The sequence below is a fragment of the Mustela putorius genome, unplaced genomic scaffold (genome assembly GCF_011764305.1).
Source record: "Mustela putorius furo isolate JIRA1106 unplaced genomic scaffold, ASM1176430v1.1 tig00003834_pilon_pilon_pilon, whole genome shotgun sequence".
In the NCBI taxonomy this organism is placed as follows: Eukaryota; Metazoa; Chordata; class Mammalia; order Carnivora; family Mustelidae; genus Mustela; species Mustela putorius.
This window is the reverse complement of record NW_025421987.1, coordinates 93,878,852-93,950,039: the sequence shown is the minus strand read 5'-3', so window position 1 is coordinate 93,950,039 and position 71,188 is coordinate 93,878,852. Positions and strand designations below refer to the sequence as shown.

At 47.1% G+C, this 71,188-nt stretch overlaps 2 long non-coding RNA genes across 8 annotated transcripts; one reads left to right on the top strand and one right to left on the bottom strand.

Annotated features, from left to right (window-relative positions):
- Positions 1–28,031: 28,031 nt before the first annotated feature.
- On the bottom strand, positions 28,032–34,383 carry LOC123394433. The gene is made up of 2 exons (XR_006609207.1): positions 33,665–34,383; positions 28,032–28,967 (listed from the first exon to the last, which is right to left on the bottom strand). It is a non-coding gene; the product is annotated as an uncharacterized LOC123394433 (long non-coding RNA).
- A 92-nt stretch (positions 34,384–34,475) lies between these two features.
- LOC106005124 lies at positions 34,476–50,154 on the top strand. 7 transcript variants are annotated; one of them, XR_006609206.1, is made up of 7 exons: positions 34,477–34,665; positions 43,660–43,734; positions 44,016–44,154; positions 44,765–44,902; positions 46,429–46,621; positions 47,083–48,036; positions 49,035–50,154. It is a non-coding gene; the product is annotated as an uncharacterized LOC106005124 (long non-coding RNA). The 7 variants fall into 7 exon arrangements; XR_006609204.1 differs by having other exon boundaries at positions 34,476–34,665; positions 44,746–44,902; positions 46,429–48,036; XR_001178294.2 differs by having other exon boundaries at positions 44,788–44,902; positions 46,429–48,036.
- The last annotated feature ends 21,034 nt before the right edge of the window (positions 50,155–71,188 follow it).

Genomic DNA, 71,188 nt, shown 5'->3' with positions numbered 1-71,188 from the left:
GCCCCACATCAGGCTCTCTGCTCTGCGGGGAGCCTGCTTCCTCCTCTCTCTCTGCCTGCCTCTGCTTACTTGTGATCTCTGTCTGTCAAATAAATAAATAAAATATAAAAAAAAAAAAAAGGCGAGGAAATGAAGGGTCAGGCAGGCTGAGCGATGTGCCCAAGGTCAGACATCGCACAGCAGTGTGGGCTTCAATCTATCCTCTAACTCCCCTGGTGTCACGGGTTAGAATAGAGACAGCAGCCCTCCCTGGAGGGACCCTGGCTCTGTACCTGCCTGATACCAGGGAACCCAGAAGGTGGCGGGGCGGGGGAGGGCAGGACTCAGGAGCGCCTCACTCCAGGTCTTCCTGCGGCAGCCCCTCCCCGCGTGGGGGGGGGGATACCCTCCACTCCCCTGAGACTTGCCTCCTGCCTCCCCTGACCCCACAGGCCTGACAGCCGTCAAGCTCATCGCCTCTGAGATCAGAGGGACTGGGAAGTAGACACCAGCGCTGGTGAGCGGAGGAAACACACAGAAGAGCAATTAAAGCGGCGCGGGGCGGTAAGCTTGCCTCAAATGGCTTGCAGCTGCACCAAACGCCGCCTCCCCCTTCGGGCCGGCCCTGCTGCTGGGGCTGCCTGTCTGTATTTCGCATCCCCACCAATTAGATCCCCATGTGTGCTGCAGGCGTGAAAAAATAGAAAGTGAATAATCCTCCATTCTCTGCATGGCGAGCAGCTTTGATCCTCCGGGCGCGCGGTGGCCCCGTTCCGTCAGAAAGTGCATCCCTTCTCAGTCCCTTCCCCCTTTTTTTCTAACCCAGTTTCCTTGTCTCAAAATGACATTAACCTCCACCCAGAGACCTGTGAAATGACCACAATTCATCTTCAGTCTCTTCTGATCAAAGTTGTTTTTTTTTTTTCTTCATCTCTCTTTCAAACTTTTGCTCCGCCGCCCCTCTTTTCTCACATTGGTTTGCTGCCAGTGTTTCCAGTCTGAAATCAAAAGGCATAGTCTATTAATATCAGGCTTCTGCAACAAGGCCACCATTGTCTGCTTCATTGCAGAGTACCTACAGTCTTCTGGTGAGAGAGAGGGAGAGAAATGGTGAGCGTCTGTTGTTTGGATAAGCACTTTGAAAAAGGAGCAGGAAGAGAAGGAGTTAATCCTGATTTATTTCAGATGTGTGATAAATCTCTGTGACTCTGGCTTTGGCTTCAGATAGGGATGGCTTGTCTTATTTTGAAAGCATTAAGTCTTGGAGTGATATTTGGTAGGGAGACCTAGGCTAATGCTATGGAACAGTGGTGGTGAGGCTGTTGGTAGGGGTGCAGGGGTACGGGCTCTGAAAGAGGTGGAGGAGGAAGGGGTATTGGGGCGGTTGGGATGGTGTTGGTGTCCGTGTGGAGGGGGTGGGGGAGCGGGGATGGTGGGGAAGAAATGGAGGAGGTGGTGGAGGGGGTGGTGGTGTGGAGGAGATGGAGGGGGGCTGATGGGGTAGTGCTGGCAGTGAAGGAAGAAGCAGAGAAGGACCCGGCAATGTGGGGGTGGGGTGGGGAGAGGAAGTAGAAGAGGAAGTAAAGGAGGACCTGGAGGGGTTGGGGCAACAATGGTGGTGGAGCGACCCATGAAGTCTGAGCAGAGTTACTGGAAGCAAGAGCGAGCTAACGTCCAGGCTTCCTTCACCCCGTCCCAGCAGCTCCCACAAAGCTGGGAAGGATCAGAAGTGTATCTTAGGAATCCCCAGTTTCACCCAGGGGTATGCCAATCCTTTCTTTCCTAGGTCGCTGGGCATGTTGTAGGCGGGGCTCACGCACAGCTGAGGCCTCCCTGGGCGACCCTTGTTGGAAAGTGCTCTCCCTGGCTCCGTATCTTATAGACGTGGATCGTCTATAAGACGAGTCCATCACAAACATCCCCTCCGTGTATCCTTTCTGGGAGGGGCAAGGACAGTGGGAGAAGTAGTAGAGATCCCCTGGATTATCCAAATGAACACATTTTGCGCTCTCAGGTGAACTGCCTGGTCCAGTAACAAAGTGAACTGGGGTCCTGTGGCCTGAGTTTTAGCCCTGCTCTTGCTGACTGTGTGGCCTTGAAGGGGCCTCTTTTCTTCTCCGCTGGCCAGTCTATCATGGTGTGAAATGAGGTTATTGAGTCAGAAGAGCTCTACCAGCTCTGACGCTTTGTTTCTATTTTGGAGAAGTTAATGCAAACATTAGAGCTTTGCTTGAGTTCCATCCTGACTTTTTGAGGGTGGAATCCTATTTTCCACATCTTCCAGCTGGTCCTTTTCTGAAGAGCAGAGCAGCCCTTCATTTACCTTTGTCAGCTTTGGGTAGATGGGTGGACCAGATCACCCAGTGCCCATAACCCCCGAGCTGTGGCTAAAACCAAATTCCAACCAAAGTCAGACCGATTTTTTTCACACTAGTCTTAGAAAAAAGTCACAAGTTTTGGTAAAAGGGCTCCAAAGCAGCCTGCTGACACCTGAAAATGCCCAGTGGCAATGGGAGAAATGCTAGGCAAGCCCCGGAATCAAGCCAGACTATCCCGAAACCAGAGGAAGCCACTGACATTAGTCTAGGAAAGTTGGCAGAATAAGGAGCAAGGGAGAGCGTGGAGGGGGAAAAGCAATTCAGGAGTGAATTCTCCACAGCTGCTGAGTCAGGACGGTGGCTGGTGGTGAACTTTTCCACTGAATGGGACGTGGGGGTGCGGTGGGAACACTGGGTCATTAGGCACCTTACTTCAGAGGCTTTAAGTAAATTGCTTCCCCTCCCTGGACCTGAATTTCCCCATTCCCATCGTAACAAGGTGGTAATAATGCCAGCTCCTGTGTTGTTCTGAGCCTAAGAGCTCTTTGTGAATTGCTCAATATTCTATATGTGTTAAGGGATTGTTATTCCTATAGTTTCCCTTGGCTTGGCTGGATGAGCAGGTGGGAGGAAAGGTGAGCTGGATGGAAGCTCTCCTGACACACCTGAGCCCCTGCAGCCATTGCTGATTTAATTAGGGATTTCCAAACGAGAGAGTATCACTTAGGGCGCCTGTAATTGAAATATTCTCTGAGGTGCACCGCATGTGAATGCCTCAAAAGATAGAATTAGGCAATGAAGAGCCAGGTCTGGAAAGGAGGAGCCCAACATTCCCTGAGTATTGACTACATGTTGGGATGGATGCTTTCAACACATGATCGCGGTCAATTCTTGGAGAAGTTATTGTCCTTATTCTATGGATGAGGAACCTGAGACTCGGAGAAATGAAGTAATACTGCCAAGGTCACAGAACTGAATCTATATTCACACCCAGGTCTGTCTGTGTAGGTCTCCATTAGAGCATGTTGACATCTTACCTAAACAACTTGAAATCTTTCTCCTGATTTTAAAGCACGGCAAAAATGGCCTGCCTGACTCTGGATCGCTGGGGATGACACTCCTTTCTCAAAGCCAGCTCTCCTGATCAGGACCAACCACCCAAGAGGATAGTATAAACAGTGTGAGGGAGACCTTGAGAACTGTTACCCAGCATTAATTCTAGCCCCTTAAAAAGGGGAGTCTAAAGGTGCTTCCAAGAAAAAAAAGGAAGAAAGAAAGAAAGAAAAAAAAAGGAAAGAAAGCAAGAAAGGAGGGAAAGAAGAAACAGAGGAAGAGAGAGAGAAAGAAAGAAGGAAAAGAAAGGGAGGAGGGGAAGGGAAGAAAGAAGAGAAGAAAAGAAAGAAAGAAAGAACGAAAGAAAGGGAAGGAAAGAAAGAAAGGAGGGAATAAAGAAAGGAAGGAGGAAAGGAAGAGAGAAAGAAAGAAAGAAGGAAAAAAGGAAGGAAGGAAAGAAAGAGAAAGAAAAAAGGGAAGAAAGAGGAGTGAATATGAATAGAGGAAGAGAGAGAGAAAAGAAAGAAGAAAGAACGAAGAAAGAAAAGAGACAAAAGAAAAAAAGAAGGAAGGAAAGAAAAAAAGAAGGGAGGGAAGAAAGAAAGGAAGGAAGGAAGAGAAACAGGGGAAGGAATTTTAGTATTCTTGGTTTTGTTTGTTTGAAGGCAGGGATGGAACTTCTCAAAAGCTTTGTCAGTGACCCACAGTGATGGTGTCTGGGTCAGATGCTTGGGATTTAGCAACCTCAGGAGTTAGTAAAGGGGCAATAAATAACCCTTCTATCTCTTAGATAATTCAGATTCAGAGTGACAACGCTATGCCATATCAAAAAGGGTATGTGATGTTCAGGAGCTTCTGTTTAGAGATGGAGATGGAAGGAGAGATCCAAGGGGATGGTGGCACATGTCAGAGTTTGAGTTGTTCCAGCCTGTTCCAAATGCTCCTCTGCCCACTTTCCCCCATTTGGATCCTTCTCCTCTTCTAGAGCATTGTTTGTTTGTTTGTTGCTTTAAAACAAGCTCTGTGCCCAACATGGGGCTTGCTTGAACTCACAACCCGGAGATCAAGAGTCACATGTTCTACTGACTGAGCCAGCCAGGTGCGCTATCATCTTTCAGGTCTTAGTTTAAAAGTCACCTCCTCAGGGATGCCTTCTCAGATGGTCAGATCCCCAGGCTATGTCTCAGAGCCCACCACCTTTTCCCTTCATGGGTACACTAGTCACAATCTGTGATGATACATTTAGTCATTTACCTGTGTGATGTCTGTGTCCACACCATACTGCTGGATCTGCGAAGACAGGCGCCACCAACACGGGTGGGTTCTTCACCACATTTTATTTAGTGCCCAGCCCCTGGCAGAGTGAAGGGCTATGTGAGAGTGGTTAGGAAAAAGGAGTCATGCTTGAGGAGGTGAGCTTCATAGGAACATCTAAGTATACAGAGGGAAGAGAAGACACAATTCCATTTTATATTTTCTAAAATAGTTTATTTTTATTTCTTTATTTTTTTAAAAGATTTTATTTATTTATTTGTCAGAGAGAGAGAGCACAAGCAGGCAGAGTGACAGGTAGAGGGAGAAGCAGGCTCCCCGCTGAGCAAGGATCCTGATGTGGGGCTCAATCCCAGGACCCTGGGATCATGACCCGAGCCAAAGGCAGCCGCTCAACCAACTGAGCCACCCAGGTGCCCCTATATTTTTTTCAAAAGACTTTAAAATTTATTTATTTGAGAGAGAGAGAGAGCACATATCAGTGGGGGTCTGACTCCAGGCTGTATCCCAGGACTTTGAATCATGACCAGAGCCGAAGGCAGATGCTTAACGGACTGAGCCAGTCAGGTGCCCTGAGAAGACCCAATTTTAAGCAGTTTTAAATATAAGGATGTTTATTATAGCACTTAACGAGCCTTAGAGCTGACACTTCCAGAATGGGCGCCAAGTCTCCCTAATGTCATCTTCTCTACCATGAGCTTCTCTACCATGCAGGAGAGTGGGGGTGGCGCGAGGACAGGCTTGTGCATGGGCAACAGCTGTGTCTACTGCACTTCCTAGTGTGGACCCTGGCGGCCCCGCAGTTGGAGGCTGGACCTGTAGACAGCAGGATTAAGACAGAACATATATCTTTTTGTTAATCACGGAAGAGGTCTGATTGCAATTGTTCCCTGATTAATTGATGTAATGGTAGACCTTCACAGATCAGCCATACGAGGTAATTCATAAGACAGCTGCTATGAGAGTAGTTCACGTCCCTGCAGCTGGGAGGTTAGACCCAGGCCCTTTGCTTGGAAGGTTGCCTTGATAGGTTCCTGTGCTAAAACCCAGAGGGAATGTCATCTCTCCAATGGCTGGGCGGTGGGCGAGATTGCAAAGCACTGGAGGTCCTCTCCTTTCCCATCCCTGTCCCCAGCCTTGGCCCAAGGCTTCCTGTTAGATTTCAGAAATTTTGTGAGTGTCTGCCTTGGGCTCAGGTCATGATCCCAGGTTCCTGGGAGTGATCCCCATGTTGGGCTCTTTGCTCAACGGGGAGCTGGCTTCTCCCTCTGCCTGCTACTCCCTCTGCTTGGGCTCTCGCTCTCTCTCTCTCTTTCTGACAAACAAACAAATAAATAATAATAAAAAAAAGATTTCTGCAATTTCTTGATTATTGTATATTCCTGGGGTTGTATATCTGATTGTGTGCTTGGAGTCTCCCCTGGGCTGTCTGACAGACCCATTGGACTCAATGTGTGGCAAAGCAGCTCTTGATTACCCCATTCCTGCAAGTTTCTTCTTTCCCAGTCTTCCACATACTAGGAGATATGTCACCAGTCCACTGTACTCAAGCTAGACTCTAGGAGTCACATTTGATTGATTGATCCCTCTCCCTCCCTGCCCATATCCTGTCCATTAGCAATTCATATCCAAAATATATGCGGATCCAGTCACTCCTCACGGTTCCCAACGCTACCAGCCTCCTCTGGGAACACTCCTCTGCTTCTGCTCTCCTCCACAGCCAAGGCTTTTTGGTCATTTTTGAAATGTGAAAGGTTGGCACGCCTGGATAGCTCAGTGGGTTAATCCTCTGCCTTCAGTTCCGGTCATGGCCCTGGGGTCCTGGGATGGAGTCTTGCACTGGGCTCCCTGCTCAGTGGGGAGCCTGCTTCTCTTTCTCCCTTTGCCTGCAGCTCCCCTGCTTGTGTTCTCTCTCTCTCGCTCTGACAAATAAATACATAAGATCTTAAAAAAAAAAAAAAGAAAGAAAGAAATATGAAAGGTCATATCACTCTTCACATGAAAAACTTCCACTGGCTTCCTCATGCCTAGAGAATAAAATCGAGTCTTCCTCCGTGATTTGCAAGATTCTTCGAGATCCGTCCTTCGCCCATCTCACTGACTTCTTGAGGTTATGTTCCCTGCATTTCGGCAAGTGGCTGGGGCTTTGGGGCTCTGGCGGTAGTAACGTCTGCCTGAAATACCCGAGCTCTGCAGACGCGTCTTTGCTCGTAATTCAGCCTTAATATAAATAGGCCCTTCCAAGGGAGTCTTCTCTAATTCCAGATCAAAAACAGCCCATCCCTCCAGCCTCCAAGACCTTACCGTGTGTTCTTCCCTTCACTGTTGTTGCCACTGTGCGATTTGTGTTCGTTGGCTTCCCTTTATTATCTGTCTTCCTCAGTAGAACGTGCGCTCGCGGGAGTGCCGCGGTGGCTTATGGTTGCGCCCCCAGCACAAGAAGGGTGTTGGTACCTATCAGTTCCCAGTGAAGAGCTGTTGAACAAGGACTCTCTATTAAGATACGAAATTCCCCAGGGGCGCCTGGGTGGGGCATCTGACTCTTGATTTTATTTATTCATTTATTAAAAAGATTCTATTTATTTACTTGACAGAGAGAGAAAGATCACAAACAGGCAGGCAGAGAGAGAGGAGGAAGCAGGCTCCCTGCTGAGCAGAGAGCCCGATGTGGGGCTCAATCAATCCCAGGACCCTGAGATCATGACCTGAGCCAAAGGCAGAGGCTTAGCTCTCTGAGCCACCCAGGTGCCCCCTGACTCTTGATTTTAATTTAGCTCATGATCTTAGGGCCCTGGAATCAAACCCGGTGTTAGGCTTTATGCTCAGTGGGGAGTCTGCTTGGGATTCTCTCTCTCTCTCTGCCCTCCCGCCCCTGCACACATGCTCCTTCTCACTCTCAAATAAATAAATCTTAAAAAAAAATATATATATATATATGTAGTGTGTGTGTGTGTACGTACACACACACACATACACACACAATGAAACTGCACCAGAAGAAGGAAAGCCATAACCTTTTAGGGAAGACTGAGACAGCACAGGAGACAGGAGGTAAGTGAGGTAAGTGAGGCCTCACACGGTACTGTGATGGGTGAGCTTGACGGCCCGAAGGGAGGACAAGCGTGGACACATGGACAGGTGGCCCAGGGTTTGATCTTGGTCTAACCATGAAAAACTCAGAGCCTGAAGATGCCAGCGTCAAGGAAAGGAAAACACTCCAAGCCTGGAGTCCTTGAAAAATTTTTTTAATGAAATTTGGAGTCTCAAGCAAGCTGTTTAGCCCTCAAGTTGTCTAGGCCTCCCCTTCTCAAGCCATTGGGCTGGATGATCACTACGTTTTGGACCCCCCATGATTACTCCATGTTTCGTCGATGGTTCATTCAGTAAGGTTCCCCCCCCCCCAATTAAGTATTAATTGAGCACCTAATGTGTTCTGCAAACCATGATACAGGCTAGGCAAATAGCGAAGGACAAGGCACAATCCCTCCCCAAATGGAATGAACACAGAAGATTGAAGTTGAACAAATGACCAGTAAATCTGTCATTACAAATTGTGTGGGGAAGGGGAAATAACTAGTGCTATGAGAGTTTATAAATGAATATCTTGGGGGGATTGTCAAGCCAGATAAGCCTACTTCAAAAAAGGGATATTTTCTTAATTTAAGAAACGTTCAGGCTTCGGGGTAAGGTGATGAGGTAGCTCTGGAGAGGGTTTCCAGCTTCGTCTCTGACAGGGAGAGGTGCATTTACCCAATGCTTTCTCCATCACGGTGACAGATTCCTCTGCTCCCTACACAGGACATGCTGGGACTTCCTGGAGCCCGGACGGTGAGCTCGGTGGGTTTTCCCTGGGCTGAGAGGCGGGATGGGGAGCGGAAGGCAAGGAACAGTTTTCTTCCATGCAGCCGATGAGGGTGAAACTTGGCATTTTCAACTTTTTGTTCCAATCCCCTGACCCCATTTGGCCAAACTCTTACCAACAGGCAACAAGGAGATGTTCAAAATGGAGGCACATCCCTCCTCACTGTGTGCTTTTGTGGTGGGTATGGACCTGGGTGCCTAAACTCATTTGTTCAAGAAATACAACTTTATTTTGTTTATAATTATCTTAAGTCCTTCTTCACACCCCCATCATTTTGGCAGGGGAGTAAATCCCAGGCATCACTGGGGATCTCTCTTCTGCTCTCTCCCACACGTCCGGGGGAAGGCGTCATCTGTTGAGCACTCCCAGCGTTGGCTATCCTCGTGCACATGGAGCCATCCCCAGGAGGCTCTGTCTTCTCCCTGAAGGGCCGAGACAGCACAGGACTCCAGGGACCTCCCTCCAGGTCTGGGAGAAATTTCTTACCACTCTTCTCCCTGGCCAGCATCCCTCTACCCTTTGGCTTCTACAAAAAAACAGCAGGAGACTTGATTTTCAGGTGGTGTTTTTGTTGTTGTTGTTGTTCTTTTTGCTTATTGTTCTACATAAACCCCTGAGATAGGAATCTCTACCTGCTCAGAAGGCTTGTGAAAATTCAGGAAAAATGCATGCAAATGAACGCTTTAAAGATGCGCTTGTGTAGGGCGCCTGGGTGGCTCAGTGGGTTAAGCTGCTGCCTTCGGCTCAGGTCATGATCTCAGGGTCCTGGGATCGAGTCCCGCATCGGGCTCTCTGCTCAGCAGGGAGCCTGCTTCCTCCTCTCTCTCTCTCTGCCTACTTGTGATCTCTCTCTGTCAAATAAATAAATAAAATCTTTAAAAAAAAAAAAAAAAAAAAAGATGCGCTTGTGTAGAACAGGGGCTTTGCAATCTGGGACTGTCTGCGTTTGTCTGAGCCCTAGCTTTACCTGAGCAAATCTCCACTTCTTTCAGCTTCCTCCTTCCCATCTGTAAGTGAGGGAAAATCAGAGTAGAGACTCCTCCATGGAATTGTTATGAGGGTCAAATCTGGATCGCATGCAAAATTCTTGGGACAGCGTCTGGTACCTGGTGAGCATTCAATAAATGTTACCTACAATTTTAATAATATACGATGTTAGTTATGGTTATAAAATAGACTGTTAACTTTTATCTCCTAGCTTCAGGATTACAGGTATGAAGGTTTGTGGAGGGTGGTTTTCCTGATGCTGCTAAACCCCTTCCCACCTTCCCTGGAATGTGAAGGGGCTTGGTGAGGCCAGCCGTGTTTTTCATGTTCCTTGAAGAGCAGGTGCAAGTCCGGTCACGACTTCCCATCAACCTCCTTGTCAAACCCAGAGAGAGTGATGATCTAGCCTCTCGGAGGTTCCTACTTACTGTGTGGCAGCTTTTGAATTATAACCTCTCTTGTTCAGACGGATTTCTTTTCCTCCCTCTACTCCTCCTTCCCCTCCAAAATATTACTACAAGCGAATATCATTTATATTGATTTTTTTTTTTTAAACCTACCCTCCGGGGAGCTCATTCCCACCCCCAGAAAGTCTGGGAGGCCAGCCTCTGATTATATTTTTCCCAAGGCTAAGTCAAATTTTCGTTTGTTATGGAAATACTCAGTCTTTTTTTAAAAAAACAGCCTCCAGTCTTGGGGACAAACATTGACATGGGCTGTGGGTCTGCGCCTGCGCTGATGACAGGAAGGGGGGAGCTGGGAAGACGGCAAGGCTTTTATTGAGGGGTCTGGGGCGGAGGCAGCTGAAGCCTCAGACAGAGAGAGGGAAAGAAGGGAAGACAGCAGGGTTTCTGGGCCTGAGGGGGCAAGAGAGAGAGACACACACGGAGAGACAGAGATCCATGGCACAGGGACCTGGGGAAGAAAGAAAACAAGAGCTGAGTGTGCCTGTGTAGTTTTCTGATCACTCCACCTCAGAAAAGGTTTGAAATGAGAAGACAAAAAAAGTGCCCGTCAGGAAAATGGTTTTAAAGGACCAGTTAACTGCGTCTTTCCTGATTGAAAGCCAGAACTAGAACGTTTCATTCAGGAATTAAACACAGAGTAGGGCTCATAGACCGGGTATACCAGTGCTCATATCCTTCTGACTTGGAGTCATTCTGTAGGTTTGAATAAATCATCTCGGCATGTATTTTTCTAGACTTTCAAGAAATAAGAAAAAATCTTGACCTTGTGGGTTTTGCTGATACTGTGTTTGAAGACCAGCTTCTCTTCAGTGTCTGATATATGTTAAGTATTTAGTACAGGTTCCATAAATGTGTGTGAAAGAACCCTAACAATAATACTGTGTGGGAGATTTATTTATTTTTTCTTTTCTTCTTCTTTTTTTTTTAAGATCTTATTTATTCATTTGACGGACAGAGATCACAAGTAGGCAGAGAGGCAGGCAGAGAGAGGAGGAAGCAGGCTCCCTGCTGAGCAGAGAGCCTGATGCAGGGCTCAATCCCAGGATGCGGGGATCATGACCTGAGCTGAAGGCAGAGGCTTTAACCCACTGAGCCACCCAGGCGCCCCTATTTTTCTTTTTAATAGATGCCGCAAGTGAGGATCTATGAGGTTAAACCACTTTCTGAAGTCCTGGGACCTATAAGTACTGAAGCTGGGATTCGAACCCAGGTCTGCTCAGGCTCACTCTCTATCCAGTCCAGTCTACCTTACCAGACCGGGCCTGAGCATTATCTCCCCAGGGTTCTATTACCTTCTCCTGCTTCCAGACTTTCATGGAACCAATTCCTTAGGACTCCTTCCCTGTCCCAGCTGCGTTCACTAAAGATACTAGCCTACGGAGCAGTCCTCCTCTGCGAATTGCCTGTGCCTCTCCCCCTCCTTCTGAACAGCCCAGAAGGGCCAGCAGCCCAGGCACATTTTGAGTGTTTCTTTACCTGATAGTCTCCTACTGATGTTGTTAACCCTTGACAACACAGGCTCTTATTTTAAAAATTACCTTAGTCAATGGCTTTTTAATTTTAGTTTTCATATTGATCAAAATGAAACATGCACACAATTTGGAGAGTGACATAGTTCTACAAGGGCTGCCCCTCACATGCTTGTGTTTCTGTTTGGATTTTTTAGTTTTAAGCATTCACCCTTGAATTCCTGCTATGAAAGACGAATGCCACTCTTTTGTCCACTGCCGAGCCCCCTTAGACACACACTCCTTTTCCATTCCACATCTTAATATTGTTATATGTTCATGTCATTTATTGATATTTCTGTATTTACGTTATGAAAATATAGATGATCATTCTGATGGAGCCCTTCAGTAAGGTGAGATTACTCTTCCTTTCCTGGAGTTACTGACTGTATTATTTTTTTCATTTATTTTATATTAAGCAATCTTTCAAGTTCAAAGTCTTTGCCAAAGATCTAAATCCCCTCCGCGGGTCTTCTATCCAATTCATCTTAGATAATATAATTTTTATTTTTTATTTTTTATAAACATATATTTCTATCCCCAGGGGTACAGGTCTGTGAATCACCAGGTTTACACACTTCACAGCACTCACCAAAACACATACCCTCCCCAATGTCCATAATACCACCCCCTTCTCCCAAACCCCCTCCCCCCAGCAACCCTCAGTTTGTTTTGTGAGATTAAGAGTCACTTATGGTTTGTCTCCCTTATCCAATTCATCTTAGTGCAGAAGCCACTCCTGGAGCTCTGGCCAGTGGCAGTGGCCACTGGTGGCCCTCCCTGCTTCTCCCTACGTGCCTGCTGTTGAGCTCTCCTGGTTATGGGGGGAAGAGGGCTGCAGCATCCTGGGTGATGTGGGAAGTGAAGGCAGAAGAAGAATTATTAAATTTCCTTATTACGCAGAGCCCATTGACAAGTCCTTGAAATAGGCATAGTGACATTCCTCTAGGGACTCGACTGCCTCAATGTTAATCCTTTGCTAAGGGCAAAAGGCAATCCTAGTCTGACCTCCCTGCCCACCCCCCTCCCCGCCCCGGATCCTGTAAGATTACTTTAACGTGTAAAAATTCCTTTGGAAAACTTCCTTTATCTATAAACCCCCAAGATCTGTTTTGGCAATCACCCCCCAAGCATATGGCCCACCGATATCCATCTGAAGGGTCTCATGACTAAGCTTTTATTGGACGATAATAAAAGACCTTTTCCCAGCAATAGCTAGCCGCTCAAGGTCCTGGAAACCTTGCTTCCAAAATTCCTTACCGACTTACGCTATCCCTAACTCCCTCCCAACTCGAACGTATCTAAGGGGCTACTCCTCACGACCCCGTTGTAGCTCTTTCTGCCCACGGGTCCTGTCTCTGTACTTTAATAAAATCACCATTTCGCACCAAAGACATCTCAAGAATGATCTCTTGGCCATCGGCTTCAAACCCTATCATCGGCTGTTCTACATCACCGAGGTTCCCTTCACTGCCCTTCCCAGGTGGATCTCCTATTTCCCACATCCTCCATTTATTCTATTCACGAGGAGCTCATTTTCTATGAAGTACAAGAGACACGGGGCATGCAGCCGTGCCTTTTTAACCTCAGTATTTCCAGCACCCAGCATCACAGGTGCCCGATAAATGTTTGTTAAATAATGAAAGGATAAAGGAAGAAGAGGACAAGAAACCACCAGCTGGAGAAAAAGTTATCACAGACCTAAGAGATAAAAGGGAAACAGGGAACCCTGACAATCTGATGTTTGAATGACCGACCTAAACTTTGAACTTGTGATTTACATAAATAGTAATGAAAATTCACAAGAACTCCTGGATTTACAGGACTCTTCTCATCTTTTCAGAAGGCCGTCTGGCATGGAGAAAGAATGTAGGCAGTGAAGGAGTTACTTAACCTTTCCTTGTTTTGATTTCTTTGTCCATTAAAAAAAAAAAGGCTGATAGTAGTTACCCAGGAAAAGTGCTGTGTTGAGTGAGAACTAATAGCTGCTGAGCGCTGTCATGTCATCGCACTAAAATGACACTTAAATTAAATCATTTGTATGCAAAATGCCTACCTCCGTGTCTAGTCTTTTGTAGTACAGTTGACCCTGGAACAACGCAGGAGTTAGGGTCGCCCACCCCCCCCACACCATCAGAAGTCCATGTGTAGCTTTTGATTCGCCCCCAGATTTATCCACTAATAGCCTACTGTTGAAGGAAGCTTATCCATGACATAAACATTCGATTAACACATATTTTGTGTGTTATATATATTATATGCTGTATTTCTACAATAAGTTAAAATAGAGAAAAAATGTTATTAAGGAAATGGTAAGGAAGGGGTGTCTGGGTGGCGTAGTCTGTTAAGTGTACGATTCTTGATCTCAACTCAGGTCTTGATCTCAGGGTTGTGAGTTCAAGCCCTGCATTGGGCTCCATACTGGGCCTGCTTAAAAAAAAGAGAGTGAGAGAGAAAAGGAATCAAAAAAGAAAGTAAGAAGGAAAGAAAGAAAGAAAGAAAATAAATCTTAAGGAAACTACATTTACAGTACTGTATTTGTTGAAAAAAATCTGTGCGTAAGTGCACCGTCACAGTTCAGACCCATGTTGTTCGAGGGTCAGACCCATGTTGTTCGAGGGTCGACTGTACTTGGTAAATGAAAATGATTTCCTTCCTTTCTCCTCTTGAGATCTTAGGGCAAATTGAATAGTACTGATGATGTTGCAAATGGTTATAAAAGCTTAGAACTGGGTTCAGAAGCCTCGAGGGTGAGATCACAGGGAGATACCAATCCCTGTTCTAATGCTGGCGCTCATGGCCACTTACTGTGCACCCTTAGGCAAGTCTCTCTCCCTTCCTGAACCTCAGTGTTTCCTTCAGCAAAATCTGGGGCTGTGCGGATGGTGACGAAGGTCCCCTGCCCCTCCCCAACTCTGCTCTGCTCTAATCTTGGTCTGTGAAATGCCCTCGCCACACCCGACTCCAGCCGGCTGCTGTTAACACCGTTTGACTTGGAGACAGAGGCTATCTCTGCCCCTGGCACCGGCCTCCTACAGGACCGGAGCCCATGATAGATGTCCTCAGAGGATGACTGGGGAGAAGAAGCTGTTACATTCCTCTGCGAAGTAATGCAAAACAGATCCGGCTTTGGCTCCGGCTGACACCAGGGAAGTGGACTTCATTGTACAAACCACCTTGTCAGCGTCAGCCCTGGGTGATTAATGACTCTTTAATCCCAGAGCAGAATACCTGACAAAATACGCTCAGGCCAGAAAGGCAGAACAAACCTAATTAGAGCCTGGTCAGCCCACTCACAAGGTGTGGGTTGCTAAGGACCCCAACAGCTCGGAAAGGGAACCTCTCCCTGCCTCGCCCTCTCGGTGTGTGAAAGAATCAAGTGACCACAATGGGGAAGGGACTCCATTAAAAGCAGGGGCCGGCCAATGAATAAACATGCAGGTTACCGTGTTGATATTTCCCTGAATGCCGTTCTGAAGTGGGGTGCTTGGGGCCTCGGAGGCCGGCGCCCCCGGTATTGTACTGGGGGAGGGACTGGCCATTTGAAGTCAAGGTGAGGACATACTGGGGGCAGATGGAACCTGCTTTGTTTGTGAAAGAGTTTTTCTGCTATTTATGCTAATGAGTGGGAAACACTTCTCAAGCATTTCAGATGATTCTGTAATGAGGCCCGGCAGAATGTGCCAACATTGTTGGCCCGGGACAATTTTAAACTCCCACTCGCCACATTAGCAGCCCCTTTCTTTACATGAAGGCCCTTGGAGGGTGAAAGAGGACAATGAAGGAAGAGTGAAAACATCACAAAGAGAGGCTTTTGTCTCCCCTTCCTTTGAACCCTCTCAAAAGCCCGGTTTCAAGGGGTGTGTTGGGCCTGCCTTTCAACGTTACTGAACCCAGAATCCCCTGTTGTTTAGCAACATAGAAAGCTGACCTTAATTGACTCCACTTCTGAGCAGGCTTTGTAAATCACTCTGCCCCAGAGTGAAATTCCCTGATGGGGTCTGTATGTGATATACACCAGTTGCACACAGGATACCAACGTGCCCGTGCAACGCACACGCGCTCTTCGGCTCACAACCAGCTTGGGGACATTCTTGAGTTTACTTCTCCCGTGCAGCCGACCTCTGAGTTTAGAGTCAGTGCTCGTGTGACATGGCTAAGAAGGCTGAGCTTTGGGAAAGTCAGGTGACCCGACCAGAGTCATACATCACATAGGGAAAGGAGCTGTGGCCAGAACTGAGATCCCCGTGACTGTTCCCACTCTACCCCACTTTGTTCCGGGGCGGCACGTCATGTATGTGTGCGCCACAGAGACAAATTCATAGAGGCATTTGTGGAAAACGTTACATTTTAGGAAAAGAAGGGTGCTGCTCGATTACGGTGGCGTTTTGGATTTCCGCATTAATTTTTGGTCACGATAGCATTGCAGGGGCAAGACTTCTCCTTTCACGGGACTCTCGCTATGCCCGGTTGATTCGTAGCCACTCCTTCCTTCCTCAACCCCAAGTCACCCCGGGACAGGAGCATGGCTGGTGCATGGTGCCATATTGGATTGTCCATCTTCCCTGCGGGATGGGGTTGGGGTGCCTCCCTGAGTCTTATGGGTCCCAGGGGCATCGTGAGGAAGGGGGTTCCACCCCGGCACTCATCTACGTTTTGCTGGGGTTCAGGCCCAAGAGACTCCTGTGTACCCTTAGAGCTTCTAGACTGGTAAGAGTCAAAGTTGACTTTGATTTCAAGACCAGGGCTGGTGTCTTGGGCATGTGATCTGTGCGGAGGTAGCAGACCCCATGCTCCAAAGGGTGTAGTTTTATGCTCTGCTGTCATTATCTTGACATTCTTCATACTTTATCTTTGAACTTCTGTTTTATAAGTGAAGGCCAATAAAACGGGGGAGCAAGGGTGGTATGTGCACTCTGCCTTTGCACGTAGCTCCTTGCTGCCCCATTGCATAGAGCGTCCTATGTGTACTCCCTGTGGGAATTCAGCGAAGGTCACAGCAAGCTAAGTGCCCTGTGTGGCCGCTGAGTGGGTCGCCCGTGGCCCGGAGAGACTGTGCTTTCTGCCAAAAAAGGCGATGTCTTCTAAGAAACACAGCTGACCGAGAGCCTGGTCATATGACTGGCCCACTGTGAGCCAGTCAATCAGCTGGAGGCCCAATGATTTTATTTTGTACTGCTCTTGCATTATGTCGTTAGCCCTGTTCTGGCAGAAGACACGTAGAAATGAATATCATATGTTTAAAATCAATCTTCTGTGATCACAGAGTCCATGATTAACTGCAAAAGGAACTGATCTATGGATGGTACTGTCCTTTGGGTCTCACTGGTGTGCTGGAGGGGCTGGTTCGCGGTGCTGCCTTGCTCTGTAGGCAAAGGGTGATGCGCTGAAACCACGTGGAGTTATTACCTAGGTAAACATGGACGAGTTGCTTATCTCGAGGCCTCTCTTTTCTTAATCTGCAAAATGGAGATAACATGTGCCTTGTTCATTTTGTCTGAAGTTCCAGCAAAAAACAAAAAACAAAAGGATATAAAGATGTTTTGAAACTTTTAAAGTGTTGTGCATGTTCGAAGCACTTTATAACTTTTAGTATTACTAAAAAAAATCGCAGAGCAAGAATCATGAACATTGCTCTTTGTTCTCTCTGATTTGTAAATTAATTTTGAATGAATTCCCACCAAATTTGCATAAATCCAAATTCATGATTTTTTTTTTCTTTTAAAGAAATCTGTTAATAAGTATTTGGAAGATAGCATGGAACTTTGATATATTCACAATTTTTTCTTCCTCCTTGTGGTAATGCAGTATATACACCAGTGTCTTGAAAGGCCAGAGTAGTTTGGTCAAAGTAAGAAAGCTTTATTCTCTGCAAAAACGCAAAATATAAAGTAGTGTATATGGCATGCTGTCATTACATAGCTGTCAAATCTGTGCATAGAAAAATGGATGGAAATAAACCAAGAGCCAAACAACTAAAAAAATAAACAACCTCGTGCAGACGATAAATGAGCCCAAATCACATAGGGTCCAAACATAATGTGGTCTACTGTTTTTATCACACAGTTTAGATAACATTTGGACTAAAATATGTTTCTCCAAATGTAACAGCTGTTCACAGGCAAAATCTGATAGATTAACCTGCTGAGACTATAGAAATATGCTAATCTTATCCCTCTAGTAACAGCATTATAAATAGGTCTCTGTCACGTAGTAAGAATTTGATAATAAATGACAGACTGATAGCAGAAGAATGAACGTGCTGGAAGGAAACTGTTTTTGCCCTGGGACATTGAGAAAACAACTTCTCTTAGCATGGGCCTCAGTTTCCCCCCCGTCCCAGAGATAGACGGACGATAAACTCTAAAGGGACATCTGGCACCAGTATTCTGTGTTTTGATGGCCTTGATGTGACCTTCAAAGCCTTCGTGCCAAAGTCATTCTCGGGACCACCTGAAGTGAGGCTCTGAGGACTGTAGGCAGTCATAGACAGGTTCTCTGTCCCAAGGTTATACAGCAGATCTGGGTTCTCAAATAACAGTTTCGAGCCAGATTTAATCTGTCCCTTGGCCTGACACACTCTTCTCTGGATGAGACTCATCCTCCCAGAGTAGGAGGCTCCATTCCCAGTACCGGGAGGAGTACGTTCAACTTTCTCTCCTAAGGCTGTTTGACCATGTCCCCAGCACGCCCACACAGCAGCTGACCCATAAGTGTTTGCTGAACACTGGGTTATGGTTTCATAATTTATTACTCATTTTATTTCTCCTTTCAGACTGCAAGCACTTCAAAGTTAGAGGCTCATCGAATTCAAATTTATCCCTCTCTTCCCCATAGCAACTCATCCACTCATGGGACCTAGCATAGAGTGAGAACTCTGCAGATGTGAATTCTAAATTTTTGAGTAAATTTGAATGACGGCCAGTACCCATTTTGCCGAAACAGATAGTTTTGCTCATGAAGGACCCCGGGCTGCCTTGGATTGGTCCTGGTGTCTGCCTCCTGCTCACCAGTGGGAGGAATGGGGACACAACTTGTGTTTTTCTGGGAGGATCCAGACTGCCGGAAACTAAATCCCCAAACTCTTGCTTGTCTTGGCTAAAGACCGCACTTGTCCTGACCTCAGGCTTTCCTTGCTTCGTAGTCTTGGTCGAAATGGCATTTGGAATATACGCTACCCAGCCGTGAAAAATTGCGCAAGGCCATTCGCGGCAGCTGTGTTCATAACAGCTTCAAACCAGAAATAAGCCAAATGTCCACCGGCAGGAGAATGGACAAACAAAATTCATTATATCCTTACCAGAAAACACTACTCAGCAATAAAAAGAAGCAAACTACATGGAAGAATCTTGAAAGCATGCTAAGTAAAGGAAGCCAGATGCAAATGGGTCCATACTGAATGCTCGTACTTAAATGTAGTTCTAGAACAGGCCAGATTCACGGGTAGTGATAGAAATAGCAACAGTGCTTGCCTGGGGGTGCAGTGTGTGTGTGGGGGGGGAGTGTTTTGGCTGGAAAGAGGGCATGAGAGAAGTTTCTGGGTTGATGGAAATGTTCTGTATCTTGACTGGGGTTGTGGTTTATAGAAGTTAACACTTGTCCACACATCCTGAACTACACACTTAAAAGTCTCTACATCGCATTATTTGTTCACTGAACCTTCAATGAAAACCCCCTTGAAGTATTTGGAGCCGAAGCTTCCCGGCCTTTCCGTGGCTGGCTGGCTGACTCCCGGCTCCGACCCAGGGAAGGAAGCGGTGATGCCTCAGCTGTGGCCACACTACAGATCTCCTCACATCCGCCTGGGGCGGCCCCAGCACGTGGCCCATTTCTCATCCAGGCACTTTGTTGGCACTTTGTGAATGCCTGTCTCTCCCCGGACTTTCTTGGGGGCCCACAGAAAACTCCCATGCTTCTTCCCCTAAGCACTTCTTCAGATCTCCGGTTCTCTCTGTGTTTTCTCTTCTCTAGGCTAATCCCCAGTTTTTCCATCCATGCTTCATTGAACATGGTTTCCAAACCCTTCCTCCTTGTAGGTCCCTCCCCTGGACACGTTCCAGCTGCCCCGGGCCCATTTCAACGGTTCTCTGAACACTTTGGCAGACAAACTGGACTTCTCCCTCCAAAGTGATTTCGGCAGGAGGAGGCGGGCTGTGAGCCATTGTCAGAGCGAGCCAACAGGTTAAACATTTTTTTTTTAAAGGGGGAAGAGAAATAAAAGTATGGTGGGAATCCCGCAAAGGCCCCTGTGAGTGATTGACATACATTTAAGCAGACACCGTATTTGTGCGATGCTAGGGGGCCGATCCGTTAACAGATATAATTTGTAGGCTCCCAAGGAGAGGTTAAAGAGGAGAGCACAGTTTCCTTTGAGCCCACTTGGTGCTCCATGTCATCTGTCCCAGCCTTAATCAAGTTATCATATCAACCCGGTGTCTCCTGGACCCCAGCTCCCCATCTGAATGAGGAAAAAATTTGCAGACAAATTTCTAGCAGCAGGAAGTTGGTGCTCTCCTGCGAGGTTGGATAAAAAATACCTGTAACCTCTCCAGGCCTCCCTCGAGCTCCTGCTGGGAGTTCAGTTCAAGTGGCTCCCTTATTTGATTACACCTCTGGGGCCTTTTCTGGTGTAGGTATCCAATCCACGGCCCTGCCCACCGGCTCCCTACAAAGCAGAAAACATTAGAGTTACTCTTTTGTGAAATTATGGGGAAGCTCAGTGGGCCAAGCGCTCATGTAGGGTGTGCGTGTGTGTATGCATGCGTGCAAGGAGACAGACAGATGTGTGTAAAGAGAGGAATGCTGTCTGTTAGCAAATGTGGCATTGATTTATATTCGCTTCCTTTAGTCACAGAAGAACTGAGTGGCATCTCTTAAGTTCTCACGATAAAAAGAAGAGGTGGGGGGAAAAAAAAGGCTTCTGCTTAAGCCCTGCAGATCATTGTTACCTTTTAGTATTTGCGAAAGCTTTATAACATGCCTAATTTGCAAGCAATGGACCAAACTCTGTTATTGATTTCTTTACCTCACAACTATATATTTCAAATTATTGTGCTGTGTAGTATTACAAATTATGATGCTCTTTCTAACTGTTTATAATGAGGGTACAAATTATGATGCTCTTTGTAACTTTTTTTTTTTAAGATTTTATTTATTTGAGAGAGAGAGAGAGAGAGCGAGAGAGCAGGGGAGCCCCACTACTGGAGCCCCATCATGACCTGAGCTGAAGGCAGCTGCTTAATTGACTGAGCCAGCCAGGTCCCCCTCTTTGCGACTGTTTTCATGCGAAGGTATTACTGGACTTTCATCACGGGTTGGTAGATTTGCACATACCCAACTTTCCTAAACGTTACTTTAGGCATGGAGAAGAAACACTGTAGGGTATATGTATTGAAAACATGTACCTACTCTAGATTGTTTTTTTTCTTTTATTGGTTTTCTTAAAAAAAAAAAAAGGGACATTTATTTTCCCAATCACTAAAAGAAAAAAAGAAAATTGCAAGACCATATTTTGGATTCAATTCAGGCAATATTAACTTAATCAAGGAGAATAATGGTAATGTCTTTTCATCTTCAGGTGCCGCCAGACCCCTGAGAATCCCGCCTCAGAAGGGCATTTTCAGATCAGCCTGTGGCTTCGGAAGACTCTGTGGAGAAGAGAGGGCGGTGCTGAAAACTCAGGGTGAAATTGGACTTGTAGGGGCAAGGGCCAGGACAGCGCTGGGCTGGTAAACAACGGGCTTACCATTCATCCGTGAGGAGGGGAGAAAGGAAACAACGCCCTCCGAACTCAAGATGCCTATTAATTTATCCCCTTTCACAGGCTCTAGGCTTGGGAAGCCAGTGTCTTGGGGCTCGAGGTCGGCAGTTGTGGAGAGAAGCGGGGCGCCTGCAGAGCCGGCCTTCACGTCACGGGCCGGGACTCCGCGCATTGAGCGACCTGGCTGCGCGGAGGGGCGCCCCCGCTGCAGCAGGGAAATAAATTTGATTTTCTGAGTTCTTTGGCACTGGGGACAAAGGGCCAGGTGCGGAGTCCTGGCGGGAGGTGGGGAGGGGAGAAGGAGCTTTGCGGGAGGCGGCCACGGGCCACACAAAGGTGGGCGCCCCTGGGGCCAAGGGCGGCCTTCCACACTCGCCCTCTCCCCAGCCCCTGGGGTTTGGCAGGACGCCCCACCAGCCTCGCAATTCAGCCAGAGGCTCCGGAGCGCAGGGCGCAGGGCCTGTGTGCAGGGCAGGCCTCCTGCTGAAGGGGCGCCTCACGCTCTTAGCCTTGGAACTCCAAGGGGTTCTGCTGGGGGTCACAAGCAGCTGGGGACTTTTAGAGCGTCAGTTCATCAAGAAATGTCCACAACTCCCTTGTCTAAGCTGGCCTTTGGCTAAGGTTTTGAAGGCATCTCCAGAAATTCCCCCAGGCTCTATGAACTGTCACCAACCACCAACTCCCCGCCCCTGCCCCAAGTCTTTATGAGATTATATTGGGGCATTTCATGAGTCTTGCCCGCTTGTCCTGCCTGGCTTTTCAGTGAAGGGCAGTGGAAGAACTCACTCTTCCTTGGAAGACACAGCCTAGCGCTAGGGGAGACTCCAGGGGGAAGTGTGGCTGCTGGGCATCTAAGGGCAGGAATTAATGCTTCCTTCCTCCCTCCCTCCCTCCCTTCGTTCATTCATAAACATATACTGAGCACCCCTAAGCCCTGTGTGGGTCTCAGAACGTCTGCACCTCCCCAGGCCCCTGTCCGATCTACCTCCCCCATCTCAGAGGGCAGCACCTGTCACACTCCTCAGAACACAAAGCATCACGCTCCTTACCCGCACCGAAGGCCCTTGCCGTCCAAGTACAGACCTGCCCCTCCTCATACTGACATGTGTGGGCCGCCTTTCCTCAGGACCGTTCTGGAGCGTTCCAAACAGCCACCAGCCACCTCAGACACTAGCCAAACTTTGCTTCTATTCCTTTCCTGTCCAGAATGAGGCAGTTCCTAGTGTTGATTTTATTTATAGAGGATGTCAGGATTCCAGAAAAGCAGGCTTGGAAAGGAACAAAATGTGGTGGATAACATACAGCTTACCAGTGCTCTTTTACACTCTGAGCAAATCCATACATAAAATGAAGCCCGATATCTTTAGCTGCTATTAAAATTATACAAGCGGACCTATTTTTTATTGCAAAATGGGGGTTCCCCCGCTAATTCTTCCTCAGGCTTCATTCACTTTGGCAGATTTACTACTTGACCCTCTCTCTCTCTCAGAACCAACACTATCAGATAATGATACCAAAGGCTCTCACTTCATGTCCTCGGAATCTGCCTCAGAGGAGTCCTCTTTTCTGCTGGAGCCATTTTATTTCAGGTTGATCCCTACCTAAATTCAGCATAATGCAGGACCTGTATGTGAACGTGGACGTGTGTGTGAGTATGGTGTTTGCAATCAGCAGGAAGAAGCCGGCAAATGAGGCCTGATTAGATGAGAATCTAAAAATAGAACAGGTACCCTAGGAGTTCTAGAAAGATAAATTATTCTCAACCCTGCACAGTGACAGCAGCTTACAATGTGTTTGTCTATGTCATAAAGGAGTAATTTTATTTATGTGTGTAATGCTGATAACATAAGAATATAATTATCCCACTCATGGGATGTCAGGTTCCAACTGCTTCGTTGTATTAGTGATCTTTTTCCATGTAAGAAATTATCGCAAAGGTAGTGGCTTCAAACAACACACACTTATTATCTCATGGTTTCTGTGGGTCTGGGGTCCAGGCACAGCCCAACCAGGTTTTAGAGTCTCTTACAAGGCTCTACTCCAGGTATTACCTGGGGCTGGGATCTCATTTGAAGGTTGACAGGGGAAGGATCCACTTCCAAGTTCATGTGGTTGTTGACAGGATTTAGTTCCTTGAGGGTTCTTGGGTTGAGGGCACCTTGTGGGCTACCAGGTAGAGGTCATCCTCGGTTCCTTGCCCAGGGACCTCTGTACAGCAGCTTACTGAATCAGAGCTAGCAAGGGAGACCATCAGTAGAAAGGCTGCTAGTAAGGTGAGTGTTACCATCTTATGTAATATGATTGTGGGAGTGACATTCCATTACCTTCACCAGATTCTGTCAGTTAGAAATAAGTCCCGGATCTTGATGCCCACTCTTTTTTTTTTTTTTTTTTTAAAGATTTTATTTTTATTTTATTTGACAGAGAGAGAGATCACAAGTAGGTAGAGAGGCAGGCAGAGACAGAGGGAGAAGCAGGCTCCCTGCTGAGCAGAGAGCCCGATGCGGGGCTCGATCCCAGGACCCTGAGATCATGGCCCGAGCCGAAGGCAGCAGCTCAATCCACTGAGCCACCCAGGCGCCCCTTGATGCCCACTCTTGATGGGAAGGGATACCAGGAGGCATGGGTCATCCCCATGGGTCATCCGGGCCTCCTTGGGTCTGTCCACCATGTTCATTTCAGCCACAAGTCAACTGAGGACTTAAGATGCATATGTCCTGGTCACAGTCTCAGTGAGTTAGTTTAGTGGTTAGACGCCTATCCCAGACTTTTATTCTGTCTGCCTTCTTTACTACCCTGCACCCCTTGCGTACGTCCCTAATACAAGTTTAAAATTCGCAACACTTCTGGCCCTGGATAGCAGGTCAAGTTTTCTGTAGAGCAGTCTTTACGGCCAGGTTAACCTTGTCTGCCCCATAATCACTGCGGTCCCTTGCTAAGGAACTCAAGGAACCACAAGTCTCCTGTTTCCCACAAAATATCCTTCAAAATGATAGAAAGAGTTCCCTTTTCAGATCAATTAAATGAGAAAAATTTTAAGACTCTCAAGTATCTTAGTCCTCACCCTCGCCCTGCCATAACTCTTTGTAACAGTTGAGAAAACTGAGGTCTAGGAGAGAGAAGTGATTTATTCAAGCATCCACTGACAGGTCCTGTGCTCTAGAACACGATTAATACAATCACAGGAAAGGTCTTGGCCTGAGCAACCACCTGTAGGAAGGGCAGGCTCTCCAGGAGAGCCTGCAACTCAGGATACCCAGCCCCACCCACACCCTGAGACCAAGAGGACAACAATCACATAACAATAGTGCTAATTCCAACAGCCCATGCTGCTTATTGAGGGAAAGAGCTACTCATAAAGTCAGGACAAGCAAAGGCCACTTAAATAGCAGGGACCACACATCATGGATAGATACCGCACAGTGTCAGGGGACCTTAGCTTTGCCTCTGTAGTATCTGTAAGATTATAATCCCACATGAGAAATGGGAGTTAAGTCTAATTTGACATAAAGTGTGTGTGTGTGTGTGCGTGTTTCTTTTTTTCTGGGGCCGCCAAGACTTTGTCTCTTATGAAGGAGGCCCTGGCTACATTCTCCTTCCCTTGCTTAAAGAATAATCGAAAGAACAAATGAAACAGGAGATAATGGGTTCTGCGCCTATTCCTGTTGAATTTGGGAGCCCTTGGGTTCTCTCTTTGCTAGCTTCGAAGAGCCAAATCCCTGTGTGTTGGAGTAGTCCAGTGAACACGAAGGGGTCACTTTTAGCGCGAGCTAACTAAATCATTTTGAACCTGGGCTGCCTCAGTTTTCTCTCTGGGGCCCAAAGGGACTTGTTGAAGTCACTTGTTTTCCAACAGAAATAAAAAATGTATTTCCGAAAAGTAACGGTCCAATCATTTGGGAAAAAAATAAAGAAAAAAATGTTTATTTTAGCAATAAGATGATCTCTTCTGAGGTGCATACCTAATTCAATAGAAATATTTCTACTTGAAATAAAGTCTATATGAGTTAGGATAATGTGGATTGATTTTGGGGCCCTTTGGCTCACTGACCTTACCATTTCCTACGCGTGGAGTGTCAGGACTCTGTCCCTTTGAGCAAGTTGCTCTCTGTACATGGAATAGCTTCTACCTGGTCTTCTTGACACACTTTTCCCCACCCATCTGTTAGGGTCCAGCTCGATCGTCACCTTCCCTTTAAGCCTGCCCTAGGGTTCCTAGCTAGTGACAGAGGCAAGTGTTAGGGTCTGAGTTGTCTGAGTCCAGAGCGCAGCTCTCAATCTCTGCAGACTCACTTGTTCCAGTAACTGAGCATCTGTGACTCTCTAGTTCCTGTCCTGGTGCTTCAGATACATAGATGAAAGAGACTGGGTCACTGCCCTTGCAGTTCTCTAAGAAGGTATGGGGTAGGAGCTCAGACAAGCACACAAACTGTTGTAATATAGGATGAAATCAAAGTGTCATGATGAAGCACATGTTATGGGGAGGGAGCATAGACCCTCTAGGGGATGGATCAGGAGGGCTTCTTGTAAGAGGTGGCATGGGAGGTGAGTCTGCAAGGATGGGGAGGATATCAGCAGGTCTGTAGAGAGGGGTCCAGACAGCAGCTGTGTGGGAGAGAAGCAGCAGAGCCAGAGGGGAGCAGTGGGAAAGGAGGCTGAGAGGTGAGGTCCAGCTGGCACACAGAGGGCCCCCCGAGTCTGCCTTGAGGGTGCTGGCAATCTGGTAAGCAGAGCCGGGGGCTATTTTAAAGGAGTAGAGAGAACCTGCAGTCCAGATGGAGGAGGCGCTGCCTGGTGGGTCTGCCACTTCAACCACTAACTCAATGTCTGTATAAAGCGAATTCCAAACTTGCCCCTTCTTTCTGATGTTTCTGCCTTCACGGTTGGTTTGCGATAGCTCTCTATCTGGCTCCCACATCCCCGACCCACCTCCATTTCCTTCTAATGTTGATTTGAGAGATTCCGGGGACATTTCTTCTTGCCCTTCATGTTCTTGAAGGTGATCAACCGCTTATTTCCTAGTCTTGCCTGCTGGAGCCTCCCTGGCCCCCTCTGCAGTCATCTGCTCATCATACTTTATCTGTGCCTCGGTTTCCCCAGCCATGGAGCATCAGGCTTTAACTATCACAAGAATGGTCCTTCTGGCCTCTCTCAGCCTATGTAAAGGTCATTAAAATCCCATTGTCTATAAAGCGGGTAGAAACTCATTCATGTGAATCTACTTAATGGCCTTGAAATGAGGCACAGCCCAAGGGTTCAACCTACAAGGTGTTCATGGGAGGGGTCAAGTCTACCATTCCTGTGACACGCTATTGTCCACCTGCGTCCAGTGGCTGTGTTGGCTGTCCTGCGAGGAGACTTGGTGCCTTCTTTCCTTCCCTGTGTCATAGCTGGGGTGCTCCCAAACCCACCGGAGAAGCTCTGGTCACACCTCGGGAATTCGGTGCACCAACTTCTCCCCTCCGCCCTGTGGCTTCTGCTCACTCAGGCCTTCTACTCCCTGTGGCTGAAGGAGATCATGTGGCAATCCAAAACATTCTTCGGAGGGGGTGCCTTACTTATTCGCTTTTGGAGCCACTTAGCCTGGTGCCCTGCACAGAGGAGTTATTCACTAAGTGTTTATTGACTTGCTTTCTTCCAGTTCACTGGGCTTCACCGAATTGAAATCTTTTCCTCAGCAATTCCTCTGGCTGCCTCACCCGTGAGAGCCGTCCCAGGCATCCTGGTGCCTATCACCTGGCTTTGTGGGTCTTGTTCCTTGACCCTGGGATCATGTGCTTAGCTCCGTTCTGAACCTTCTCATACTTCCCACCTCCCTCTAAAGAGATGAAGCCTACAACTCGACTCTCAAATTGGAGACGATGGCTTTTAAATACTTTTTAAACTCCAAAGAGCTGGGCAAATGTAAGGAATATGATAGGTATAATGATGAGTTTTCTATGAAGGACCCCAGTGGTTAAGAGCAGTGGTTAAGAGCAGTTTTCTATGAAGGACCCCAGTGGTTAAGAGCAGACAAAGCAAATGACAGGGAACCGAGTGCAACAATCTTAGGAGAATAATCTTCTTCTTCTTCATCTTTTTTTTTTTTAAAGATTTTTTATTATTTATTTGACAGACAGAGATCGCAAGTAGGTGGAGAGGCAGGCAGAGAGAGAGAGGGGGAAGCAGGCTCCCCGCTGAGCAGAGAGCCTGACGCGGGGCTCGATCCCAGGACCCCGGGATCATGACCTGAGCCGAAGGCAGAGGCTTCAACCCACTGAGCCACCCAGGCACCCCAAATAATCATCTTCTTGCTTAAAAATATTGATGATATCTATCTTGTGTATTTTTAGTTGGAAAACACAATAGATTTCTTTCCGTGGTATAGTTATGATTTCATTCTAGTTACATCCAAAAACTTTTTGAGAAGCATACAATAAATCATCAACCAGGAATAGAGAAAAAAAATTAATCTCTTAACCCCAACTTTAAAACTTTACCACTTGTAAAATGAAGGGGTTTTAATTAGATAATCCATGAAATCTCTCCTGGCACCAGTAGTCTATGGTTTACTGAGAAAACCAGACAATTCTCTTTGCTTTCTTATAGGACTGAGTTCCCTTTCCATGCACCTTTTCTTGGTGTACACCTTGTTATTTACCATGCCTTATTTAAGTGTAGTTGTTCCCAACTGGATCAGGACTGTGTGTTGTTTCGCTCCGTACCACCTTCACACAGTGCTGGCACGTAGCAGATGGTCAGCAGGTATTGCCAAATGAGGAGGTCAGAGACGGTGGAGAGAGGTGAACTAGAGGTGGGGCTGATGAATGAACCTGAACGCTCCTGTATGTGGAAAGGACTTTTATTAGGAGAAAAAGATGTCAAACAACGTGTCTGAAAACATTCTTCAGGTCCTTTCTCATGTCATGCGAGGTGGGGAAATAAAGTAAGGCCAAAAGGATAGCGTGTGTCCATTGTCCATGGTATTTTCAGTTTGCATGAGTTTTCTGGCTTCTTTTAAATTTAGCTGGTGTCTGTCTGATACACTTTAATATAATAAGATGCTTTGGAGGTTTCTTATGAAAAAAAATCCCGCCATGTACACTTTGCCGCCTATTCAGAGGTATCTGGGTATTGTGGTTAGTAGCTCCCCATCTGAGCTAACGTGATGATGTCGAGAAATCACTTGTTAAGTGAAAATCCACTCATTCATCCAGATGTTGGCTTTTGAAGAAGACATATCCTGATCTTTGGTAATATACAAATATCAAGGTCCTTATCAGGGGGTCCATTACCTGGAAGGGCTCCAAGAATATCTTGAAAGTAGTTGCAAAAATATTGAGACTGCGCCAAGACTGCTGAGCTGAGGGGCTGCCAGAATGATCTTTTTCTCATCAGAAGGACTGCCATGGCCTTAGTTTGGTCACTGATTTTGTTGTTGCTTTTGTTTCTAGGGTAGTTTACATAACCATTCAATTCCTTTCCCTTGTGAAACATTAATTTCATAAATGGGATCATTCAGGTGGGAAAGGTTGTTAGAAGGTGGTACCATTTTGGTAATGGCCAGCATGGCATCTCGAGCAGCAGAGTACCTGGGACTCCTCTCCTTCAGGTCTAGAAAGGGTCCTAGATGGCTGAGTTCCAAGGTCTGTTGGCTGCTGGAGTCCCATCCAAGGAAGTTCCTCTCCTGAACAGAGTTACTGGGCAGAACATACTCTGTACACTCAAGTCAAGAGTCTGGAAAATGAGTGGACAAGTGTTACGCCTTGCTTGGCTGAGCAGCTAGAATGAAAAGAAAAAATAAAGAGGAAGACTGAAGTAATTAAAAAAAGTAAAATTCAGGAGTAGATAAACAGAGGGGAAATAGTTTACTAGCCTAAAATTGAAGAAATGTGGAATTGAGTATATAGGGGCTTGTATAAATGAGTTCAATCCTTTGGCTATATAAATAGGACAGCTGAGGCTCAGAGAAGGGCCCAGACTACCCAAGATCACCCAGCGAGTTAGAGACACAGCTGGAAACCAAGGCCAGGTCTCCTGCCTCGAGCGCTGGTAACAACACACTGTAAAGTTAGCCAAAACTTGTTTCACTAAGATCGTCTGTGTTTGCTTAATAGAGCCAGAGAGAGAAGAAAAAATGATTTAATTAATTATGAATCACCAATCCTATTGGCCTTGAATTCCTTCTTTTTCTTCCTCATAAGAGTGTGTGTTTATTAAAGTTCGCCTGCCCTCTCAAGCTCTCCCAGCAGCTTGGAGTCTTGCAAGAAGAAACTCTACAGTCTTCTACTTCCTCTCATGAGAGGGACCTGTAGAAACACCTGTCTGAGGGCTCACTGGGGCAGCCCCTAAGAGAATAAGATTTTATCCAGATCTATTGTTTCTTTTCTAGTCTTTATTTTTTTTAATGATTTAATTTATTTGTTTGATAGAGAGAGCAGGAGCAGGGGGATGGGCACAAGCAGGGGAAAGGGCAGAAGGGGAGGGAGAAGCGGAGTCCCCGCTGAGCAAGGAGCCCGACCTGGGATTCGATCCCAGAACCCTAAGATCATAACCTAAGCTGAAGGTAGCCGCTCAACCGACTAAACCAGCTAAGCACCCCTCTTTTCGAGTCTTTAAACATAAGACAATACAAACATTTCTTCAGCAGCAATATGCCTGCTTATTTGACAGGGGGGCAGATATTACTGAGTCTCATTCCAGCTCCCTCCGCCACCCTCCCCGCAGACACAAACACACACATCCGGGATTTCCCCCTGCCCAGAGTCTCTTCCCCTCCGATCCAAACAGCTGGGGGATAATCCCATCACTGGGCTGCTTCCAGGAAGCTTAGGGCAGCCAGCCCAATGCAGAGAGCCAAGACCTCAACTCCTGCGTCAGCAGGGACCAGGGGCAAAGCTGGAAGGGTAACCTGGGTCAGCTTCTGAAGGTTTTAAATGCTACATAAAAGAATTTTTTCCTGATCCTACAGGCTGTGGAATGGCCAGAGGAAGTTGAGGAAAATGAGATTTCTGACCTGGGAGCTTCGGCAAGTCTAGGGGAGGATGTGCGGAGAGGCCCCACAGATGTGGGGCAGTGGAGGAGAGGGAATGACAGTTTGGCTTTCAGTGCACTGAGCTAAAGGGCGCCTAGAAATGTGGGTGGGCATGCACTCCAGGGAGTTGAAACGCAGGTCTGGAATCAGGGAGAAGCCACTGCTGAATCCGTGGACTTGCAAGTCAGATGGTGACAGAGCCGGGCATAAGGCTCAGACGAATTTACACCTACATGGAGTCCAACATCCTAACCACAGCGCCTGCCTCCTGGACACTGTCACTGTGCTAATCTTCCTGAAGCATGGCCCAGACCCCGTTACCCTACCCACGGTCATGCCCTTCAAGGCTTTTTTAAAGTGCAACATGAAAGGTTTCTCTCAAGGTCTTTCATGACCAGGCCTCACCCTGATGTTCTAGAATCATTTCCAATACATGCAAATACCCTTAGACTCTTCATAAATCAAACTATCCTTTCTGGAATGTGCTTTATTTCTCATGATCCTTCTCTTCTGTCTGTTTGGAAAATTTCTTCCAGCTCTTCCTGTTAAAATCTGACCCATTCTTCAAAGAATCAAATGAAGTATTTTCTGGCCACCTCCCTAAGTGGTATTTGGGGTTCTTAAACCTCTTAGTTTGAATCATGATCATTCTTTTGTTCTATGACACCCCTCCACCCACCACCGCCACATATCTTGCAACCCTCCCCGGCCCCCCAAACTTCCATACTGTATGCTTTAAGGAGGGGACACACATACAGAATGCAGATCTTGGCTTTTGAGTTTCAAAAGGTGAGAATGCGGAAGTACAAGCAACTGGACTTTTGAGTGTTCCTTTTGTCTGATAGAGAACCAGTTTGGAAGACTAGATGAAAAACCAGGCTCCCTTACCCCCAGGTTAGATAAAGACTCTCTGGATTGTGGGGAGAGGGGAGCTGGAGGGAACATGACGAGGAGGAGAGGGTGATGCAGTTCAGTATGAGAGCCATGCCTGGAGGGACCACTTGGACAGAAGAGGACTCATTCAGGGGTCATGGGAGCCCTGCTCTGGGGGGCCAGACAGTGCCACAGACCACCCAGTCTCCACCCCAACAGGTTTCCTCCATCCCATGGTCACATTGTTGCTGCTGAGGAACCTTGCCATCTGTCCCTCTTGTCGGACCACCACCAGGGACCATCCAAGGAACACTCTTGCTAATGCCCAGAGACTTTGTGTGTTCTATCTGGTTTACCCATGGGGACAACTTCCTTCCCAACACCCCGGATCCTCTTAAGCCCCAAGAGAAAGGGTGGGACCCCAGATGACCAGAGGACTGCTGGCATGTGGACATCCCCCTATGCCATGTCTGTATTTCTGGGACATTACATAGCAATGGCTCCAAATTTCCCTCTTCAGACATGCCCAGACATGTCACATACTTCTCTGTTGGCACCAGATGATAATCTTTTTTGTATTACAGATATTTATTACCACTGGGCATCTTCTGTTTGCCTCTGGAGATGCACTCTCCATTCTTCTCCAGTGTGATCAGTGTGGGCTTCCTGTTGGGTCTGGTCAATAGGGAGCCCAGGCAGGAGACTGGAGGTCAGGGCACCTGTATTCTCCAGAGAGCCCTTGTCTCTGAGCTCCTAGAACGTCTCCCTTTTCCTTGTTCCTTCCAAATGGGAGCATGGCAATTTCTCTGTTACCAGTCCTGTCAGGATATCTCACTTAGCTCTTACTTCCCTATACTTTGCTTATGTCTTGCAGCTAGTTCCTTTGTGAAGTGTCTGTTGGGAGCCTGTTGCAGATTTTATTTTCCAGAGACGGTTAAAACAGTATCTCCCATTCCATGTGCTCTTCTTACAATGTGACTCTGACAATTCTCCCGCAGGAGGGAAGTGACACCATGACTTTGAATGAGTCCTAACAGATAATACAGCTTCTGCTCGGTCCTCTTGGGACACTCACCTTTGGAGCCCTGGGCTGTCATGTAAATAGTTCGTCCTGACACTGCCATGCTGTGAGGGAGCCCAAGTTGGCTCCGGCCGAAAGAAGACCTGCCGGAAGGGGAAGCCCTGAGAGCGATTGCTGGCCGGACCCTGCTGCCTCTGCATCCCCTGTCTGACTGCCAGTATGGGAACCACTGGACCCAGAGAAGTCCAGCTGAGCCCTGCCTGATATTTGTCCCACAGATTCTAAGAAACATACTGAAATCATTGCTTCTTTAAGCTGCTAAGATCAGAGTGGATCGTTACACAGCCATAGGTAAGTAGGAGAGACCCTGACTGATATGTTCCCTCTACACCTCTCCCTTCTGAGCCGAGTTTTCTCTGGTGAAGGACTTACACCTCATCATACTCTCTGGAGTGGGTACCACTCAGGAGTCCATCCATTCATGAATATGAATGTTTGTGAGTGGGTCCAAAGGATGTGGCTGATTGGAGTTTGGGTCTTCAAGGAAGACTTGAGCGCTTGCGCTGGCTTGGGGTGGAAGGAAGTTGTGACCACAGGAAGGGAGATGTGTGCGTTCGACTTCTCCTATTTGCAAGTATGCCTCTCTGAACCCCAGGGCCCAAGAGCAGATGCCGCTCAGATTTAAGACATTCTTTTAAAACACTATTTGCATTAAGGAGTAGAACACTAAGTGTGCCAAAATGAGATCACGGACTTTCCCGAGTCCTTCCCTAAAGCCCTCATAAATGCAGCTTCCCTGTTCTCTCCTATTTGTGTATGTGTATTTTGTGGATCAGGTCCAGAACGAGAACTATCCTAAATGTGAAATGGACTGAGAAGTGGGAAAGGAGGCCACTGCTTGGATAACATTCCTGAGATGATGGGTTTGAAGAGGGGGTGTGCCAGAAATTTCCTGGAAAGTTTATTTTTGCTGAGTTTTAAGCCTGACTTCAGACCATTAGAGCTCCTGGATAATGCCAGTTTGTTGAAACACGTAGAGAGCCAGCTGTCCCTAGAAAGGAGGCTCTCTCTTGCCAGCTCAGAGTTTTGTGGTCTGGCTCGCCTATGTGCTTAAACATTTAACTTTTAAAGCAAATTGTAAGGAAAGGTCAGAGAGGCGCTGCATTACCCAGATGCAGGACCGATGGGAGCTTGTGTCCACCGGTGCCTCTCCCAGGGGAGCTTGTGAAAAATAGATTCTGACTCGGGCCACGTGGAGGAGGGCTGAGAATCTGCGGCTCTCCCCAGCTCCCAGGTGTGGCCTATGCTAGTTTACCCACTACACTTGGAAGAGCTGCCTTCTGGAGGTTCCCTGGTCTAACCCACCTCCATCGGGAAGTCCTCCTATTGCCTCTCAAAGTTTTTGTGATTTCAAGAATCTTCTTGTAAAATGAAAATGCCCTTAGGTTGGGGTGGGGTTGTGCAAGGGTCTCTACCTGAATTTGGTCAGCAAATCTGTCATTATTTAAAGTAAAAATGAATCCTAATAACAACTAAACTGACTGAACTTACCCTTTGCTGGGCTCTATGCCAAGGGTTCTCCTGTTGTGCTGACTCATTTAATCCTTAGAATCACCAGGTGAGGTGGGACCTGCTATGCCCTTGCCACACATGAGAAGACGGAGGCACAGAAAAGTTACGTTACTTGCCCAAGGAGCAGCACTGAGACTGGCCGTTGGACTTCAGAGTCCCAGGTCCTGTAGAGGAGGTCCCGGAAGGCCCCTTCAGGTACACAGCAGGAGGGACAGGTCCAGGAGGAGGCAGGGTCAGAATGGGATATTGCCAACCTCTTAGGAATTTCCAGGGACAACGTTGCTGCAGGCTTAGAAGTAGGATTGTTTTGTCCACATTAAACCATTCATCCATCTCTTAGTGCTTACTGAACAATCAGTGATGGGCCACACCGGCCCTTGGCTCTGGGGTCATCCAGCTTCAGCCCCATCCCTGCCTTCCAGGGGTTCAGAGTTTCTTGGAGAAGGCTGAGCTGGTCAGGGCCAGGAGGACAGACACAAAACATGCAGTTATAGGCTGCTAATCTCATTTCCATTTTCAGGACTCCGGAACAAACCCTTTCAAATGTTGAAGGTACCAAGCCTCTGCCCCCAGCACTGACCTCTCTCCAAGATGTAACTGATGCCGTGGTAGCCTCGAAGGGGTATCCCTTGCACATACCTGCCTTGGCCTTTGCTTATACTGTGTCCTCCGGAAGTGCCTCTCAGCCCCTCCCCCATGTCGAAATCCTCCCCTCTGTACTGGGGCTAACTCTGAATCTCCCAGCAACACATACCACATGAGCTTCCGCTCCCGTCACTTGGGTGACCAAGTGCTCCAGTGTGCCCAGGAGTGAAGCTTCCTGGTGTAGGGCACTTCGATGACTGCACAAGAAAGGACTGCCACCGACCAGCTTAGAACAATGCCCGTATGAACTTACACCCAAATGGCTGGGTAGCTCCAAGTCTCCAAGGCTGAAAATCAAGTGTTGACCAGGCCGAGTCATCCGCTGGAGATTCTGGGTAAAAGTCTTTTTCCAAGCTCATTCAAGTTGTTGGCAGATTTCAATTTCTTCCAGTGTATGGGCTGAAATCCTCATTTCCTTGTCAGCTGGAGGCCACTCAGCTCCTAGCAGCTGACACCCCTATTCCTTGCCATGTGATCTCTATCTCTAAAGCCTTGTTGAATTGCCCTGGGCTTCAGATCTCACTGACTTCTGTCTCTGGCCTCTAAACCCAGATTTTAAAGAGCTCCTCTGATAAGGTCAGGCCCACCCATCTCATGTCTGTATCTTTTTTTTTTTTGAAGATTTTATTTATTTGACAAAAAGAGATCACAAGTAGGCAGAGAGGCAAGGAGAGAGAGAGAGAGAGGAGGAAGCAGGCTCTCTGCCCAGCAGAAAGCCCCATGTGGGACTTGATCCTAGGACCCTGAGATCATGACCTGAGCTGAAGGCAGAGGCTTAACCCACTGAGCCACCCAGGCAGCTCTCATCGCTGTATCTTAAAGTCAACTCATTTGCACTTGGAAAATCTCTTCACGGCAACACCTACATTTAATGTTTTATTGAATAAGTGGGTGAGTTTGTGTGTACAGCAGGGGCCAGGAATTGGGGAGTCATCCTAGAATTCTGCCTACCACATCTGGGATGAAGGCTCATGGTGCTAAAACCAGGACCATCCCAGGCAAACTGGGACCGCTGGTCACCCTGTTAGCATGATTGGTTATTAGCAGAATTGGCTATTCATCTCTCTTCTGACCCCAGCCCACAGCTGTGCCCTTCCTGGGTTCTCACCCTTCACGGGTTCTTGGTAAGGTGCTCTGGATCCAGATGACAAGATGGCTAATGCTTTTCTGTGCACATTGGGGCCGTGCCAATCACAGAGGGGCTGAGACCATGGGCACCAGGCCACACAAAGCTGGGTTTCAGTTTTGTTACCAGTGTTGTGATCTTTGCCTAGACATCTAGATTCTGGGAGCCTCATATATTTTTCTTCTGTAAAGTGGGAAGATTAACAATACGCAGCTAACAATGTGGGTAGGAAGAGTAAATGAGGTTACGTGCATTAGGCATTGAACTCCAGGCCTGGTGTATGGTTAAGCACCCAGTGATGCCAGATGCTATTATTATTATCAATGATTATCATCACTATGCCAGAGCCAGCTGAGTGCCGTGTATAGGTAAGGCTCAAAGCAAAGGGCTGTCTTTCCATCCATTCGTAGTCCCTCGGCATGTTTAAGCATGGAAGGGTTTTCCAGCAGTGGCGTCCCGGCCATCCTCAGTAACTGAGCTCTACTCTGAAAATTCCTTGGGTAATTTAGGGCAAGAAACACATCTTCCTTCAATTTACAATTTTTGGGTGGTACGGCAGTACAGATGTTAAATATTTTCTGTGACTAATATTAATATTAGTCATTAATATGACTCCAGAGGGTCGGGGGTGTGGGCCGGTAATTCTGAATCCTTTGAACATCTTAGCAGCCTCTCTGGATGAAACGTGCATGTTGAATGTGGCATTTTATAAAATTAAAAAAAAAAAAATCTGCTGAAACAGCTGTGGGGTCCCTGCACACCAGAGGGATGTCTTAGAGCCGTCACTGGACCTTGGGGCACAGGGCCTATTTGGAAAACATCTGGAAATGGCCCATCCAACTTCATGAACACGGCAAATCAAGTATGAAGTTGTTTATTAAGGAATTCCTCAGTTTCAGGGCATTTCATTGTAAAACAAAACAAAACCAAAACCAAAACCAAAAACAAAAACAAAACCCCTGCAAACTGGTGCCACAAGAAGTATGGTATTGTTTGATTTAAAATAATTCCAACTTTAAATGCTTCCTTGCAAGACAACACACAGACACAAACAAAAGGCGGACAAACGTCCCCTTCTCGTCCTCCTCCTCCTAAAGTACATAGCTCGGGCTTTAAATCCAGGACTACAGCCTTTGTCCTGGATCCTGCAGGCCAGGTGGTCACACAATCAGCAAGCCAGTAACAATTGGAGACATTACAATTTTCTACTTCGCTGCCGTAAACAAACACTGAGCAACGGGGCAGAGAATGCCTGGGACAGCCGCAACGTGAATAGTGAGGGAAGACAAACAGAACTGTGCCCCAAGACTTAGACCGGGCCTCAGGCAGTTAAAAAAAAAAAAAAAAAGAATCTTCCTCCCTTCCTCCAACTCCGTCCCTCAACAGGAATGTTCCAATGAAGGCTCTCCTAATACCTAAGCTTAGTCAAGCTTAGCGAGCTGTAACAGGCCCAAACAGGGGCCAGGGTGACCTCCACAACCAATCGCTTTGTAATTGTTGGGGACACGGCGATTTCCCTCGCTCCTTGCCCCTCCAGCGCTGCCTGTAGATAATACTTAAAGGAGTTGAAGTTGAGGGGAAGTTTTCTTTAATTGCCTTTTCAGTTCTGTTTATTTATGTGGATTCTAGTTCCCATCACGAGAGTTATTTTTTGAAATAGTCTGAAATCTGTAGGCTGTTCCGTCCTTCTTTTCCACGTCACTTGAACGAGAGTCCCATCCCAAAATGACTTTGATGTAATTTCTAGTCACCTTGTCTGGTGGTTGTGTCCAGCTGTCTGTGAGCCTCAAAGGACGTTAGAGGTCCCTTGAGGCCAGCAGTTCTTTCTCACAGGGCCAGTGATGGGCACCAGCCTGGCGGGTCTTGGATGTACCAAACCGGAATCTGGGGGCTGGCCCAGAAAGGGTGCGCAAAGGGCGCCCCTGTTCCTCGTCCCAGCCCGGTGAATCTGGTGTGGCCCATGGCAGGATGTGCATCTGGGAGCCACAGGAGAGCGAAACCTACTCCGCACCCCGGTGTCCTCTATTTGTAGATGTGAAAACCTAGTTCCAGAAAGAGGTCATGATCTAAGGTCATCTGATTAAGTTAGTGGTAGGGGTGTCCTGACTCAGTCCAAGATTGTTTCTGGGGCCTGTCTGTCCCCTGGAAAAGTGTCTTAGGGCTCGCCAGACACTAGGACATTTCCTCAGCAGCTGTGTGCATGGCCGTTCGGACTCTAGAGCACAGCAAGGGCCCCCGAGTGACGGGGACTGCTGGCACACTTTGAATTTACAGGGAAGTTGCCTCCTCTGGAGACCATATTCACGTCATCAAATTCTCCCTTGGAAGAAACCCAGCTCCTTGCCTGGCTTGCTCCATGTGGCTTCTTCGGGTCATTTCTCTTGCCTGCTGTGTTTGTCTGAGCCTAGTGGTTAGAGCTCAATGTGAGAGTCACGGTAGCAATGGTATCATTGCTGGCGAACTCTCTCTCTCTCCTTCTAAAGAGGAGAAAGCAGTGATTCCCCTGAGCCACTGATCAATCCCTAGTGTGTTTGTACTCCCCGGGGACTTCAGGGGGCTGGGTGCCTACCCTACCACGGTGCATAAGAACCGAGATTTTTGGTCCCAGTCTGGCACCTGCTGGGCAGTCAGGCAGGGTGGCTATGTTCCCTAGAGGGACACCTCTTTCTCAAATGAAAATCACAGCAGCGTTGGAATCAGTGTGCCATCTCTCTTTAGTTTGTCACCATGGCCCATAGTGGCCCGGGCTGCGGAGAGCAGCTTTCACCTTCGAAATTCACCTGAAATAGTTGCGTCATAATTTAGAAGACCAATGATCTGACTTAGCGCTGTGTCTTCTCTTCTTCATCTTCTCGGGACTTCTCTTCATCCTTTTCTCCTTTCTTCCTCTCAGTCTTTTTCGTGTCCTCCCTTTATCCTCCTGTGCCGTGGCTTCCCTCTCCCTCCTCTTCCCCACTCAGCATCCTCACCACCATCCCTCATGGAAGTGGTCATCGTCTAAGCACCACAATTCTGTAACCTAGAGAGGTAAGCCTACATTCAGTGCCTTGCTGAGCCATACTGCACAATGAGGGCAGAAGTAAAACAACAACAACAACAACAAAAACCACCAGTAAGGAGAGACATCCTGTCTTTATTTAAAAATTTGATATTTTCTGTATCACGAATGTTTTGCATTATGTTTTAGTTTTAAAAATATTGCATTGAGGGTTGCGTGGCTGGCTCAGTTGGAAGATCTCGGGGTTAAGTTCGAGCCCCATATTGGGTATAGAGATTACTTTAAAAAGTAGACTTAAAAAATATTGCCTTAAAATACTTATCCCGAGTCCTGAGTTTTTTGATGTCCCCTTCAGTTTTGCACGCTGGTCTCAGTTTTGCCTCAGCCCCTCCCATCTCTCCCAGTATAATTTAACTGGTGAATAAGTCCTAAGTCCTGGTAATTCTACTTTATAACTTCCTCTGAAGGTCTCTCTCCATCTGTCTCTCTGTTCCTGTCTCTCTCTCTCGAGATTTTACTTATTTATTTGAAAGAGAATGAGAGAGAGAGAGAGAGAAAGGGGGCAGGCACGAATGGGGGAGGAGCAGAGCACGAGGGAGAAGCAGACTCCCCGCTGAGCTGGGAACCAGTGTGGACTCATGACCTGAGCCAAAGACACATGCTTCACCTAGTGAGCCACCCAGATGTCCTGACCTTGTCTTTTTTTTTCCGCCCTGTCTTTCCATCTCTGTCTTTCTGTCTCACTCTGTCTCTTTGTCTCTTTATGTCTCTGTCTCTCAGTTCCACTGCTACCGCTTCACATGAGGCCACCGTCATGGCTAGCCAGGACTATAGCAACAGCCCCACACCTGTCTTCCTGACTCATCCTTCCTTGATCCCTATTGGTCCTTTTTCTCCAGTCATTCCAGGGTGATGTTCTCATAAAGCCTCCATTTGACGTCTTCTGGTATCTGCCCACTGCCAGCCACATCGCACTCACATGTGAGCTCGACACTGGGAATCCTCCCATGTTTTGCTGTAGCCCTCTCTTCCTCTTTTCCTTCTGCCACTTCTTAATATATAAAATAGTTGCTTCCCTCTTGGTTAGGGAGTCTGGGACATAGGAAATCTAACAGTAGATCTCTTGAATGAAGAGGTATTCGTGGAAAAGCAGATTAATGGTCAGATAAGTTTGGAGCTGGTTTTCTGTTTCCCCTTCTTGACAATTCGATGTGATTATTAGCATATGAAACCCTCTGAGAAGACTAGATAAAGGAACTCTTTGCCTGTAATCTGGCATTTCCCCCAAATTCACTCATGGAACCTCTTTTTAACATTCAGAATTAACCTTGTAAATGAGATGTTTTGCAGAACAGTTTGAAAAACCGAATTGTTCCAAGAGTGAAAAAATTGCAGACGATCAATCTAAAAACCAGTGTTCTAGGGTTGCCACTCATGTCCCTTCATTTATTCCATTGCTCATGTTTCATGCGATCAGTTCAGAGCAAGTCAAAATGAATATGACATTAAGTTTCTGTCCCCAGGATATTCCCTGGGAAGATTGTCAAAGCAATATGATAAGGGAGGTGGTAGTGGTAGGAACAAATTCTGCTGGGGAGTCAGAATGACCTTTGAAAACCAAAGCTGTCTGAACTAGGTCTTGAAAGAATAAGAAATTGTAGATGGAGTAGGTAAAGAGATACTTTCGTAAGAAAGGGACTGGAGTTTATAAAGAGCACAAAATAATATCTTGTATCCAGGAAATGGTGAATATAGAGCATGTGATGGCATGGGGTTGGACATGGAGGAGAGAAGTCTTGGATAAGATGAGTTCCATGTTTCACAGTCAAGAGGGCCCTGTGTGAATGGTTCCCCCTTTCATTGTGCAGTGTACAACCTGCACACCTGGCAATAGTGGCCCTCAAATGCTAGTGAGTTAAGCAAGGTCACATCCTAGAGGGATGTTAGTGTTGAGACTTGAGACTTTAGGCAGCTATGGCCAATGCAGGTAACATTGCTTTTCGGCTAACCTCTTTAAAACTACACAATATATGGATAATTGTTTATTTTTAAAAAGTTTAAATGAAATAGAAATTAAGAGTTAAAAGACCAAGACCCACCTTTTTTTTTTTTTTTAAAATTTTATTTATTTATTTGACAGAGAGATACAGAGAGACCACAAGTAAGCAGAGTGGCAGGCAGAGGGAGAGGGAGATGCAGGCTCCCCACTGAGCAGGGAGCCCTATGCTGTGCTTGATGCCAGGACCCTGGGATCATGACCTGAGCCAAAGGCAGACGCTTAACTGACTGAGCCACCCAGGCGCCCCACCCCACCCTTTCTTTTACCCTTACCCTAACCATAATCTGACCCTCCTTGCCCTGCTCCCAGATGACACCTCTGTCAGTGGTTTCCGTGTATCCTTCTAGAATGTGCATGCATACACGGGTACACTTATGACTATACTAGCTAGTAGGTTTCCTACTTGGGTGGGATCATGGCCTGCGTTTGGTTCTGCAACTGGCTCCTGTCACCTTGTGATGGGTATGAGAGCTTCCAATCTCAGGACAAGTGGCAGTTGATCTCGTTCTTTCTCACAGCTACTGTCCCTGATATTGTGGCCTCTGTTTTGGGGTTTTGTGAATGGGCACAGCCTTCAGGGGCCATTTGTACTGATTATTTCATGTTCCTCCTGCTCACAGACCTGGTAAATGGAATAAGATAGTAACAACAGTGGTTCTGAGTCCTTACCATCAGTGTCACTGGGCGACATTTGGAGACCTTATTCTGTGGAATAAGACCCCCCCCCCTTACCTGCCATACAGTTGACTCTCGAACAACACAGGTTTGTACTGTGTGGATCCACTTATACACAGGGTTGTTGTGTTTTTTTTAATATATATAAATATAATACAGTATTAAAAGTACCTTCTCCTCCTCATGATTTTCTTTTCTTCTTTTTTTAAAAGATTTTATTTATTTATTTATTTAAGAGAGAGAGAGAGAGAGAGTGAGAGGGAGAGGGAGAGAGATCATGAACACAAGCAGGGGGAGCGGGAGAAGCAGGCTCCCTGCTGAGCAGGGAGCCCGATGTGGAACTTGATCCCAGGACCCTGGGATCATGACCTGAGCTGAATGCAGACGGTCAACAGACTGAGCCACCCAGGCGCCCCTCCCCAAGACTTTCTTAACATTTTCCTTCCTCTGGCTTACTTTGTGGTAAGAATGCGCTATCTAATACATACAACCCGCAAAATGTGTATCCGTCGAGTCCTTCTGTTACGGGTTGGCTCCCAGCAGCAGCAGGCTATTCGCAGTTGTGTTCTGGGGGGTGGGGTGGGATCAGAAGTTACACGTGGATTTTTGACGCAGTAGGTGGTCGGTGCCCCTAACCGCTAAACCACTCAAGGGTCAGCTGTATTTCCTTCACACCGCTTCCACCCCCTGGAATACTATTTATTTATTTCTGTTTACTGTCTCTCTTGCTCTCTCTCTCTCAGAACTCCACATGGGCAGGGGCTCTGTGACCAAATCCCACGTGCTAGAACAATGGCCGGCACACAGGGGCCACTTGGGAAATGTTGGCTGGGTGACTAGGGACACGGAGGGAACGACTCTCGTAGTCTGGCTGCTGTCACGGAATACCACAGGCTGCGTGGCTTATAAACAACGGAAATGTATTTCTCACGGTTCTGGGCTGGAAGTCCAAGAGGTGGCGTGGGTAAGGGCTTGCTTCTGGGTTTATGGAAGGCCATCTTCTCATTGCGTCTTTGGAAGGCAGAAGCGGTGAGAGAGCTCTGGCGGGCAGAGGGGGGTCCCTTTTATTAAAAGCACTAATCCCGTTCATGATCTCATTGCCTCCCGAAGGTCCCACCTCCTGCTACCATGACATTGGGGGTTAGGGATTCAACATACGAATTTTAGTATTCCAGTACACATGGAGACCATTGCAGTGACTGAGGAAGCTCTTTTCATTTTGTGCTATGGGTCTCCAGGGAGATGAAGAAGTTGACACCGATCAGTGACCCAGCCCCTTGAAGGTACAGATCAGGCCAGGGTGTGGTGACAAACAGAGACTGAGGACAGTCTCAGGAGTCTTGGCACCAGGGCACAAAGACCTTATCCAAACAACCCCGGGGAATTTAAACAATTCTTTTCATCATTCACTGAATTTCTTTCCAAAACCTTCAAATGCAGAGGAGGAACCAAAGTAGGGAGATTGTTTATGATCTCTGGTCTCTTTTTTCTAACCTTGAAGCTCAGTGAACAAAAACAATGGCGCTCACCCCAGAAGAATGTTGAAAGTTGCATGTTATTTTACCTAAGTTCATCGGGCTGTTTAAAACGGGAGGAGGAAATATATCACGGAGTGGCATTAACGAGCACTGGTTTTCTGAGAGTGTGGCCAAGTTCAGAGGGTGTTTGACACGCATGGCTTGACACCCTCTTCTCAGGACCAGGAGAAAGGAACCACAAGTATCTCATCACTTCACTAAGCCTTAGTCTCCTCATCTGAAATGGGGTGATAAGAGTGACCTTGGTGTTTGAGGGCGAAACAAGCGGGTGAGTCTGAAAGTGCTCGGTAGACGGCCAGTGTTGTACCAGGTGCATCGCTGTATCATTATGAAAGGATCTGAACTCTGCATGGTAAAGGTGGCATAGACCAATAGCAGGATAATTCACTGAGATACCCGTTTGGAATTTGTTCTTATTGTATTTCGCCCTTTCTCGTTCTAGGTAGATAGCCCTTTGGGGTTTCCTTGTATCAGGGCTCCTTGGGCACAGGGTTGAACGCAGGAGTTCTTCAAGATAATTTTCTCTCCCTTTCTTTCTTGTGTTATTTTTTAAAAATATTTTATTTATTTATTTGACCCAGAGAGAGATAGGGAGAGAGGGAACACAAGCAAGGGGAGTGTGAGAGGGAGAAGCAGGCTTCCCGCTGAGTGGGGAACCTGATGTGAGGCTCCATCCCAGGAGTCCGGGATCATGGCCTGAACCGAAGGCAGACACTTAACTGACTGAGCCACCCAAGGCACTCCTCTCTCTGCCTTTCTGGCCTGGCTTTGGAAAAGATTGTGCTAACCTGGGAAGGAGGCAGCCGGAGAGGCTGGGGAGTAGGAGCAGAAGAGAGAGAATCAGGGGAGTGGAGAGAAAGTGAGCTGAAGAGGTCTTCCCGACATAGAAGAGAAGTGGCTTGAGTTCCAGGCCCTGACTCCCTTCCCTTTCAGGACCCCAGAGTGGAGGCAGAGCCGTGGTGAGCCCAGGAACCGGCATCTTCTGCAGACGCCACAGCCCAGGAGCAGGTGAGCTACTAGACTGGAAAGACCTTGACGTGCGAGGATCTCAATAACCAGAGGCCTTTACAGCTACTGCACTGATGCACCCTGGGCCCTTCCATGTCCCCCTGAGTGGGTGCTGCTGCTGCTTCCGGGAGGACCCCCATTCATTCCTGACCGAGGTGCTGAATTTCTTCACCCACCAGGGCAGGGCGCTCCTAAGCAGAATTAGTTTATTTATAGAACAATCATGCACGTTTCTTTCCTGCCCACAGTTATAGACTAACAGCATTACCTGATCCCTATAGGTCATAATACCAAATAAATGCCTTTGGGCAAGAATGTTAGTTAGATCGCAACATCTGGAAGAGACTGAAAGAACCAGCTGACATCGGGAAATCATTGTCCTATTTTTGCCTCTGGCACCAACAAGCTCTGTGACCTTAAGTAAGTCAGTTCCCCATCTGGACCCTTGTCTATGTGTTGGTTAAATATAGGGAACTGGACTGAATTCCAGTCCATGTTACTGCAAATTTGGAATGGGTTTGGGAAGCACGAAATCGTCATGAACCCATATTCTTAACTAAGGGCCTAGTTCAGAAGATGTTCCAGTACTGTTAATTTCCATTTCAAAAGCAATTGACTTTTTGGTGAAGCAGCTTATGCAATTGCAGAACAGAGCCCACGTAAATGTGGCATTATGTCTGTTACGTGCGTAGGCAACACTTGTTCGTGCTCTTGTGGTCTCTCCTTCAGGATTTTGGTCTTCATGGTAATGTGTGCTTCCTGGGATTTTCATTAAAAAAAAAAAGCGCCTTTGGAAAAAACCCATCCTTCCATAACCAGCTCATCTTTCACTGGGGCTGGGGCAGTGTAAACATGACCGCATGAGGCTCCGTGTTTATGTTTTCTCAATGACTTCCAGATCAAATTTGCTGTGTTTACAAGATGGAGACACTTTTTCTAACCGCCAGGACTGCACATTCACAAGGGGGGGGGGTGGGAGGGGGTGATGCCCCAGCTGGGATCTGCTTCCAGTTATCCTTGTCTCTGACAGTGTCTCCGTGGATGCCCCGGCAGGATGAAGGCCTCGCTCAGCAGCCAGCCGCCTGTAGACACTGGCTTTTCCTACTCAGATGGAACCAACATGCTCCCTTATTACTATTATTTTCAACTTTAAGTCTCAGATCCCGAGGTAGGATCCTGACTACAGAGGTAATCTTCCTCAATCCACGCTTGACAATTGCTTTACGTTTTCCCTATGTCTCTCTCAATCCTAGCCTCATCCAAAGCCCTTGAATCTCCTTCTGGAGTTTTGGACCAGTGGTAACCTAACTCCCAGAAGCCCCTGGGTGACCACGTGGTTGGCAGGACATCTGTTGACATATCCTTCGGTGTTCAGGAAGCCTTTGACTCTTTTACCTTGGCAGGGATAATATGCAGGCGCGCGCGTGCGCGCACACACACACACACACACACACACATATCCCTTTAACATAAGCATTTCACAGAAACCCCCTGTGTTAGATGTTGAATGTTTGTAAGAGATAGCACTTGACCATGGAGCTGGCACCCCGACTAGCTGTCACCATGTCCTTGTACGGTTTCTGTCAGTGGGCAGTGGGGTGCACTCTCCCCCGCCTCTCGGGGTTGGGGGACGCACGGCACAGACAGGAAAGAGTGGACTCGCCTTCAAGAGCCTGATTCACGGTCAGGAGCTGATCCACCAGCAGCCCTGCCGGGTGGTGTGACCTTGGCCCAGTCTAACTCTCTGAAGCCGATTTCCTATTCTGCCCTTTGCCTCTTGGGGATAAGCCACAGTACCATGGGACATGCCAGGCATGAAAGGATATTGTACCTAATAAAATACCATGGAAGGAAGAAGTTCTGTGACCGTCAGGCTCAAGGTTCTCAGGGAGGAGGTTAAAGAAGCTCAGGGATGCCAGCCTGTTGCTAGGCAACTGGAGTTATTTGTAAAAACAAGTTAAACTTTTTTTTTTTTTTAATTTTAATCATTAGCATCCCTGAAACTCAAGACATGAGGTGTCCAGTGTCTCTCCAGCTTTCCCCTTCACCTTTTTGTGGACTGTGCCATGACGGTGGCAATTTACTTCTCTCTCTGGGGTTCCAGCTGCCCTTGTCAACTGGGGGGTTGGGCTCGGTGGCGACTGAGGAGCCTTTCAGGTCCAGAGGGCTGCAGTGTTGCTCTGTGGTTCTCCGACTGGGGTATAGGAAGCTGTGATAGGAGCGGTAAGAAAGGGAGACTCTCTAGTTACGCCTTGGCTGTAGGGTTTTTGGGAAATAAATAAGCAAATGAAAATTTTATAGCCAGGGTAAGCAGATCTAAATCAATTTTAATGGCTATTCTTACTAAAGGTTTTGATTTCACCCAAAATATGTATTCTTTGATCACCCTTCCCCCTCACACAAGACCACACACACACACACACACACACACACACACACACACACCCCCCATACATGCGTTCTTATTTCTGCTTGCCTGCCTTTGTTCCTCCTTTCTTCCTCCCTCCTTTCTTTTCTTCCTCCTTCCTTTCTCTCTCTCTCTTTCTCCAGCTGTCTTATTTTATGCCATTAAAGCTTTTTTGGAAATTGAGTAACAATATTATATTTTTAAAGGCAAAATAAAAGACTTAAATAGGAAGTAGACTGTGTTCTTTTGTATTTTCCTTACTGTGATCTTGTTCCTGCAACTCACAGGGCAAGGAGTTCTGCTGGCTTTGGATCAGATGACGCCTTGACCTGGATCCCGAGGCATTTTCGTAGGTCTAGCTCTGATGCTGATTGCTGTGTGACCTTGAAACAGTCACTTCCCCTTTCTGGACCACAGCCGCCTCATTTGGAAAACGGAGAGGTTGACCAGAGAGTCTCTAAGGTGGCTTCCGGACTTAAAGTAAGGTGTCTCTTACTTTATAAAACCTGACATCTGAAACAATAAATAAAATCTACCCTCCCCAAATAACGTTTTACTTATGAGAAAGGCCAATAAAGGTAAAACTGCTTGTATTACACACATGAATTTTGAAAAATAACTGCTTCATTTTAGAAATAGTTTGATTTACATGGAGCACTTCAAATTCTCTTGTACCTATAATTGATAAAATTTTGTCTAGTTGGACATTTCAGGGATGGTTCTTTATCCCTAGCAGCTGACCCTGTCACATCCATCAGAAAAATTCAGCAGAAGCATCTCCGTAATGTTCAGCTGAAATCTCTAATGGGGGTGATCAAATCAGGCTTAATGTTCGCTTTGGCGAACAGTCACTTGGAGAGCATGTGTTGCTTTCTCATTATCATTTTATTTCTGCCATTAGCCACATTTAAGAATATAAATCACTACTAATATCTTTTCAGAATGAAGGTTAACCCTCTCACCTCAGAGCTGATCATCATTGCAAGTGAGGAGGGGGGCCGTTGTGGGAGGAGGAGGGGACCCAGGGCAAAGAGAGCTTGTGTGGTGTGACCTTGGGTAAGTCACTTCCCTCCCTGGGACTCAGTTTCCTTATATGTAAATGTGGGGTGCCTGCAGGTCTGACCCTGCTCTATGAGGTTTCTGTACAATAATTTCAGCAGTCACTGGGATGGTCGTGTGTGAGAAAGGTCTCCCTCCCGGCGTTTCGGATGACTGCCTCCCCTTGGTTTATTCCAGGGGGTGGGAAGCACACACACCCACTGTGTCCTTTCACTTGAGAAGGGAAACGTGGACAGCTTCAGCTCAAGTGCTTCCTGGGTGAATCGTCGCCTGGTTTTCCTATTTGGTCCTGCAGGAATAGGGACATGTCTGTTCTGGAAGCCTCAGGCAGCCTTCCTGCAGGACGCAGTGAAATTTTTTTTTTTTTTTTAAAGATTTTATTTATTTGACAGAGAGAGACAGCAAGAGAAGGAACACCCATGGAGGGAGTGGGAGAGGGAGAAGCAGGCTTCCCGCCGAGCATGGAGCCAGATGTGGGGCTTGATCCCTGGGATGCTTAACCCACTGAGCCACCCAGGTGCCCTGGGACTTAGTGAAATCCATACTCTGCCACACCGAGGCCGGGCAAGGAGTCCACGGGGCACCGCAAGCTGCTCATGTGTAAAGCCGGGTTTTAAAGCTCGGCTCTTCAATCTCCCTGATCTCTCAGTTACCTCCCTCCTGCGGTTTCCTATTCCCTTGGCAGAGTCTTTTTTTCACGTTCTAGCTCCCCTTCAGCAGACTCTGGACCTCACCTGGGAAGATGTTTGGGGCCAGCATGTGAGGAGAAGTGCAGCCCTCCCAGGGGACCACCATGGAGGGAGGTGTGGTGGTCTTCAGACCCCTCCCAGGACAAGGTGGGTCCTTGATATGGCCAGAGGGCCCCTGGAGCAGCCTTCCCTACGTACGCCCCCACCCTGCCCCGAGGCAGGCTCTTTCCAGGACCAATCCTGGAGCTTCTGGACTTTATTTTTGTAATAAAGCCAATATTTCCATAACACTCCAGGGTGCCAAGTTGTGTATTAGGCGCTGTAGGGACACAGGGATGAAGTGGTGGGGGCCAGACCCCCAGCTGCTAACCGACAACAGAGAAGCTGGGTTCATGGTGCTCCTCAAATATTATTTTCAACATCGACTCAGCTTGTCTCAAAGATCTTTTGATAGTAATTCATTTTTTAAGTTCTGGGAAGATCTATTTAAATGTTCACATTCTTCTGCCCTGGCCCCACTCCCACCTTTGAAGTGGGAGAAAGCACCCTTCAGACCCTCCGCTCATGATTGATGGCCCTGCTCTGGCTTTGTATTCCTTGGCCTATAGGTTTAGATCCCAGATTGTTTCAAAATGGCCAGAAGCAGTCAACATGGGGTCTCTCCAAAATCTTAGAGACATAGGTCCCATGCTGGTAATATCATACGACTCAAGGAATTATTTAAAAAAAAATAATAGAATTTTCTGCTCTTTGTTGGTCAAGGCTGAAGACTGTGCTTTTCGGGTAGCAAGGGATAGAATCCCAGGAAAGCCAATTTTCGAAGGAAAAGAAAGAGAATATCTTGTTTAAGCCCATGTACGATATCTCAACGGAGCGGGGCTGGGAGCCTTGTACATATACCCACCCCCAGCCCCATTCACAACCGAACTGTCTCTTAGGTGAGCGGATGGGATGCAGCATGTGATCCTCTATCTCTGACCCCATAGACTTGTAGGGAGAGTTACAGGTGTTACTGGTAGGGAAGATGAGAGGAGGTCTGTGAATAATTTTCTGTATTTCAAAGAGCTTATTGGGAATTCCACGTTTGTTTGGATATGGGTTCCAGTCTCACCAAGACACGCCCCCCCCTTTTTTGCTTTTGGCAGTGTGGTTATACCGGGGACCACCTCATCATGCAAACCAGGACCTCTCCTCGGCCAAATGGAAATTCGATGAATCACCTGAGCTTTGACAGCAGGGAGATCTGGGGTCAAGCCCCTGCTCGTCCGCTTCCTTGTAGAATGGCTTTGATGGAGCTTCCTGAACCTCCATTTTCTTGTCTGTGAACTAAGTATAGTAATAATACCCACTTCACAGAGTTGCTGGGGTTAGTCCAAAATAAGCCCTTGATTAAAGTTAGCTATTACCATTAGTAGCTTTGATTAATGAAAAATGGGAAACTGATTCATTTAACAAAAATAGCACATGGGGCGCCTGGTGGGCTCAGTCAGTAGAGGGCGCCACTCTTGATCGCAGGCTCACAAGTTCAAGCCCCACTTTGGATGTAGAGATTACATAAAAAATACAATCTTAAAAAAAAGAAAAGTATCCCATAGGTCGGCAAAAATCTCCCAAAGCTAATAGCCTGGAGATGGGTTGATTCTTTACACCAGGTGACAGCGATGTTTTGATTTTCTGTGTGACAGTGGAGGGGACCTATGTGAATGATTAAAATTTAATTGAAACACTTTCATTTCATTCCCTTGGGCTGACTATGCATGTCCTCTGGTGTCGTAAAACAAGCTCAGGACCATGGTGCAGGCTGCGTGCCCCGTGGTGACCTCTTTCCAAGCCACCTCTGTGTCCTCTAGATGGAAAGCTGTTGATTGAAAAGGGCAGAACAATTCCCTCTGTCAGGATGGCTGCAGATCACATTCAATCAGGACAGCATTCTATTGATTCAAAAGACACACATACGCGTACACACACACACACACACACACTTCCCAGCCGGTGACACCGGTGACCTGGGCAGAATGGGGGAGATCATCAGAGGCCAGTGTACCTGGGAGGAAGGTTTCAATCACACCACCACCCAGTGGTGGGTGGAAGTAAGGAGGGCAAATGAAGCCCCTTTTAGGATATTGCTTAATTCTCAATAACCTCACGGCTACTCTTTGTTCTTGGAGGTCTTTCTCAGCAAATATGTGGAACTCATGGTTTTTCTTCTTGTAAAAAACTACCGTGAACCTCAAAGTGCTCAAAAAATAAAGACTATAAAAAATACGTGCGTGCCTGTGTGTGTGTATGGTGTGTGTGCACGCTGAAAGTAGTGCCAGGAAAAGTAAAATCTGGTTCCCAACTTTTCTTCGTGCCGATATGTTACGTGACTTGAAGGCTAGAGCCTCGGATTTCCCTATTTATGGAGGCTGTGTGGAAATTTCCTGAGGAATGCCAGCCTTCCTCCCCTCTGTCCGGACACACGTGTTCCCTCGGCTCCCCTTGCAGTAGAAGCTCTAGAAGCTCTCTTTTAGACCTTCTTTTTCACCATGCAAGGACATTGCCATGAACAACAAGGCCTTTCTTTCTGCAGCTGAAGACCTCAGCTTTATGACAAATGGGATAAATTCATTCTCTCCTCTAGAAGACACTTGAAACGTAGTCGTTCATTGAAAGGGCTGGGGGAAACGCACTGTTGAAATCCATTTAGTTTTAGTCCTGACTAAAATGAAAGAAATGGAGATTAACAATTCAAAAATGGAGCCGGTTAATTAAAATGAACTCCAATTATACAACGTGCCAGGCAGCTCACAGGGAATAATTTTTCTTCTGCTTGATTATGATGATGAAAACGTATCTTTTACTGGGATAAAATGAAGTCCTTCTTACCAGAGAGGAAAACTGTTTCCCAAGACTGGCTTCAGAAGTGTTTGTTTTTCTAGAAATAACAATAACAGAGCCTCTCAAGTGACACATTAAAGAAAGTTGCTCTCTAGACCTAACTCTGTATTAGTGTGGGTTTGAATATGGGGGACATTTTCTCACACAGAAATCTAAACTTAGTAAGCCAAATGCATTTAGATTTCTACAGTGGGAACTTCCAGAGTTGTAAATACCTGAACAGGGACACAATTTCTAAATATTTCTGATTTCCTGAAGACATACTCAAAACGCTCTGTGTCTGTGTCATGTGATTTACTGGATATGGTGGTTAGCATGCTCTCGAATTCCCCTCTTCCCAAAGGAGACACTACAGGGCTACTGCTACACAGTCATGTAGATGTGACATCATTACAAAGCGAGATGTCACTGTTTAAGAAGACCTCCCAGAGAATGAAGTGATCGAAAAGGAAGTCGGGGTGTAGAACTACAGGTTTTCATCTCTGGAAAGATTCCAGCTCCGCAAAAAAAGAACAAGTCTCTACCCTTAGAGCAGACCCCACGGGCTTCAGTGATTACAAGGGACACTCTCCGCCAGGAAAGCCATTTGCCCCTGGCGCAAACCGTTTTGCCCATCACTGGCCTTTGGACAACCTGCTAGTAAGGGAAAGAAAGGTTCTTTTATGTTTTAGTCTCACTGCCTCTGAAACTGCCCTTCAGAAACCCTATCTTCCCCCCTTTTTTCTTTTCTTGGCAACACTAAAAGTCCTTTGTAAACATCCTCCCGGAAAAGTCTCTGTAGATCTGTCTGATAAACTTCGAATGGAGGAGAGTTTAAACTCCTGTCTGAGAACAGATTAGATGGAGAGCTTAAGAGATTATTCCCTTCGAGAAGTAGCCGAAATCACCAACCATGAAAAGGTGTCAAGAGAAACAGAAATGATGTAGTCCTGGTCTTCCTATACAGGGCTTTTTTTTTTTTTCTCTCCCCAGAACCCAAATTTCTCATGAGCCTTCATGCTCATCAGGAGGAAGGAGGGTCCAGGATCTTGATTCTAAATGCCCAAAATTGGGAAAGCCAAGGCGATGAGACATTAAAAGATGGGCTCAAAGTTAGAGCTAACAGACATAAAAACCACTCCAACCAAACAGAAGTAGCCCATCGAGAGACACCTGGTTGGCTCAAGTCAATAGAGTGTGCAACTCTTGATCTCGGGGTGGTGAGTTTAAGCCCCACATTGGGTGTAGAGATTACTTAAAAATAAAGTCATATTTTAAAAAAAGTAAAAAAGAAACAGTCCACTGGGTCAGAAATAGAATTTCTTTTTTAAAGAATTTGTTGCTAACTCAGGTTTTATTAAACAAATCTGCCTGTCTCTCCTTCCTCCCATCCTCCTTCCATCGTGGGCCAGAGAAAGTGTATTTTTCTCTTGAAGGCATTGATTTGATTTCTCCCTAAGTGTAAGATTCCTAAGGAACTACATTGGAGGAGGATATGGATCCTGGCCAATTTCAGGGACAGCTTTTTCACTCCCTCTTGTCCTACTCCCATTCTTTCCCCTTGGACTGTGGCTACTTGCAGTATGAGCAGGTAACAGTGGGAGTTTCCCATCCCAGGAGACACTGTCAGTGACTAGATAATGGTTTCTTCAAAGTAGGGGGGTTCCTGCACTGGATGGAAGGGGGACCAGAAAACCCCAAAGGTTCCTTTCAGTTTGAAGGCCCCTCAGTCATGTCCTCAAGTGTCTCTGTGGTTCAGAAGCAATTGGTGTGGATCAAGAAATCAGACCCAGACCCTTACCACTCTTCTAACCCAGAAGCTCAAACAGCAGGTATGAGGACATGGGTAATATGGTAGGCCAGGTGTTGAGTGATTGTGGAGAAGGCGGATCTAGACAATATTAAAGTAAAACAGTCAAATTGAAACCCTGCTCTTCTTTGAGTGGTGTCTCTTCAGTAAGACCATGATTCCAAGCTCCTAAATGATAATGTCTGTATTTTTAAAAATTAAGCTTTCTTGAGGTATCCTTGCCATGAAATCAATTGCACATATCTAAAATATACAATTTGATATTTTGACATATGTATGCACCTGTGAAACGATCACCACAATCAAGATAGTGAGTACAGGGGCGCCTGGGTGGCTCAGTAAGTTAAAGCCTCTGCCTTCGGCTCAGGTCATGATCTCAGGGTCCTGGGATGAAGCCCCGCATTGGGCTCTCTGCTCTGTGGGGAGCCTGCTTCCTCCCGTCTCTCTCTCTGCCTGCCTCTCTGCCTACTTGTGATCTCTCTGTTAAATAAATAAATAAAATCTAAAAAAAAAAAAAAAAAAGATAGTGAATATATCCATCACCCACGAAAGTTTCCCCTCTCCATTTGTGTTCCTGCCTCCCCAACCCTCGGTGCCCTTTGCCCCCTCCCCCACTCCCATCTCTAGGCAACTCGATGATTTGCCTTACATCCCTATATGAGTTTGCAGCTTGTAGAATGTCACAGAAGTGGAATCATAAAGGAGTTATTCTTTTTTTTCTTTTCTTTTTCTGGCTTCTTTCACTCAGCATGATTATTTTGAGATGCACCCTTGTGGTTGTATATATCAATAATTTATTCCATTTTATTGCTAGGTAGGAATCTATTGGAGGGAAATACTGCAATTTGTTTATCCATTCACTTATTGATAGACCTTTCTACCATTTCCAGTTTGGGGCTCTTACAAATAACGCTCCCTTGGATATTCAGGTTTAAGTCTTTTATTTCTCTTGGGTGAACACCAAGGAATGGAAGGGCTGGGTCATATATTAGGCATATGTTTAAAGAAACTGTTTTCCAAAATGTTTTTATTGTTTTACATTCTCACTGGTGGTGTGTGAGAGTTCCGGTTGTTCCATATCCTTGCCAACACTTGATACAGTTAGGGTTTTTTTTGTTCTATTTGGGCTAATTTTAGCGAGTGTGTCATGGTGACATGGTATCTCATTGTAATTTTAATTTGTGTTTCCCTAATGACAGATGATATGTATCTTTTCTTTTTTTAAAGTTTTTTTTTTTTTTTTAATTTATTTGACAGAGAAAGACATAGCGGAGAGGGACCATAAGCAGGGGGAGTGGGAGAGGGAGAAACAGGCTTTCTAACTGAGCCAAAGGCAAATGCTTAAGGACTGAGCCACCCAGGTGTCCCGATATTTATCTTTTCATGAGTTGTTTGCCATCTATATTCTTCTTAGATAAAGCATCTGTTTAAATCTTTTGCCTATTTTTTAATCTTTTTTTTTTTGTTTTCCTATTATTGAGGGCTTTTTCCCCCCAACGATTTTATTTATTTATTTAACAGAGCGAAAGTGAGATCACAAGTAGTCAGAGAGAGAGGGGGAAGCAGGCTCCCTGCTGAGCAGGGTGCCCAATGTGGGTCTCAATCCCAGGACCCTGAGATCATGACCTGAGCCAAAGGCAGAGAGAGGCTTAACCCACTGAGCCACCCAGGTGCCCCTATTATTGAGTTTTAAAACTTTTTGGTTTTTAATTTTTTTAAAAGACTTTATTTATTTATTTGAGAGAGAGAGTGAGAGAGAGAACAGGAACAGGGAGGAGGGTCAGAGGGAGAAGCAGACTCCCTGCTGAGCAGGGGTCCTGCCCCAGGACTTGATCCTGAGACTCCAGGATCATGACAATAGCTGAAGGCAAACACCCAATCAACTGAGCCATCCAGGTGCCCTGAGTTTAAAAGTTTTTAAATTTAATTTGGGTGCAATCCTCTTATCAGATCTGTGATATTCTCCAAATTCTTTTTTCTTTTTTTCTCCAAAGTGTTTTTGTTTATTTATTTGTCTTTTATTTTCAAAACATTGTTTTTGGAAGAGAAGCTCTTAATTTTGGTAAATTCTAATTTGCTGAATTTTTGTAAAGCACTGTGCTTTTTGGTGTTGTATCTAAGAAATACTGGCCTAATCCTGGGTCACAAGGATTTTCTCCTGTTTCTTAGAGAAATTTTGTAGTTTTAGGGGCACCTGAGTGGCTCGGTGGGTTAAGCATCTGCCTTCGGTTCAGGTCATGATCCCAGGGTCCTGGGTTTGAGCCCCGCATCAGGCTGTCTGCTCAGTGGGGAGTCTGCTTCTCCCTCTCTCTCTCTCTGCCCCCCTCCCTGTTTGTGCTCTCTCTTTCTCTCAAATAAATAAATAAAAAGTCTTTTTAAAAAAGGAATTTTATAGTTTTACATTTTATATTTATATCTTAAGATATTTCATGGGTTATTTCTTGAACACGACAGGAGGCATAGATTGAAGTTCCTTTTTTTTTTTGCATTGTTATCCAATTGTTCCAGTGCAGTTCGTTTAAGTAGATCAATTTTTCTTCACTAAATTTTAGTTTCTGCCTCTATATACATGTGGTATCCATGTGTAGATTCTCTGTACTATTTTATTGATCAGTTTGCCCATTGCTATACCAATGTCATATTGTCAAGATTAATGTAGCTTTAAATGAGTCTTGAAATACATGTATAAATCTTCAGTTTTGTTCTCTTTCAGAAGTGTTTTGGCTATTCTAGTTTCTTTGCATTTCTAAATTGGATAGGACTAGCCTCGTGTGGCACACACAGATGAGAGTTCAAACTTCCTTAAACCACACTCGCCATCAGCTCCTTATAAAAGAGGATTCAGAGATAGATACTCAGTCATTATACCTTTATTTATTTATTTATTTATTTATTTGACAGCGAGAGATCACGAGTAGGCAGAGAGGCAGGCAGAGAGAGGCGGGGAAGCAGGCTCCATGCGGAGCAGAGAGCCTGATGTAGGGCTTGATCCCAGGATCCTGGGATCATGACTCAAGCCGAAGGCAGAGGCTTTAACCCACTGAGCCACTCAAGTGACCCTATACCTTTATTTAGAAGTAAGTACACAAGTATCTTGAAAGATACGTGTTTGATAACTTGAAAGACAGGAAGTGAGGGAGGAGGGAAGATAAAGTTTATGGAAGAGATGAAATTTATTGGTAGAAATTTAAAGTAGGGAGTAGATAGAACATGAGTTAGCATCTAGAGAGAATTATATAAAGTACTTTCAGCAAGAATTCCAATTAGATTGTGAGAAAGGGTGTATAAAAAAGTACAATGGGAGACAAAGCTAAAAAAAGGGGTTGTCTTCAGACTGTAGAGAGTCTTGAAATGGAGGTTGAAGAGTTTGTGCTTAATTTTCCGGGTGATGAGGAGCCATGGAGTTGTTTTGTTTTGTTTTGTTTTGTTTCAGAGAGAGGTTTCTAATTGGGAGGGGATTGTCATGGGAGTTGAACCCACAGCATTAACTGAGCCACTTGAAGCTCATCCTGTTACAGATCCAATCACGGCTCACCTGCTGGCCCCTAGACGCAGGAGGAGGAGGAGGAAGAAGAAGGGAGGACCAGGACTTGTGGGAGAGGCTGATTGGCAGCAGGGCTTTAATTTCAATGGAATGTTTTCATGGGCATTGCCTTTCCCTTCCTGGATGGGTGAATGAGTGGAGTTTCCTTGGGAGTGTTTTTCTTGGGCACTTTCATTGGGTTTCAACTAAAAACACAGGATATTGGTATGGATCTTCATGGTTTAGGTTGAATTGCAGGCCACCACCAAAACTTCCTTGAGGTTACATTCTATCCAACCCTTCTTGTTGCTCAAATGCCAACCAAACACAGATTTATAGAATGCCGAAGCTGGAAAGGGCCTCCGGGACCATCTGAACCATCCTTCTCCTCTTACTCCCACTGTTCTGTGGAAAAGTGAGAGCCGGAGAGTGACTCAATTCCAATAACGTGAATCTGATGGTACCATTTACTCTGTAGAACCCTTCAGTGGCAGCCCAAGGTCTTTAGCTGGTGTGACCATGCATCCTGATTTGCCCAGAATAGTCCTAGTTCTTCCTTGTTCCTCCGGTGCAGTTATTCATAGTGACCCCATTCACTCTCCAAAGTGGACCAATCTGGATGAGAAACTGTACGGTCACTCTAAGTACTGGGTATGGCCCCAAGTATGGAGCACAGTGTGGAGTCAGGCATGGGTGTAGGGGGGTGGGCTCTTAGAGTCACTATAGATGTTTCTATAGAGTTAACTCTATAGTATAGTAGTTCTATAGAGTTACTATAGATGTTACTATAGTTTCTTAGAAAAATAAGACTACTACATTTTAATCATCTAAGGTGAATGTTGAAGTCACGTATAGGAATCCCTGGAAAATACGGGGACATAATGACCTAAGGGATCCAACCCTCCTTATCTGCCCTTTCCCCTTCCTGCTTATCTCCCAACCACCTGTGGTCCTGCCCTAGGGGTCATTCATGGTGACAAGACTCTGCCACGTAGTGCTTTTGAACATGTTTCCATCTGCTGGAAGACATGGGCCACCCCCACTCCCTGCCTTGTCGGACTCCTGAATGCCCCCCTCTTTCAAAGCTCAGAGTTGCCGCTCCCCTGTCCTCCTTCCCCACAAAGGGCAGGCCTGAGCTCTCTTTTCTGAGCCTCCCTGCGCCCTGTTCTCTTCTGTCCTGGCACCAGCCCATTAACACTCTATATAGGCTGTATTTGTGGATGTGCATGTCTCCCTCCTGGTCTGTGAGCACCTCAAGGGCCTGGGCTGTCTCTCAGCTCTGAACACGGTGCCTGGCCCAAGGAAGGAATGCAGGAAACGTTTGCCAAGTGCATTCATTCAGTCAGTATTGAGCATTCATTTTGTTCCAAGCACAATACTGCCGGGGACCCAGAAGGGCACGCAGCAGCATCCCTGTGGCTGGACCTCAGAGTCCAATCCGTGAGCCGATGCATGTCTGAGCTGCCTGGAACCTCGGGTTCCTCTCAGGAAGTCAGAACCCTTCAGAACTAATCAGTCTTTTTCCGTGCAGCTTCTTTGTGAATTAAAAAGCATAAATCTCTGATCTATTTAAAAACAGGGTAAGGGAAGTCTATGGAGGCTAAGTTAACTTTCTCAAGGTCACCGAATTGTGTGGTTAGTTCCCTGGGAGAGAAGCCTTGTGCCTTGGACCCAGCTTCATCTGGGGGGAGGGGTGACTGTGATCCCACCAAGCCCTGCCCACTCACCTGGGAGGTGGGGGAGAGGGTCCTCAGGGTTGCCTGTAAGGGACAGGCAGGCTGTGTTGGTGCCTGTCCCCCAGACAGGGGCCCTTCCCAGGAGCTGGTTCAAAGCCTCAGAGGCTGAGCAGAAGCCAGCAGAAGCCCCTTCAATGTTTGTGGTGAGGAGGGCTCTGCTCCTCACGGTTTATTTGTGCAATTCCTGGAGTGAGAGGGAAGGTTTGCAGCTGGGGCTGAAGTCAATACCAGGTCCCAAGATGCTCCACCACTGATAATGCAAGCCCTGAAGCCAAAGAAGAGGGAGATGGGAGGGAGAGAGGGAGGGGGAAGCGGGAAGGGAGAAGGTAAGTGGAGGGTGGGGGGCGTGGGAAGGGAGAGAGATTGAAATCTGGAGACCCTCAGGCTGAGCCGAGATTCAGCTGTGGAGGGGGAGGAAAGATTCAGTTTGCCCTCAGAATTCTGTCAATCTGTCTCCTTCTCTCTCTCCCTCCCTCTCTCTCTCTCCACACCGCCCCACTTTGTCACCCCAGTTCATTTCTGCCTTGAAACAGCTCCCCCCATCCCAGCTCAGAGCATTCTTTTTCTCCTTGCATTTGGAGGTTTGGCGACTTTGGGCTGCCCCTGGGTTCCCAATTCAGGACTCCTCCTTCCCACCTTCACCCCTCCTGAATTCCATATTTGAACTCTCCTGGGGACAGAGAAGAGTGAGGCTGGGAGGGGACTTCCCACAGACCTGAAGGGAAAGGTGACAGTTCCTATGGGAGGTGGCAAGTCTCCAGGTCAGGCTGGGGACGGTGCGGGCCCTGCACCCCATCAGAAGCCCAGGCCTGCCTGACTGCTCTGTCCGTGGCCTGGGAGCTTGCCCAGTCTCCCTTGAGGTAGGGACTCCAGCTCTGAGCCTCTCTGTTAGACGCCATAGCAGGCTCTCCCAGTTCCAAGCAAATAAAAAGCCACAGGGACGGCAAAGAAAGTGACTTGGAGGTGGTGGAGGAATGCCAGCTGCTGGCATTTCTGAACCCTGAGACCCAAAGTACTCAGCAACCCTCCAGCAAGCCCTGAGCCTTCTCCCCCCACCCCCACCGCCTCTCTCTGCTGCTTGAATCTGCCTCCAGTGTCCCACTGCCTCCTGGTCACTTGCCCAACAATGACCACATATGCCCTTCCACTTCTTAGGGTCACTTGCCTCCTCTGTGGACCCATCAATGCACCCAAGTATAGTTGAGTGAAAAGAGAAATATATAGAGAAAAAGAGAGGGCATTCCTGTTCACGGAGGGGTTGTGCTGTGAAGGGGGTGCCATCTTGAACTTCAGTCTGGAAGGCTGAGTCTACGGTGTGCTAGGACACCTGTGTAGCGACTCCCCTCACCCTTCCTTCCAGGTAATCCGGCAAACATCCAGAAAATGGGTGCTGCTGCAAGAGGGCCCAGCAGGATGGCCAGAGCCCTCCCCACGGTGTCCTGGACACCCTCTCTGCCTCCCCTTCCTCCTTTCCCACTGAGCTCACTTGAGTCAGGAAGGCATAGAGTCGAGGCCTGATCTAGGGCCCAGCACACATCAGGGGCTAAACGTATTAGTTGAATGAACAAGGGGATGAGTGAAAACATGAACCAACTAGAGAGGGGGAATAACGCAAGACGGCAGGTGGAAATCGGGAGGGGCAGAGCCTGGGGATGAGGGTCGGAGGTGAGAGGTTGAAAGGGAGTTCTGTGTTCTGGGGCAGATAATGTGCACTTGGAGTTCACAAGTCACACCCAGCTAACTGTGACACTGGCATAAATAGTTCCACAACTCACGCTGTCGGCACGCACAGACCCCCACCCCATGCGGCAATAGGCGTATTGGGACGGTAATTCAGGGGATTTTGTCTCAAAACTGGAGGACCCCTGGGACCATGGGATCCCACCCTCTTAAATAACAAGAAATGAGTTAAAGGCAGGTGAGTGACATTGCCAAGGTCATTCTGAGTTGGAGCAGGGCCCATACCATCTCCAGGTCACGTTCTTCTGGTTCCACCTGTCCTCCTCCAGGGGATTTGAAGAGGCAGCTTTTCCTGGACAACATTGATTGATGGTTGTGACTCATAAGCACATGGAACCAGTCAGACCTGGCCTTTCTCTGCCCTCCCTTTTGAAATCACCTCCAGCCCCGGAGCATCCTGTAACCTCTTCTCTACTTCGCTGGCTGCTCTCACCTACCAAGCTGCCTGCAATTCCCAGGCTTTCAAAAAAGAAGCACACATTTCCCTTGAATCACCTGAGGGGGCACTTTATGTGAAATTCTTTGTTGGGGCGCCTGGGTGGCTCAGTTCTTAAGCGTCTGCCTTCGGCTCAGATCATGATCCTAGGGTCCTGGGTCGAGCCCCACTTCGAGCTCCCTGCTCAGCCAGAAACCTGCTTCTCCCTCTCCCATTCCCCCTGCTTGTGTTCCCTCTCTAGTTGTCTCTCTCTCTGTCAGATAAATGGATAAAATCTTAAAAAAAAAAAAAAAAGGAAAAAAGAAAAAAGAAAGAAATTCTTTGTTGATACCTAAATTCCCCAGCAATTGAGAGTGTCTCACTCATCTGTTTCTCTACAGAGACAGCACATAGTAGGTGCTCAGTCAGAGTCTGGTATTGGAAGGAAGTGGGGAAGGACGGAGACCAGAACTCTAGACAACCTGGGGAGTCGTGAGCTTTGAGCTTTGTTAGTGGGTCTTCTCAGCAAAGCCCTGCCCCTATGGTGTGGCCTGGAGTAATGCCTTTCTGTGCCTGTTAGACAAGCAATGAGTGTTTGCTCTGAGACGTGTATTTATACTCAAATATATGCAAAGGATTGAACTCGGCTCCCAAAGCAAGTTAAAATCAAACCAGATCAAGTTGGTAGGGAAGAGTTCGGTAATGGAGACTGTTGCTGGCGCAGGCTTGTGAGCCCCTTGCCTTTGCACATGAATTTCCAGAGATGCAAGCACAGACTTCCTTCCTTCAGTAGCAATTTATGACTCAGTTCACTTCCAGTCTAATTCCAGAGTTGATATCTCACGGCCATGACTAGTCAGGAGCAGCTGTGGGACGGGTACTGGCAGAGGACACATCATGTGAATTTTGTTTTGATGGCTCTTTTGGAGTGGAGTCTGCAAAATTACATATTCAGTTACTTAAATGTTTCAATCAAGGGGGAAAAGAAAAACACAAAGAATGGCTTTCAACCGTACTTCAAAGATGGCAACGTTTTTAAGGTCATAACCAAAGTTAAGGAGGAGTTTAGAGATTCCCAGCTTGGACTTGTCATAACCCATAGTGTTTCTGGTAATTTCAAGTGACGTCAGGGGTTGTTCAAAATACAATTAAGTGTACTTTAGCCTCAAAATTCATACACACACACACACACACACACACACACACACACACACCATATGATGCTTGATTATGTATATTTGCCATGTATCACTTTTGCTAAGAGTTGGACTGTGGGACAAGAACAAGCAAGAAATCAAGCAGCAAGCAGGCAACTCATATCCACATGCGGCAATTGCCTTTAAAAGAAGAAAAAAACTTTACAAAATAAAAACTCTCAAAGAAGAAGAAAACACAAAACTTCGTATGGAGAGGGAAATTCTTATTCAAGGGGAATAATACATGGAAGCAAACCCTGAAAACTTCCAATGTTTGGCTACCATTGTTCTGTGGTGGGGTAGGGATATTTTGGAAAATAAAATAACTTTACTTTCATAAGTTACTGGAGCAAGTGTGTTGAAGTGGACCAAACTGGGCCCTGGGTTTTAACTGTATTATGTAAAGGGCACACAGCAGGAAATAAGGCTAACAGGAGGGGTGGGGCTGGTCTTTGAGGGGTCTTATAGGCCTTCTGAAGGAGTTTGAACCTCACAGGCAGTGAGAGCTATGGAAGATTTTGCAGGGGAGAGGGGAGAAGGTGGGTGCTGTGTTTAGCAGAATGTGTCAGTAGCCTCATGGAGAGCGATTGGCAGAGGTGGAGCCAAAAAGCCCCGTTCAGAGACTGTAGCACTAACTGATGTGTGAAATAGGGAAGACATCTGAGCTGTGGTAAAGATGATGGACTAGCTGTGGGGGTATTTAGATAGAATTATCCAAGTTCTTGGATGTGATGGCAGGTAGACGTGAGGGGGAGAGAGGACTAAAAGACAGCTCTGAGCCCGGGAATCTGGGACGACCATGGTCATTAGATCCAATGGTCTAGAATGGCAGCCACTGGCCACAGGTGTCTGTTGAGCCCCTGAAATGTGGTCAGTCTCCACTGAAAGGAGCGGTCACTGTAGCATATACACGTATTTCAAAGACTCTGTACCAAAAAAGAATGTAAAATACCCCATTAATCATATGGCATATGGATTACATGTTGAAATATTTGGGGTATATTATAGGGTTAAATAAAATATTAAAATTTATTAGACTTTTAAAATATACTTTTAAATAATGTGGCTACTAGAAAATTTTAAATTGCCTCTGCTGCTGGCATGCGATCTCTCTTGGGCAATGCTGCTCCCATGGCTTCCCATTACCCCTAAATTCACATCCAAATTTCTTTCTTTCTTTCTTTCTTTCTTTCTTTTTTTTTTTTTTGACAGACAGAGATCACGAGTAGGCAGAGACAGAGAGAGTGGGAAGCAGACTCCCCGCTGAGCAGAGAGCCCGACACAGGGCTCGATCCCAGGACCCTGGGATCATGACCTGAGCCGAAGGCAGACACTAACCCACTGAGCCACCCAGGCGCCCCCACATCCAAATTTCTCACCATGACTGTCAAGGACCTCTGTGATCTGACCTCTGCCAGCCTTGCTGGCCTCAGCGTGGGCCACACTCCCTTTGGTCAGCATGTTTCAGGCACACTGGCCTTTCTGGTCTCCCAGCATGCCAGTGCTCTCCCTTGCCTCGAGGACTTGGTCCTGACCATGCCCCTGCTTGTATGTTCTCTCCTGAGATCTTAACCTGTTGGATCCTTTCACCATTCACACGCCATCAGCACAGACATCGTCTTTTGAGAGTGCTTCTTTTGACCACAGCTGTTTCTAAAACAATTTTATCTCCTTCCTGCAATATCATGCTATCTTCTTGCCTTTTTATTTTCCTCAGAACACGTCATCTGTATGGAGATTACCTTGTTAATTGTTTTGTTTGAGGCTTTCCTATCTCTTCCTGATTACTATTTAAACTCCTAGAAGGCAAGGACCCTGTCTTTGTCCCTTTTGTATTGCCAGTGCCTAGCACAGTGCCTGGGACCTAATGGGTATACAGTCAATATGGATGAAGGAATGAATGGAGAAATACAGAAGCATTGAAAAATGGAAGGTTTGGAGAGTGTCTGAATTGTTATTTGCTGTGTAAAAACCCCATCCCTAAACTTAGTGGCTGGAGAATGGACACCGGCTGGCCAGCACGCTGAGAACAGAAGCTACATCTTACTGTCTGAATTAGCCTGACTTCATGCTCTTTCTCTGTCTTCATTAGCAGAATTTTAGTATTCCTCTTTGTTAGTATGACCCTAGTTCAGGGAAATGGTTCGATTGTTCATTAAAGGAATTTCCCTTCCGCTCTTCAAGGGAGATAGTGACAGACAGTGTGTCCTAAAATCCTCTGAATTGCTCAGCTGAAAATCCCTGCCTTGGGTTTCCAACAGTCTTGGATTGTCACAGGGTGATTCTTGCCCAATTCTAATTATATCCCCATATGGAAAGACTGCCTTAGACCAGGCTTCTAGTTATCAATAAATTCTGACCTTCTCTCCTGTCTTGGAGACACTGACCAAGCTCTGCTAGGGGATCTCCCTTACTACAGTAAGCAATGAATTTATCTTTGTCTTATCCACAGACCGTGTTCATTTTCCTTGGGGCCAGCTTTTTAGGCTTAACAGAACAACTGTCATCATGTGGGATGACGGGGCTCAGCTGGCCAGTTCTTCTTCTTCTTCTTCTTTTTTTTTTTTTAAGATTTTTATTTTATTTATTTGACAGACAGAGATCACAAGTAGGCAGAGAGGCAGGCAGAGAGAGAGGAGGAAGAGGGCTCTCTGCGCAGCAGAGAGCCCGATGCGGGGCTCAATTCCAGGACCCTGGGATTAGGATCTGAGCTGAAGGCAGAGGCTTTAACCCGCTGAGCCACCCAGGCGCCCTGGCCAGCTCTTCTGTTCCACATGCTGCGCTGCCGTTGTCTTAGGACTCCACCAGCTGAAACATCTAAGATGGCTGCCTGGAACATCTGGTGCCTTGGTGGTGATGGCCGGAAGGCTGACCTCAGCCGGGATGCTGGGATGGCAGGACCTCTGTCGCTCTCTCCAGGTGGAGAGGTGTTGAGGTCTCTCCCTCTCCTGTGGCTGCCCTCTCCCGCTCTCTCTCTCCATCAGTGTAGCTGAATTCTCACAATGGCATCTCAGGGCTCCCGGTGTGCAAGAGCGAGGCTGCCAGTCCTTCTTAAGGTTTAGGCCTGGAACAGCAGCACCTCTACTACCTTCTGCTCATTGAAACGGTCACAGGGCCAGCATCGAGGGAAGGAGAAAAAACTCCACCTCTCGACTGCAGTCATGACATCTTGATCTCCCAGAGAGCTGAATTCAGAGACTTAGATGCTCGTTAGTCATCACGACTGGGGAGAAGAGTGGAGCCAGAGGCTGAAGCAAGGCTGAGAAGATGGGGAGGCTTCTCCTCGATCCTCAAGGTGAAGCCCCGGGGCTGAGTCAATCCTGTCCTACAAGCAGAGGAGCCTAACAATGTTTCTGAGAAGCCACAGTATGCCAGGCACTCCCTGGGCTGATCTTAACAGAGGGATGCGGAGAAAAGCATCTGATTTCCCTGTACGCCAGCCTCGCCCGTGAGAGACCCAACAAAGACACTCAGGACTCGGGAAGATGGTAATTAAATGATGAGCTGAACTGTCCTGATTATTAGCATAGGGGGCATTCGGAAAGGAGAAATCGTTTCTCCAAGCTGTTGCCCAAGACTCATTTTCTTAAAATAGAAGCGCCGGTTATAAAAAGAGCATACATACTTTACAGCATATTTGGAAAATGGGGAAAGGAAAAACGCCACCGAATCTGCTCCTTCCCTAACCCAGGCACTTGGACAGTGCCCGCGTGCTCCCTCCCAGCCTTGTCCTGTGAGTAGATGCCATGCACATACCTGGGAACTGTTAAGGAACGGGTGGCTTTGGGAGGCTTGTTCAGAAGGATACAGAAAGGACTTCTAGGTCCTTTACAAAGGAACCCACTGGAGAAGTGGCTCCATCGGGGCTCTTCTCCGGTCTCCTGTCATTCATCAAACCAGAACGGCCAGCGTGAGTGGCAGGCAAGGGCGGTATGAAGAGTCTCCCAGGAACTCTGAGGAAGGCAGGGCTTGGTGGATCCCTGGTGTGGAGAGTAGGTGCACGGGGGTCCAATGCTGTGCCTGGAGGTAGGAAAAAGAGGGATGGAAAGAGGCAAGAAAGGAGGGAGGACACGCCAAGACAAAGGTTGCCTTGGGGTGCAGGGTAGGGGCAGTGTGAGCCTTCTCTGTGGCCCTGGCTGCCATGGTCAGCCATTCATAAGCCTTGCCCAGGCTGGCCAGAGGTAACATCTTCTGTCTTCACTGACTGGGTCCCCAAAATTGGGTTAGGCTTTTTGTTTGACTGACCTTCAGGGCTTCAGGGGTCACCTCCTCAGTGAGGCCTTCCCTGATTACCCATTCTAAATTAAACCCTAGCCCCACTTCAGTCCCCTTCTACCCTGCGTCCTGTTTTAGTTTCCTCTTAGTATCTACCATGAGCTGACATTCTCTCCTTGGTTTCTTTCTTTCTTTTCTTTTTTATTGTCTTCTGCATGTGGAAATGGAATGTGTGCTGAAGCCATAGCCTCCCTATCTTGTTCCTTGCAGAAACTCTGGTGCCTGGAACAGTGGCTGGCACTGAATAGGCAATGTGGTAACCCCTAGTGATTGCTTAGCCAGTCCCCACCGGGAGCTGCTAGGTTGACCAGTGACCCATCTTGGGCAGGATGCCCCTCCCTGCGGGTACTGGGCCCCCAGCTGCAGGTGACCCTGAACAAACACTAGCTTCTCCTCTAAAGAAACCCCTCAGGTAAGAGAGCCTCATTTTGATCTACCACAAAGCCGAATGCAAACCACTGGCAGTTCCAGGCAGGAGAGAAAAGCCAAACACAGCATATCTAGAAAGTTAGCAACTGCTTCACAGCTAGGGAACATTCAGCTTACAGAGACCGTAAATGCAAGAAGCATTTTTTCTGGGGTGGCCTCATCCATAGCTGGTGCTCTGGGATCACGTGTTACACCCTTCTATGCCTTCCCCCTCTGCTTTCTCTGGGTCCCGGTGTGACTCGTTCACCTATTTCAGGTTGGCTCTATTTCAAAACAACGATGCACATAAGATATAAAAAATCGGAAGACTTTTCTTCCTTCTTGAAGTTTGAGATTTACTTTCCCATTCCCTCTATAGAATTTTTGATTCTGAAAAATTCCTGGTAATGCATTTGTGTTGAGGATCATTAATCTTTCTGTTGAAAAAACAAACAAACAAACAAACAAACAAACAAACTTGCCTTTGATTGCATTAATTCTCTGACACCTGGGAGACAAGGGGAAGGAAGGAACCTGCAGTTCTCGTGCCTGAGAGATTTCAGTTATGTGTATTAAGGCAGCAAAGCAGGACTAAGGAGAATAGATTTCCAGCTGCTCTGAATTGGTTCACGTTACATATGTAGCAAAAGTGAGGGACTGTGGAGACTGAATGTAGGCTTCCCTTGGAAGTCAGCAGGGAAGGGGTACTTGGGCAACCACTGAGACAGGTGTTAGAGCAGGGCTCAGGCCCCTCCAATGAGGCAGAGCATGAGGGAAGGCTGGCGCTTCAGCCAGAAGATGCGGGTTCCAGCGACCCCTCTCTGCTACTTTCTAGCTGCCTCCAGGCCAAACCAACTACTATCTTTGAGTCCTGCTTACGTCCGTGGATTGCTTGCGGATCAAATGAGGTGGTGTTTATGAAAGCATTTTGTGAATGTTGAAGTATTATTCAAACATTAGTTATTGTTTTTCTTACTATGCTGGGATACAGATTTCTGGACATCTTCTGGATGACAGGCACTGTGCCGTATGCTGAAAGTACAGAAAAATATGTTGTTGCTGCCTCTAAAATCTTGCCCAGTCTGGATTGGGAGACAGAGGAACAGATACTCTAATCCAGTAGCATCAGTGCTGTGTTCAAGGCCCCAGGATGGGGCAGGAGGAAAGGGGTCCTGGCAGGGAACTGGAGTCATCTGGATGGGCTTCTGGAAGCAGGCAGATGGAGCAAAATCTTGTGGGACCCATGGGGTAGCAGGTCCCTAGATGGAGAAGCAGAGGAGGTGCGCCCCAGCACAGGACAGCATGTGTAAAGGGAAAGAAGCCAGAGGGAGCCTGGAGGGCACTGAGGCAGCCTGGCATGTGGGTGGTGCATGGATAGGACGCAGCTTCCTTAGGGTCAATAAGGCAAGGTGAATAGGCTGGGAGCAGATCACACAACTTTTTCAGTCTCAGAGGCGATAGGAAACCTCTGGAAGTTTTCTCCCAGAGATGTGGTTGCTGGGATAGATGATGGGGTATAGCTGATGGTTTGGGGAGGGAGCACAACTGAAGGCAATGAGCTCAGGCTGGAGGAGGGCAAAGCAAAAGCCCAAAACTCCTGGTGACCCCTGACACTCAGGGAGGAGATGGGTAGGGTGGAGGAAGTCACGTTGAGCCTGGGAGGTAGAGATAGGCATCTCATAGGCACAGGGTTTGAGATATACTGACTGTCTGGTGGGCAGCAGGGTTCTGGTTTGGATCTCAGGAGAGAATTCTAGATGGGAGATGGCAGATTTGATGGTCTTTGTGCAGATGCCAGTCACTGCTGTGGGTGGCCAAGCAACAAGCGAAACAGGACATGAATGGGGTTTTCAGGGGCAGTGACTTTAATGGGGTGAGTACAAGGAAAGAATCCAATTGATGGATGTTGAGAAGTTGCCAGACAGGTTGGAAGAAGTTAGGAGGAAGATATGCCCCAGGGGCTAAGGAAGGAGGGAATTTCAAGGATGGAGTTTGCACCTGGTCGAAACCTCAGGAATGCTGACAGAGGAGAAGACAGAAAAGTGACTATCTGGCTTGTTCACTGAGTTTTGCCCTGGCCAGAGCATTCTGTGGAGAGGGGGACACAGAAGCCTGGCCGCAAGCGACAGTGGCCATGAGAAGACTGAGACAGTGGGGGCCGCGAGGGAGCTGTCAGGAGTTTCCTGGTGAGAAGGGAGAGAAGTTGCAGGTGGAGAGAGCGGAAGGCTTGAAGTTGGCTCTGTGGAGACTGTGGAGAAATAAATGTGATTCTAGGCTGCGAAGAAAAGTAAAAATAAGGTAAGGGAGGTTCAAAGTCAGGAATAAAAGTGGATGTTTTTTGAACCACACCTTCCATGAAGGGGAAAGGGGTGGCATCACAGCCCATCTCTGAAAAAGAAGGGAGGCCCAGCCAGGTGAAGGCGAGCTTGAGGGAGGTCAGGAGATGAGGAGGAACGGAGATTAAAGAGAACTGGATGCCACCAAGGACAGGTCTTCACCCGAAGAAGGAGAAGCCATGGTTTGGCGAGGGTCTGGGGAGGCAGAGACTGTGTCCTCACTCATAGCCCATGGCATCCATGCTCCCTGACCCAGGTACAAACCCCTACTTCCGGGACCCCATTCCCCAGCCCGGGTGTGCACACTCCTCACCCCGCCCCCCCACCCGACTTCCTGCCTACTGGCACCCTGGGTGGGGGACATGAAGAGTCATTTATCCAGCAGGCTCACAACAAAGGGAGAACCAGACAATGAGGGGGTAAAGGGCTGCGGTAAAGGGGCATCCACTGAAAACAGAACAAGTTTCCAGGGAGTACAGTGGAGAGGCTGAGGAGGGTCCTGGCAAAGGAGAGAAAGCACAGAGCTGAGGCCAGGACCCCAGGCTGGAAGCTGTGGGCTAACTCTAAAAGCTGGCTTTTAAAGAGGAAGCTGAATTCAGCCCGCTATCAGGTTAGACACTGATTGCCAGATTTCAAGATGATGGACTGTGGGAAAGGCAACTTCTCTTTTTTAAACCAGTGTATGTTTAAATATGACTCTGGCCTGAGGTCTTTGTAACTTGGTGAGGTGATAGCAACAGTTTAAGTTATCCTTTTTGTTTTTGTTTTAAAGATTTTATTTATTTGTTTTCAGAGAGAGAGAGTGCACAAGCAGGCAGAGTGGCGGGCAGAGGAGAGAGAGAAGCAGGCACCCCGCTGAGCAAGGAGCCCAATGTGGGACTCCATCCCAGGATCCTAGGATCATGACCTGAGCCGAAGGCAGATGCTTAACCCACTGAGCCACCCAGGTGTCCCTAAGTTATCCTTTCTGAAAGGCTCCCAGCATTCAACTGCTTCAAAAATGCCTCTTCTGTGGCTGTTTTGAACCGACAATGAAATCTCAAACATATCACGCAAAAGTAGTTTCAGGGTTCTCTAGAGGATCATATATTAGGCAGCCCCTCCAACCTCGGCCTCCCCATCTTGCCCCTACCCCTACCCCGAAACAGGAAAACAAAAATAGCATGAATGAGGCAGGGCACGGGTTATGGGGGGAGGTCCCACAGATCTGCCTCTTGCTTTATGGGTGTTTGGACAGAACAGACCCAGGGAAGCCTTCTATCAGCCTCCTACCACCCTCCACCCTTTGTTCTAGATGCAACCTTCAGAGCCATCTTCCTGGCCACCCTCTGCCTCCAGGATGGCCAACACCCTCTTTTGAGCTTAGCTCCTTATTACAGATCCACAAGATCTCCCAGATTTGTGAGAATTATTCCACTAAGGTGGAGGCTGCTGTTGGCCCCGCTCAACATCCATCCGCGGGGTCCTACCCCTCCCTCTGTCTGGGCTCCTATTTCCACTACTACAATGTGGCTCCAGAGGGCGTGGCCCAGGAGAAGCACTAGGGCACTGAGCTTCTCTTGCAGGTGCAAAACCAGTCCAGTGGCAGGGCCCTCTTCTAGGACATGGAGAAGCCGTCCCAAGATGAGTGGAAGGGGAACCCTGGATGCCATGGAAGGCACCCTGGTTCCAGAGAAGAGCCTGGGCTGGTCCCTTTGGAATCTGCCTGCTCTGGGTTCTGCCCGCTCAGGCCCCCACCTCTGTGACTTCCTGGAGAGCCACTTCCTAGATGAGGAGGTGAGAGTCAGCAAGTAGATGGGCGACCACCCAACTAGGAGCATCAAGAGCCCAGCAGCCTTCCAGGGGCCCCTCTGGCCTCTCCCTGGTCCCAGGGATTGTGCCTGAGCATCTCTCTGCAACCAACAGGCAGCTTTTTAATCGCCCTGGAGCTCTCTCCCGAGCCTGGATCAAATGGACCACAATAAAGCTTTTTGCTGCCAAAAAAACAAAAAACAAAAAGCACACAAATGAGTCTTTAGTTTGGATTTTTTGTTTGTTTGTTTGTTTGGTTTTGTTTTTGAGACTTGCTCTCTTCTGCAAGGCATTAATGGCCAATTCCCCAGTTACCTTGTTATATAGAGTTTCAAGGGAAATATCTGTGTGATTCTACAAGATTCTGTTTGTTTGTTTTTTAATATTTTATTTATTTATTTGAGAGAGAGAGAGAGAGAGAGAGAGAGCATGCACACAAGCAGGGGGAGGAGCAAAGGGAGAGGGAGAAGCAGACTCCTCTGCTCCATACGAGGGACCCTGCCTGACATGGACTCAATCTCAGGACTTCAGGACCATGACCCCAGCTGAAGGCAGATGCTTAAATGGCTGAGCCACACAGATGCCCCTTTGAAAGATTCTATTTGTATAAAAATAATCAGGGGTTCCTAATTATGGAACAGAACACAAGAAAGAACTTTGTATGTTCAAGAGTACTTGTTCTTTACAAATCTGGGATGTAGGAAGACTTCCTTTACATTTTGTATCCCGTCCCTGAGTCCACATATCTATTGGGCGTTCACTTAAATGAAGAAATGCCCTCACCACGTTCCCACTTAACTTTGACTCCTCAACATCATATATGGCAGTTGCTTTTGAAACTAATTTGACATTGCCTTTGCCCTCTCCTGGCCCTGTTTTTTTCTTTCTTCTCTTTCTCCTGGCCCTGTTAAGGAATGGTAATCCTGTGACATATTTTGATGTCATAAGGACAGATTTTTATGGCTAAGGGGGGAAGGCTCATAGAAGAGAAACTATGGAGCAGGAAACATGACATTTTGGGTGCCGGGGCTTGTCCACCCCGGTGTTTCTCTAGGCAGGAGTTTTCTGTGAGCTGGACTTACAAAGGTCATGTCTCATGCTGGTGAGTAAATAAGGGACACGAATCTAACATGAAAACAGATCACATTTGTGAATAATGAAATAGTAAGCTACAAGTAGTATTCCTTAAATAACATTGCTCTCATTGAGT